The sequence below is a fragment of the Sciurus vulgaris genome, assembly GCF_902686455.1.
Source record: "Sciurus vulgaris genome assembly, chromosome: 4".
Lineage (NCBI taxonomy): Eukaryota > Metazoa > Chordata > Mammalia > Rodentia > Sciuridae > Sciurus > Sciurus vulgaris.
This window is the reverse complement of record NC_136464.1, coordinates 11,631,186-11,702,610: the sequence shown is the minus strand read 5'-3', so window position 1 is coordinate 11,702,610 and position 71,425 is coordinate 11,631,186. Positions and strand designations below refer to the sequence as shown.

General features: G+C 48.4%; 1 protein-coding gene across 2 annotated transcripts; it reads right to left on the bottom strand.

Annotated features, from left to right (window-relative positions):
- Positions 1-19,833: 19,833 nt before the first annotated feature.
- Positions 19,834-56,233, bottom strand: RGS10 (regulator of G protein signaling 10). 2 transcript variants are annotated; one of them, XM_079137172.1, is made up of 5 exons: positions 56,088-56,233; positions 43,847-43,965; positions 42,689-42,775; positions 32,634-32,777; positions 19,834-20,129 (listed from the first exon to the last, which is right to left on the bottom strand). In XM_079137172.1, exons 1-5 carry the CDS (start codon positions 56,134-56,136, stop codon positions 19,983-19,985), a joined length of 546 nt encoding a protein of 181 aa, XP_078993298.1. In that variant the 5' UTR covers positions 56,137-56,233; the 3' UTR covers positions 19,834-19,982. The 2 variants fall into 2 exon arrangements, with proteins under 2 accessions (XP_078993298.1, XP_078993299.1); XM_079137173.1 differs by lacking the exon at positions 56,088-56,233 and adding an exon at positions 50,616-50,789.
- Between the last annotated feature and the right edge of the window lie 15,192 nt (positions 56,234-71,425).

Genomic DNA, 71,425 nt, shown 5'->3' with positions numbered 1-71,425 from the left:
GTTGACTGGCTCTGTCTGTCGCTCTGGGGGGTCTCTGTGTGTACATCTCTCCTGCCCTCCATCCAGCGGTCTCCCTCACCTCAGGGCTCCTCTCTCAAAAGACATCCATCCGCTGTGTGCCAAACCCAACCCTTGGGTTCCCCAGGAAAGTGGAGCTTGAGGACCCAGAGGCCAGGCCACCAGAAGCCACCCAGGGAGGCAGTCAGTGGCTCCCATGGACACGCAGCTTTGCCGGCTCCCTCGTGTGGCCATTCAGCTGACTCATTTCTAACACAGCCCACATGGGGCACCTAACTCCCAGGCTGCCCTCTCCCCAGGGTCCCTTCCTTCTCAGGAACTTTGTCACCCAAGTGCCTCCTGTCTCGTGAAGAATAGGCAAGAGCTGGCTCAACATGAACCCAGCCAGCAGGATCTGAGGACAGTAATTGAGCTTCTTTCCTGTGGCTCACCCAGCCCAGCTCAGTTTGGATCAACTACATTTGGCATAAGCAGGGCTAGAATGGCGTAATGTGGCTGAAATGCCCAGGGCCATGAGGACAGGGCTCTTCCCTGTACCAGGAGACCCTTCTCCTGCAAAAACACATCCGGCATCTGGGACTTCCACTGGGCCTGGGAGCAAAGGGTGGTCCCAAACAGGACATGATGACCCCCAGGCTGGGGACACAGCTTGGTCTGATTCAGCTGGCAGGGTCGAAACGTGTTCCTTGCCTCTGGACCGCCCTTGGCATCTGGATGCCTGATGGACCCGTGCCCCGGGCATCCCTCAGCAGCTCCCCAGAGCTCCACATTCACCCCTTTGTGGTTTCCAGGTTCGCAGCCCCTGGTGAGCCAGAAGCAGGTTGCAAACGGGAGCACCCAGCCAACTCTCTCACTGCTCGGCTCCCTGTTCTAGAACTGTCTCCATGCCAGCCCCACAGAGGAAGCCCAGACCAGCACCAAGGAGAAGACCAAAGTGGAGGACTCAGTGGATTTTTATGCATGGTTCTTGGGGGTTCCGAGAGGTCTTTTTGTGTGGCCTGGTCTTGGCCTGTGACAAGGACCAAGTATCTTTAACTTTCCCGAGTTACTGGTCCAGCCACAAAGCCCTTGGCAGTGGCCCAGGGCTCACTGAAGCTTCCAAAAACAACAAGAGAGCCTGAGGTTGGAAAGAGTAGTTCAGAGACTTTGTTCATTGGAAATGATTCTGTTACTGCAAAAGATGCACAGGTGCCACTGGGGTGGAGGGGAGCTTGGGTGATTCAAACATGGTGCCCGAGCACGCGAGGCCTGTGGCAAGCCCAGGCTCCAGCTGGTCTGGGAGGTGGGCACTAGAGCCATCCCAGAGGACATGGGGGCAGCAGGTAGTGACATCACATCTCTTTTGCAGTATAACTTGAGGAAATTCTAAAGGGCTTAAGGAGGGATGGATATTTTAAAAAGAATAATCTTTATGTTCACTAAAAAATAACTTACTTGAGCCTTCTCTCTCTCTTCTTCTAAATCTGCTTTAAATAAGCATCTCTCTGTCCCCGCCACCCAATCTTCACATGTTCACTGGCCAGGCCTGAGTTCATGATTCCCAGATTTTTCCTACTGTCCAATAAGGAATCTTTGAATGGTTTCTTTGAATGAATCCTCCTGGTCTTATAAATCAATCTCTCTCTCTCTCTCTCTGTCTCTCTGTGTCAATGTGTGTGACACACACACACACACACACACACACACACACACACACACACACATGCACGGAGTAAACCATCAGAGTCAGGGACCAAGAACAGGAATTTGGGACTTTGCTACTCGCTTGCCCAGACTCTGATGGCCTCCAGGCACATTGGAGACCCCCTCTGCTGAACGCCCAGTGATGTGCTGATAAATGTTGAACAACAGGCTCTTGCAGGCGAGGCTGAAAAACCCTGATCTGTCCCATTGGCCCCTTTCTGTGGTGTAAATATCATGTCGTGGCTGCTCTAGCACGACCAGTGTGATGTCTGGACCTGAACGTGGAGCCAGGAGGAGATGTTCGTAACTGGCTCCCACAGTCCCCACAGGAGCGTTTGGGGATGGATGCAAATGGCCTCTTGGGCCATGCCCTCCCCCATTCCCCTTTTCCCTCAATTCCTGCTCCACCTTCTGCCCCTCCTCTTCCTCTCAGCAGTTCAGAAAAAAGAGGGTCAACAATCCTCATCAATCCACTGACTATGCAGCCAGCCAGAATAACATAGCCCCCCCTTTTTTAACAGAACTATAAACCAAACCAAATTAATTTATTGTTTTTTTTCCAGATATGTAAAAAGGAAATAGATACATGTTTTTGAAAGTGAGGAAGGTATGGGTGGTGACCTCAGAAGGAACAGACCCCACCAAAGTGGCCAGGATGGTATAGGCTGCAGGGGCCCCGCTGCAGAAGTTCATGTCCTGTGCTTGTGGAGCCTGTGGTTGATGGGGTTGGAATGGACTTGGGAAAGGAGGGACATAGATCTGGGCTGGTGGGGGGCCCACATAAAGCCCTGGGAGATCATAGAGGAAAAGTGGGACCAAGGGACCCCATGCACACTGGGTCTCAGTACAGAGGTAACACCAGAAGCACAGAGTGCAGAGATCACTCTATCCACTTGGCAGAGAGAGCAACGTGACTGTTCACTGGAGGGCAATCCCATGCACCATCCCACACAAGGAGCCTGTCCCCTGAGCACGTATAAGCTGGAGGTGACAGTCCAGTTGGCTGGTCTCACTGCCCATTTGGTGAAAACACCTCATCGCTGCTTGTAATTCTGTTTACACACACATAGTTTCCCCAGCCGGGGCCTCTGCAGAGGCCAGCTGTGGGGCTAGGCATTAATAGTAAGACCCAGGAATCTGTCGCCACTGTGGAGGGAAACCGGCCATGTTTTCCTTCAACATAGTTATTTCCTGGGGTGTTTCCAAGGGAAATTTTGATGAGGCCAGACATTGGCCTGATGTGAGGCTTTGAACTGTCAGCCCCTTGTGAAGAGAACTCCTCTGGGTCTCCTGACCAGGACTGGTTGAGGCAGGGACAGGGAGGGGACGCCGTGAAACTGGCGGTCTCAAGACCTCCGGGTCTCAAGAGCAAAGACCAGTCCTCACTGACCCGAGTCACCACCAGACTGACCTCACCTTGTCCACTAGGAGGATAGACACTCCTAGCAGCACAGCTTCCTGATGCTGCTTGGCTGTGTCTTGGGCATTTCAGAGGTGGTCGACCCATCCCGCCCTGCCTCCTGGAGGCTTTAGCCCTCTCCCTACTTTATGGCCTCAAGCCTCTGACAAAATGCAAAGTATAAGGTTCCCCTTAGAAAAGCTGGGCCCTGAACCAGATGTCTATGCTTCCCCAGCACAGGCGTGGGGGAAATAACAGGCCCGGACACCCTTTTCCCAGTTTCTCCCCATTTTAACGTCTCACAGAACTCCAGACAACATCACCTCGGGGGCACCTGTCAACACGCGGGGTACGTCCATCCCCACGAGATTCCCTCCTGTTGCTGCTCTAGGGCCACTCCCAGGGCTTGCTGCCCCCTCACCTCCTCAGCCCCCAGCAGCCCCCAGCCTATTCTACATCTCTAAACTTCTGTCATTTCAAAACAACCCGTAAAAGATATGGGGAAAAGGAACAATTTCACACTGTTGGTGGGACTATAAATTAGTACAACCACCATGGAAATCAGTATGGAGGCTCCTCCAAAGGCTAGGCAGGGAGCCACCAGAGGACCAGCTGTCCCACTCCTCAGTACTTATCCTGAGGAATTAAAGTCATGGTGCCACAGTGATACACGCCATGTCTGCAGCCAGCACAATTCATAACAGCCAAACTATGGAACCAGCCTACAAGTCCAGTGGATGAATGGATGAAGAAAATGTGGTATGGACACACAATGGAGTTTTATCCAGCTATAAAGAAAAATGAAATTATGTCATTTGCTGGAATGGATGGAACTAGAGACCATTATGTTCAGCAAAATAAAAGTCAAACTCAGAAGGTCAGAGTTGTGTGTTTTCTCTTTTATGTAGAAGCTAGAGAGGAAAAGGGAAAAGAGACAGGGGTGGATCTCATGAAAATCAAAGGGAGATCAGTAGAAGAGAGAGAGTGCTGGGGAGTGATACTGACCAAATTGTGTTGTTATTGCTACGTTGTGTGCATGTACAAATATGTAACTACAATTCTCATCATTATGTGCCACTATATAATATGCCAATAAAAATGTGAAAATAAAAAGAATGTTCTACAAATGGACTTTAAATGTCCTATAAATGGACTGATAAAGTCCCTGTTCTTTTTTTCCTCACTCACTATAATTCACTGGGTATTTCACTGTGATGTGTGTTGATAATTCATCCCTTTTCATTGTCAAATACGGTATGGAAGGACCACAGCTTGTCCACCATTCACCAGGGAAGGATATCCAGAAGATTCCAGGTTTTTTGGCTATAACTATTAGAGCTGCTGTAAACATTTGTGTGCTGAGTTTAGTGTGAACATAATGCTTCATGTCTTTGGGATAATACCCAGGAGTACAACGACTGATTTGCATGGCAGAATTTGAGGAAGGTGCTGTCCAGGGTGGCTCTGCCACTTTGCGTTCTCCCCATACCCAAGTGACCTGATTTTTCCAGATCCTCACCAGCATTTGACATTGGTGCTATTTTCCATTTTAGCCATTCTGGTCGGTGTGTATCACTCTGGCTTTAACTTGCATTTCCCTCACATTAACGATGTTGAACATCCGTTCATGGGCTTGTTTTTCATCTGTATATTCTCTTCGATGAAATGTTTGTGCTTGACTTTTGCTGTTTTTCTAATGGGACAGGGTGTTTCTCCTTTTGTCTGCGGTGGTGCTGAGCAAGCGCTATTCCAGTTGCAGGATTGGTCGGTTCTTCGCTGTCAAGTTACAGGAGTTCTTTATGCACACACCAGTCCTTATTACTGTATGTTGTTTGGTGAGTCATTGGAACCTTAGTTCTTCAGCTTTCTTTGTGAGTTCAGTACCCACAGATTCTGCTCAGCAAAGGACAGGGTGTATCTCTGGAGGGTGGTTAACTGCCGGATTCCTCCAGCTTGGAGCCTTTGCAAAGCTGTTTGTTCTTGCCTTTAACTCTCTTCAAACTTCCTGAGTGTCCTGCTACAGAAGCTACAGAATCTTCTAGTCACCTTTCTATGGGTGTGTCCATCCCATACCCTGGAGATGGCCAGGAGCTTTGGTAATGGCCTGGCTTCTACTTCTCCTCCAGAGCAGCCGGTCCAGCCCACTCTTTGAGTAATTTCAAGGTCCCCAAGCCAAATTTGCCCTTGAATCTTTTTGTTCTTTGTCACGGGTTCTCCCCTTAGATCCTTGTCATTCATTATGGATCAAAACTGTCCCACAGGACACAAAATAAATGGCAGACAGGACAGCCCCTGGGAGTGCACAACTTGCTGTGTACCCAGAGTTCATCAGGGACAGGTGGACATTCAGAGCTGCAGACCCCACAGCAGCAGCCCAGGGTGCTCACTGTTCTGGGAAAACACTTCACAAAAAAAATCTGTTCAGCAATCAGTGCAGCAGAGGAAGCCCTGATGGCCTGCGAAGAGCCGCCATCCACATAGACACAGAGGTTCAGTGGGAGGGTCGCAGGACTGGATCTCAGGGCCCCAAGCAGGCAACAGGTCTCTGTTAAGGTAGAGGGACAGCAGGTCCTCTGACATCTGCCCTCAGCTTCTGAACTGGAGGAATAAAGAGATCAGCCCATCCAGAGTCTGTCAAACTCAGAGTAAATTTTCGGAATTAGCAGCACCTTGGGATTTTTTTTTTTCTTTTCCTACGTTATAGGGGGGGGATTTGTTCAGTGAAATAGACCACACCATAACTGTGCAAGGGTTCATGACCTCTTAAGAAACCCTTTGACTTTTACAGCCTGAACTTGAACAAACCTGGAAAATCAGAAAATTCTTTCCTGTTACAGCTCTTAAAATCTTGCAAAGGATGCCTAATCTATCCCCTATTCTGCTTCCATGCAGAAAGCTGGGGCACGAGGTGGCTCTTTGTTGAGCTTCCTATGAGTTTGTCTCAAAAAATCCCTTTATATCGCCCCATTCCTATTACCCCGGCCCCTCTGGCCCAGAGACAGGCTTCTCCTTAGCAGGCGTGATCTACAAGCGAGGCCCCCTTTCAGATGAGCTGCCAGCTTAGTTTGCTTGCTTTTCTTTTTCATCTAAACCCCAAATACCTCAGAACCAGCACCTGCAATTTTTCCTGACATATCCTTTGAACTTGAGGCAAGTTAAACCATAGACGGTTTCAATCTAGGCCGCCTTCCGCCACTCTGCTTCCAAGAAACAACCCTGGGCTTCTCTTCCTACCCACCTCCTGACAACCAGAAGAAAAAAAAAAAAAAAAAAAGGAAGAACGTCAACAGCAGCCCCTTCCTTGCCTCGGAGTGAGCACTGGAGAGAATAAGGCCCCCGGTTCTGGGCCTGGCCCTCCTCCCTCGCGTCTGCGCTCAGAACACCATGAACAGCAGCCGAGCTGAGGAAGGCAGACGGGTACATCCAGACGGGACAGATGTAATTAGCAGCATCATTTCTTTGTGTGCGCAGAATAGATAGCAGGATGCCACCACCCACATGACGCTTTGGCAACTGTAGCGTCACTCATTTTCACAAACAATTCAATGGGTCTTTGAAAAGTGCCTACGACCAGCAAAGACAGACGTGGAAAAAACCAGAACGACGATTCAGCCTGAGTTCCAGAGTTACTGGAGAGTTGCTCTGAGGACAGTGAAGCCAGACCCGGTGGGTCACTCCGCAAGCCCAAGCTCAGAGGGAGAGAGCCCGCGTTCCCGGGGCAGGCAGCCGCGCATGGTGGGAAGAGCTCCAGGTGGGAGATCCGGACAGCAAGGGCAAACCGGCCCTCTGTCGCGGGCCCTGCTGCCTCTGGGCCTTGCTCTCCCCAGCTGCTGAGTGGGCCCTGGCACCTATGTGTCTGTCTCTGGACTTGAAGCGAGTCCTGTAGGAGTAACTTGGAAGAGTAACCTCTAGGGTGGGGGTTGCTGTCATAGGGCACAGCCATTCCTGGGACCTCTCTAGCTGTGTCCCACACCATGGGCACTCCCTCCGTGGCATGTTCTCAGGAAGCCCCCTGGTTGGTAAGTGAACCCTTACAAAACCCAGACTGCGGGGCCCAGTCTCAGCAGGCAGCAGGTGAAGCAGCATGATTCACCGCTTTTCTCCTCTTCCCCCCAAAACTGCAGGAGAGCCAAACACCAAGATCGGGGGACTTGTTTCACCTCCCCTTTCTCTGCACCCCCATCCTGCATCCCTCACCCTGGCACCTCCCCTACTCCTCTCCACCGTCTTCTCCCACTTCCTGGATTGTGGATCTTACCTGGCCTCTCTGGGCGACACGGAATCCTTGTAGGGCGTGGGTGGTGGTCCAACTATCAATGGAGGGGCCGTCTAAGGCCTCTGGTAACAGGAATATTCACAACTCTTTGAGATTGTTTTGTGTTATGGTGTCCTCAAAGCTGTCCAGAGTCCCAACTCAAAAGCTTGTGCCAGCATTAAAAGGAATCATGACATTGGGGATTATTTTAGGGGAGGGATATCAGGATTGAACTCAGGGGCTCTCGCCCACTGATCCACACCCGCAGTCCTATTTTGTATTTTATTTACAGACAGGGTCTCACTGAGTTGCTTAGCACCTAGATTTTGCTGAGTTTGGCTTTGAACTCACAATCCTCCTGTCTCAGCCTCCCTAGCTACTGGGATTACAGGCATGTGCCCCCGCACCTGGTTTGGGTATATTTTTCTTTCCCAAACATCTATCTAAGCTCATTTCCAGCCCCTCTGCCCCTCTGGTGAAAATGAAAATTTGAGTTCCTTTCTTTTCTTTTTTTGAGTTCCTGTCTTTCTTGAGAGGCTTCTTCCAAAACATGATCCACCTCTCAGAGTTGGAGAGGCGTCTGGGTTTCCTTTCATTCAGATGAGGCCCGAGTCCCCACAACGCCTCCAGCTCACTGCCCAGTCCTGCTCCAGTGCCTCCTCCTGCTCCTCAGCACCCACTAAAGGGCACTGGCCTCCTCTGTCCCTGCTGCCCACCTTCCCCACTCCACAACCAACTCCCAGGGGTGGCCATGGGCCACCAAGGACATGATACAAAATTGTCTCACAGGGCCTGGTAAGTGCCCACAATGTTTGAGCAGATGAAGTTTTAAGGAAAATTATTTAAGCTCGATTTGCCAGAATTCCCATGGGTTCTCTGTAGATCTGAGGCTGAAGTTATTTTCTAGAAGGGCCTTGGAAAGGGACTGTGAGGGAACGGCAGGCCACACTGGGGCTGAGGTCAGGGGCCCGGTTGAGGACCCAGCTCTGCCAACCGCGCCTCCCCGTGGTGTGCTGGACACCTCTGGTCCTGGGACTCTACTTCTCCATCTGTGAGATGGGCTGCCCTGTGGGCCTCACAGGCTGCTTTGAGGTTCTGTGGAAACACGTATGTGTGCAGACATATGGGCCATTCTTACTAGGGAATAAAGAAAACAGAAAGGCCCCAGCATTTCAACTTAGAATTTTAATAATGCATCAAGGAAATATTGGTGAATTGTATTGAAGAAAGAGCCCCAAACTCCTCCTACCTACTGAGATTTGGAGAAAGTGGCCTCATTTGGTGTGAGAGGCGGGGGCGGGGGGGAGACAGAAGGTGGAACCTGTCCCTATCTCTGGAAAACTCTAACAACACTGTTAGATCCACCCTGACTCCAAGTCAAGGCTGATATAGATTATTAATATTCCTCTCTGCTCAGCTGGGCACAGCCCCACGGGAAACCTGAGGCAGGAGGATCCAAGTTCAAGTCCACCCTCTGCAACTTAGAGAGACCCTGTCTCAAACTAAAAAGTAAAAGGGGCTGGGGATGTGGTTCAGTGGTAGAGCACCTCTGGGTTCCATCCGTGGTACCACCAAAAACTAAAAACATAAATTTTTAAAAATCCGTCTCGGCCAGCTGCTAGAGGGCAGGGCTGGGTTGCTCGTCTCTGGGCCCAGCCGCCTCAGAGTTCAGCGACTGTCATGTGAAATCCCTGCCAACTGGTCGACACCAGGCTTTTTCTTCACTGAGGTTTTTCTTTGCTGTCTTTATCATTTCCTCTCCTGAGAGCGAACTCTGCCCAAGGTGACCTAAGGGAATTTGTCCTAAACACATATGGGGACATCGAGGGTGAGATTTATTAAGTTCATTGATGTTTCCCTGAAATTCCAATGACTCCTTCTCCTCCAAGATTTCCATGGGGTGCGTTTGACCGGAAGGAACCAGGGGCTGAGGATGGGGGCTCCTGACCAACAAAGGGGCACTGAGCACTGGACTGGGAGTCCGAAGCCTGGTACCCCTCCATCAGCTGCAGCAGCAGCCTGTTCTTGTCTCAGCCTGCTTCACCTGGACAAGGAGGGCTAGGGCGGGCCAAGGCTAGCTGCCCCTAAAGTTCACATTCACCTCCACAGTTGTTAAGCTGATCTGAAAAGTCCCTGAGGTGGCCCGGGGCTACCAACCTGTGAAATCAGCCGTCTACAGACAAGACAGACCAAAGATGGCCACAGGATCCAGGGGACAGAGAACTTCAGGCACCTGCAGAGGACACCAGGTCTTCCCACCTGGCAATACTGTGTGTCGCCACATACTGTCACCAAGAGAAGCAGGCGCTGTCCACTTGACTCCACTGGGAGTAAGGAATTTGGGTTATTTTAGATTAAAATAAAAATGTTCTTTTTTAAATTTATGTATGTTATTCTTTTCAAATGGTTACTAGTCCTTTTTAAGTTAGAACACAGATACTTATTAAGTTTTATTGGACCTAAGGTTTTATTAAATGAAACTGTTTCTTGTTTGTTCTTGTTTGTTTATTTAATCTAAGAACACTATGAAAAAATGACTGAGATACTAAGGGCATAGCGGATCAAGAAAATTGCTTGTGGACTAAGGGAGAGGTCAGCATAAGAAATATTATTTCCTTCTCAGAAGTGAGAGGAAATACAAGTTAAAGGACAATAAGAAAAAATAATAAAACAAATCCAGAACACAGGGCAGTTTATGCTCTACTTGGCCTGGTCTCTTCAAAAAGTCAATGTCATGATATATTTTTAAAAAAATTGGAAGGGGGTTTGGGGAAGGAAAAATAACAGAATGAGACAAGCATCATTACCCTATGTACATGTATGATAACACAAATGGTGTGACTCTACTTCATGTACAACCAGAAAAACAAGTTATACCCCATTTGTGTAAAGTGAATCAAAATAAATTTTAAAAAATTGGAGAACTGATCTAAATAGAGACATTACAAAGCCCACTCCTTGATGAAACCCTGGTTTTGAAAAAAAGGGACATTTAAAAATGTTCAATTTGGGGGAAGTTTGAATTTGGAGCCGGTATCAGAAGATACTGGGAATTATTATTCATTTTATTAGGTGTGATAAATGTTCTTGTTTTAGGTAAAGTCTGATTTTCTTTAAAATAGTTTGGCAAAAAAAAAAAAATAGGAACAGATAGAGGAAACATGGAGTATTATTAAGTATAGGTGATGATTTTACGGTAATCATGTTTTTATTTTCTGAAAGTTTTGTCCTAGTAAAAAGTTTTTTAAAAGTGAATGTGTTTCTGGGAATTTGTCAGCATGATGTAGGATGTAAATATGGGGACAAACCACCGGGAAGCCCTCCCAGCTTTGCCTCAAAATCATGCAAAGGAAAATGGCACCTTGACAGCTGAAGTTTTTGTGAAATAAGCTATTTCCCTGTTGAAAAACAAAATGCAAACAAAATAAAACGAACAAACAAAAACCAAGAAAACCCCCAAGAGCCCCACGCACAAAGGAGAGGCCGCTCTGTCCTCACTCCACATGGCTGGACAACCCGTGTGGAGTACTGACGTTTTCTACCCACTGAGACAGACACCAGAGGTGGATGGCAGGATGACAGTGGGGGTCCTGGAGTCTCGACACCCACCCCAGCATTGCCACAGGCCCTGGCCCCAGGACTCACACTGAGGGTTCTCCTGGGGCTGACTCCCCAAGAAGGTACCTACGACTGCCTGAATGTTTGTGTCCCCCCAACCCCAGAGTCGTTTGTTGAAACTAACACCAGTGCAAATGTATTAAGACGTGGGCCTTGAGGAGGGAATCAGGTCGAGAGGCCGATGCCCTCACACAGAGGTTAGCACCCTTATGAAGAAGCCCCAGGGGGCTGCCTGGCCCCTTCCATCACGTGAAGACACAGCTAGCAGATGTCTGTCTATGAGGAGGTAGACCTCACGGGACACAGAGTCTGCTGGTACCTTCATTATGAACTTCCCCGTCTCCAGGACTCTGAGAAGTGAATTTCCAGTGTTTACCAGACACCTGGTCTAAGGAATTTTGTTATAGCTGCCCAAATGCACTGAGACAACATCCCTTAAAAACTGTACCCAAGATGCTGGAGGTATTCCATAGCTGACCTGGTGGGAGTTACGTGCATGTAGACAAATGTGGACATTCACTGAGTGACCCACTTGACATGCAGTACTGTACCGAGCATTAGTTATGCCTGCTGCTTAAAAAAATGTTTTCTACACATACACACACACACACACACAAATGCATTCCCGCAAGCTAGGGAAGAAAGTAAAATTTTAGCCTTTTATCTTGGAAGTTTCTAATAATTACTACATTTCACAAAAACACCCAAGTAAAAGATCAAGATTTGAATATGTGCTTTTAAAATCAAGCAATAGGCAAGAGAGAATTTTAATATCTCAACCATTTTAAACTTTTAAGCTTCTGTGTACCCGGCCAGTCATGTCTTGATCTCTTTGTTAGTCTAACTTTAGTGCTGGGCAGTTTATTGTACAGAGTTCTGCAGTTCTTTGAGTAATAAACACATCAGAACATTTCTTCCAAGCATTAAAAACCACATTGGCGTTGGTTGTTTTTCAGTACTGGGGATGGAACAGGGGCGCTCTACCACAGAGCTACATACCCAGCTCTTTTTTCATTTTATGTTGAGACAATGTCTCACTAAATTGCTGTCTGTCCTCAAACTTGTTATCCTCCTGCCTCAGTCTCCCAAGTACCTGGGATTACAGGCATGTGCCACCATACCTGCCTATGGCATTGCTTTTTAAATGAATGAACGGAATTCTCCCAGTGATGGCCGTCTGGGTCTTTGGGGCTGGCAGAGTTCAAAGTGATGGGTAGGCAGACCAAAAACCAGTGAAAGGAAGTGGAAGGAAACCTCAGTGCAGTCTAGGTGGGCCTCAAAAGCCCTGTCTCTGACCAACAGCCCCGTAACTGAGCTAGAAGAAGGAAGCAGCTGCCCACTGTCCAGTGCAATGCCAGCCTGTGCCACCTGCACCTGGAAGCCAGGCCAGCAGCCTTGGTCACCTGGCATGGACCTGGCAGCCCTAGGGCTATCCATCCTGGACCTGGGCTCTTGAAAGCAGATTATTACAAGACCCCTTACAACTGGACCTGGGGAGGGGGGCTCCTCAGGGTGCTTCTCTGGGGAAAAGGGGATCTGTGCAGGATGGTGCCCAGGGCCTCCAAGAATACTCCCTCCTGCAGGAGCCTCCCTCTGCAGCTCACCAGCTCCCCCCTGAGGTAGAGTTGGGAACTTCAGGAAGACTGTGTGGGCCCAGGACTCCTGGAAGATAGATAGGCAGGCATTCTTGTTGCAAAGGGAAAGTCACAGAGATCCAAGTGACCTCCAAAGAAAGTCTGCCAGGTCCCCTTCACCTTCTTCCAGATGCAAAATGTCTGCAGAAAAGACAACCAGCTCCAGCTTTCTACTTCCCCTGGAGTGTGGTACCAACTCCCTCCAAGAGTTTTCTCGGATTCTCCCACCTTTGCTGGGCCACTGGGCTTGATGAGGAACCTGGCGAGTCCTGGCTGCTGGGTCACCTGTCAGCAGGTCTCACTCTCACTTCCCTGGCTGCCCCTTGGCCTTTCCTCCTCTGGGCCTCACACTCCTGCTCCGAGAAGGCACTCGATTTGGAGGCTGCAAACATCTGAACCCATTCAGATCCAGCTCATTGACCTTGAGCCTCTTCCTGCGGCATTTCAAATGACATGGGCAACAGTGTGTAGGGGAGAAGCGGGGACGTGGCAGTGAAAAGACCTGCAACCGGAGAGTCAGGAATCAGACCAGACCATGGATCTGCTGCCCTTGCCTTTGTGACCGTGGACAGACCACGGAACCCTCTCTAGCCTGTGTACAGGTGCTTGGTGATGCACATTCAGTGTTACCACATCGAGTCTCTCGCAGCGCTTGGTTCTGAACATGTGGGTCCCTCCAAACTTCATATGCTGAAACCTGATCCCAGTGCAACCAAAGCAAGAGTAGGGTCTTGGAGCAAATGATTAGGTCACAGGAACTCCAATTTCAGAATGGAATTGAGCCCTTATAAGAGACCTGAGGGTGCCTGTTTGCCCCTTTCAGCATGTGGGGACACAGTGAGAAAGTGCCATCTAGGAGGAAGCTGGCCCTCACCACCAGACACCAAATCTGCCAATGCCTTAATCTTGGATTTCCCAGTCTCTGGAATTGTGAACAATACATTTCTGTTGTTTCTAAGTTATCCGGTCTAAGGTATTTTGTTACAGCAGCCTGAACAGACAAAGACATATGCACTGATATTATCCCCTCTAATGGGCTTCAGAAAACTGTGTGACTTCTCCGAGGTCAGACAATTAGGAAATGATAGCACTGGGTTAGAATTTAGGCAGTAGAACTTCACGGCACGATTATGACCGAAATCCTTGAACTAGCCAACAGCAAAGCAATGTTGATACAGGGGATGGACAGAGGTTCTTCCACTGCGAAGATGCTAATGCCTACTGTTATGGTTTAGATGTGAGGTGACCCCCCTAAAGTTCATGTGTGAGATGATGTAAGAATGTTCAGAGGTGAAATAATTAATTATGTCAACTGTAACCTAGTCAGTGGATTAACCCACTGATAGGGCAGTAATGTAGGCCGGTGGGGAGTGGCTGGAGGCGCTGGGTCACTGGGGTGTGCTGTGGGGGTTTATATATTGTGTCCTTCCTTGCTGTCACGTCCTGAGCTGCTTTCCTCTGCCATACCCTTCTGCCATGATGCTCTGCCTTACCCTGGGCCAGAGCTATAGAGTTGACCATCTATGGACTGAGACCTCTGAAACCGTGAGCCATATGAACTTTCCCCTCTAATTGTTCTTGTCAGATCTTCTGGTCACAGTGGCCCAATGCTGACGAAAACACCTGCAAATTTAGTAAAAGTGCAAACATTCTCATGTCTCTGGGTCATAACCAGTGACCTTACCCGCCTAGAAAAGTGCAGAGACAACTGCCTCTGGAGGGGCAGAGCAGCCTCCTGGGAGACCAGGGCCTAGCCACTGTCCTCAGCCGGGACCTGTAAATACGGATCGCCACAAGGCAGGCTGCAGTCCTGTGTCATTCCCTGTCCATGAGAGGGTGAGCAGGGTGACAAGTGGACCAAAAGCCACATACTTGCAAAGTCACCCTTCCTCTGGAGACCGAGACCCAGCAGATTCTTTTCCTGGGAAACAACTCTATCCAGCAGACATCTGTTACTGCGAGGCGATCTGTAAGCCATAACAGTTTAAAAAACAGAGTTTAAATGCTTAAATAAGAAGAAAACAGTTTGCCTACGTTGCAAAACAGCATATAAACTGTGCTGGAATTAGCACAAGGGAAATATTTATCTTCTAGATAGTCTCCAAACAGGGCTTTTTTTTTTTTTTTTGGATGGTGTGTAATTGTGTTTATTGGCATGGAAAGATGTTCATGATATATCACTAAAGGAAAAAAAAAAAAACTAGTTGCAAACATGAAAATGGACTTCTTAAAGGGGCATTAGCCCCCGCTCCCCGGCTGGGGCCAGGCCCCCTCTGTATGCGCTGCAGAAAAAAGGGAAGATTGGACCAAGGCTGGACCAAGGCTGGACCAAGGCTGGACCAAGGCTGGGCGGGCGACGGTCTTCTCCCAGAAAGATGGTAGCATTTCTAGATGGGATGGGCAATGCTTGCCTAGCTGGAAGCTGGCGCAGTCAGGTGCAGTGGAAAGGGGTGGACTGTGGGGTCCAGAGGCCATGGGCTCCAGTCCTGGGACGCCCGACCACAGCCGCAGAGACTGTTGGGATGTGGCTCTGTCGGTCAGCTCCCCCAACCCGTCCATAGGAGTCACACCTGCTGCTCAAGGGCCACACTCTGTGACACACACCCCACCTGCGGGAGGCACTCAGGAAGTGGTGGGATCTCTCAGCCTCCCATCTGTTTTGTTATGACGAAGACGTGGGTTGGCCCCGTTCCCAAGGGGCAACACCGAGGTGCCAGGCTGTGAATGAAATCCACCGAAATCTTAGATGCTGACCCTTCGGGCATTCACTCAAGGAATATTCCTGAGCGCCTGCTCTGTGGCTACTGTGGCCAAGCCCTGGGCTGGTGGCTGGGAACCCAGCGAAACAGACCCTGTCCTTGGTGAAACAGGTCACAAACCAGCAGCAGATAGCCAGCTACAGCTGGGGCTCTGAGGGGCTGCTTCCAGGGGTCCTCAGGTATGGACTCTCTCAGGACCGAGCATAAGGCCTTGGCTGACCAGTAGGAGAGCCGCCAAGGTCAGGAGCACGCTGCTCTGAGCGGAGGAGGCAATGGCGAAAGCATGATGCTGGGCTCGCAGATCTGAACGGAGGCCCAGGAGCAGCAGAGCCTCGGCCGGCAGCAGGCCGTGGGGCTGGGCACAGCTCTCCCTAGCCCTGCAGCCGCGAGGCCACGGTTATGACTCAGACTTTTATTCTAAGAACAAGGAGAAGGTACTGAAGAGCTTACTCAGAGTGAGCAGCTGGCCCGCTTAGGTCTTTAACAAATGGATGCTGGTCGAGGTGGGGGTGGGGGATGGACAGCAGAGAAGAGCTGGCAGGCTGCAGCAGCCACTGCAGGCACCACCTGCAAGACCCTCACTCAGAAGCCCTAAGAGGGACCTCAGCTTTCTGCAAGAGTAACTTTGGACTTGCAATGCCCATGGGAATTCCAGGAGAGCCCTGCTCTGCCCAAGGCCTGGGGACGATGGCCACATGGACATTTCCTCTCACCCCGCCTCCAGCCCGTGTCTTCCCAGCACTGACTGCGTGATAGCCTACTAAAGCCATTTAAAAATCCCTGGAAGCTAATGGTACAAGACCATTTAGCACTTAAATAGATGCAAGTTCTAGAACAGCCACAGCCAAAATGGAAGTAAATAATGATGGAATGTGAGTCACGACGATGCTTGCCTAGTAGTTTGCAAAGCTTGTAAACAAACTGTCCTCTCAGATTCAGAGCTGGGGCCTGGGAGCTGGGTACCAATTAATCAGCCCCCAACTCTGTGACACATGGACGGGTATATGACCTTGTTAGCAGAGCCCTGGGGGAGACTCAGCTGACTGGCCATTCAGTCCTTCTCTGGAGTTCACCTGAGGCCGAAATCAAGAGTCTTTCCCTTGAACAGAGGACTTGGGACTTCACACCATTGTCAACATGAAGCTCCATATCCTGGTATTTAGGGGTATTAAGCTTGTGGGCTTAAATGCTGAGCACAACCAGCTAGTCATGACCTGTCCAGCCCCTTCCAGAGGTGGGTCACTTTCTTTCCTGTGGTAGTTTTTAGGGAAGAGCCCACATCATCACAAACTGCTCCTGGGGGCAGGGTTCAAGCCACATTCTTTCCTCCCCCAACATTCCTGTATCTACTTTTTAGCCCAGGATATAGTAGGTGCTCATTGAACATCTGTCATGTGAGTAAATGCACACACTTGCCCATAGGCCAGTGTTCGTCACAGCAGTAGCTTCCGGGGGTCCTTTACAGGCCGTGGATGGACCAAAAAGGGAGCTGGGTTAGGAGACAGGTCAGGCTCCAGCCTCAGACTCTGCCACTCACCAGTATGTGTGAGTCACGTCATTTATTTCTGTGTTCTCATCTCGAACCTCCTTGTAACTAAGGCAAAGGAAAGGTACACTGCCAGTGTGCAGTGACCCCCTCACACCTGAGAGGGGAGCGCCACAACCAGCCAGCAGTGCAGGACCACAGGGAGGACACGGACCATAACGTCTGCTCAGAAAGCTGGGCAGGCCAGCGGAGTGGATCAGGAGGGATGATGAGCAACTGTGAAGTCAGAGGAAAAGGTCAGCCGGGCTGTGCTGGCTGCATGAGGGAGATTAGTGTGCAAGCTCAGAGCGAGCAGATAACATAAATATGTGAGTAGCCTGCTGCACTGTAATAGGGAACAGAGGGGCCTGCGGCCAAGTGGAGAGGACACACATGCCCTGCTGGAAGCTGCACTGCAAGACTTAAAGCATTTGCCCCACCAAACACAACAGAATGCACCCATAGCCTGCAGGCCGAGACTGGGTATTAAGCAGGTCTTTTTATTCTGCTACTTTGCCATCTGGGGCCTTGCTGACCCTGGAGGGGCTGTCCCTCCTGGGGAGGGCTGCTTCCTCCAAACCAGCCAATCCAGAGCATATAACCTATGTGACACCTTCTTACCAGGTTCTCACACTCGGGGCCACTATCCACCTGCCCTAATCACCCCAGGGCCAGGTACCAGACAGTGGGGACAATCCAAATGTCCCAGAGTCCAGGAGAAGAGGCCAACCAGCCAGTCGGCCTGCTGATCTTCTCGTCTTTGCCAAGGAAACCACAATGAAGGCTCCTGCTCACGGTCTGAGCCCTCCTTGCCTTCTGACAGAGCCCGGTGCACCCCCGTGTGACCCTGCACAACTTGGTGTGCCCCCTCCTCTCAGGAACAGTAGCAAACTCTTTTCAATGACAAATGTCTCCCAAGCGGTTGGCCTTGCTAGACCTGAATAATAAGACCTACATCTTTCAGACCCCTCCACATGACACTGGAGCAAGGCAGTTTATCCCCCGTTGAATCCTGACACCCAACACTGTCCCTTGCTCAGTGTGGACACAATTTAAATACTAACCAATGGAAGGATGGATGGACAGATGGACAGGCATAAAGATGAAAGTGAAGGGCCAGAGAGGCATTCATTCGGCCCCATGGATTCCCTACAGTCTTCCCGTCTCCCTTTGGGACTACTTAGGACTCTGAATTCTGTACGTGCCTCAGTTCTGAGATTGGCACGGATGCAGGTGGTCAGGCAGGCAAGTCGGAGGGAAGAGTGGCATTTCTCTGGGAGACCATCTTCTGGGTAACTCTGGCTGCTTCCTTCATCTAGGGCCTTATAAAGAGATCATTATCTAAAAGGGTCTCTGAACCCAGTGGTGAAAGGGGAAAGTCAGAGGGAGGCCCCAGCCCACCTCCCTTCCCTCTCACTGCCCCACCTCCCTCTGCTCCTGCCCACTCTGCCCCATTGTGGGGAAGCCGAGCTGCAGAAGCAGTGTGGGGTCTCATCTTCACTCTCGAGCATGCGCTGGTCTATTCTGCTTGGCTATGACCGTACTTCTCTGGCCCTGGGCTCTTGGGTGTCTTCTCAGCATCCCTGACTCATTCCCAGGTTCTCCAACAGGCAGAGAAGGCAGAGGCAGGACCCCCGTCTAGGAAGCTCTGAGGCAGTGGAGACGATGTCTGCTGTGACAGACACTCAGGTGGTGACCCAGTCCTCGGTGGTGAATGCTTCCCCAAAGGCCATCCTCCCGCAGCCCCAAGATGGAAGGACTGCATCGCGGGATGCAGTGGTCGGATGACTAAGCCGGGGATCCGGGGATCTGCCTGTTGGAAGTCCACGGGCAGGGAGCCTGCAAACAGGCTGACCAGAACAGACCCAGCCTATGGTTTATAATGGGCATTATCCAGGGGAAACTTAAACTCTCCTCCCTTCTCTCCCCAGAGGGTCCTGTTGGATCAATTATATTCAACATCAGCGAATATTGCAAATGGAAACAACCAGAAGGCTTATAAGCATCTGAGGCGGGTTATGTTGTACAAATCAGAGTTGGAGGCTTAGCAAAGACACTGGGGAAACGACAGCCAGCCCTGCAGATGGCAGGGACATTAGGTAAAGGGCAGGAGCCTGACCTGGGACCTGCTGGGCTCCACTGCAAAGGAGGCGTTCCTGGGCTGGCAGGGACACAGGGCCACCACGTCCCATCCACAGCCTCTCCATCAAGAAACACAGGCTGAGGGGCACTCTCCCTGGCTGCAGCCTCAAGCCAGGGCCAGCAAGCCCAGCAAAGGGGGTCCCACAGGAGAAGGTGATGATATCCGCATGTGGGCTCTGGGAGAAGGGGGTCACTCCCACAGCTCCGTACTCAGCACGCACCTATGCCCGGGTCCTGTTCACCGCCACCTGGAGTTGGCAAGGGCACCACCCCGAACAACTTCCCATTTGTCTTTTCTTCCTTCCTGGTTGAGTGAGATCTTGTTTCCGTTGGGCCAAACTATTTATCTGTGTGGCATGAAATGTCACGGATTGCGAGCAAAACCAGGCCCAGCCCACGCACAAGAAATAATAACCCTTTGCCGCTGCTCACATGCTACTCCCCGAATCTTTAGGCTATCGGTGACTCATTTTCTTTGTCCAGCACTGAACTGGCTCTCAAGAAGTATTTCACTCAGAAGGCAACTGACAAGATGACAGCCCTAGTAGTCTGATGTCACATGAATTTGTGCTTAAATTAATTTGCAAGTGAATCTGGGGACACACACAACCCCTTGCCACAGAAGCAGGGCAAAGACTTACAAGGTAAAGGTGGCTGTAGGTTTCACCTTGTGGCCTCCCGTGAAGTTTAATCAAGCTATTAAATGTCCCAAGTGTCCAGTGTGGAAGCAATCTCTGCTTGTTGTGTGAACCAAAACCTCAAAGCTATGTTTATGTAAGATTAGCCGTCATGCAAAACTCACTGGTCAAGCAGTTAATAAAATACACACATCCCATCGAAGGGTTTTGTACATTTGGTCCTTGCACGTAACAAAGCAATGATAACCCCGCACAGTCCTGAGAGCGAGTCCCTCTGCTTCGGGGGGGTGACAGTCCTGGCTTTTGGGGGCTCATGTATTATAAATTCTGGAAGCTCGTTTAGCTGCAGTTTGAGCATCGGGTTCGTCTTCCTCCTCTTCCTCGGTTCGCTTGTATTTTAAAAACAAGTCAGACTTCAAGAAGCGACTGTAGCTGTCATACTTCATAAGGTTGAAGATCTGAGGAAGAAAGAGAAAGAGTCTGAAGGCTGCAGCTAATCCAGGCCATGAATCATCCTATCAAATATTTATTAAATACCTACCGTGTGCCAAAGAATACAGATACGGTACAAAAAAATACACAAAGAAAGCAAAAGGAAGGCATGCGCTAGACAAGGCAGTTTTCTTGGTCATTATGCGAGCATTTCAATGGAACATGTAACTTGGAGAGTCACAGGAACAAATATATCTTTATTTTCCACAGAAGTACAGATTCACGCAGAACTGATTCACATCTTTGAATGAAAAGGTCCTTTAAGAATTGCTACTATATTTGGATAGATAATCCAGGGATGCATTCCCTAAGAGCTGAAGGGGGCAGAACAGAACTCCCCAGCAACCCATCCCAGGCTGCCTGTCCTCCTTCCCATCAACGTCAACTGCAGTGTGGGCCGTGGGCCGTGGGCCGGGAAGAGACCAAAGCCAAGGCACTCTCCTGCTGTGCAGACAATCTCTTTCTGAGAAAGCCCTGGCCCTTCATTTCTCTCCTTCACCTGTCAACTTTCAGGGCATCTGAGGTCTAAAAGTCCACAGTGCACCAGGGCGCCTTCCCTCCAGCACAAACACAGGCTCCAAGAAGCGGAAAGTTTCAGAAGTGCCTAGAATGTTGCTCACCACCAGGCGGGGTTGTCAAGTGAGTGGTAAAATCCTGACATCTTTTAAACCCACCCTCTGTCGACACACAGTTTTGTAAACTAAATGTCAGATGGATCCTCGGAACATCTACTTGGGGGATGGGAGGTGCCTCCGGAGACCTTCAGCCTTCATACCTTCATTTCCCAAGGTCAACTGCAACTGCAAGAGAACCAAACTACCATGTCACTCTGCAGCTAGCCCGGCCACGGCCAGGAAGGATGCAAGGTCGCCTGGTGCTCTTTAAGCTGCCCTTCCAGCCCACCCGAGTTCCCTAGAGCACTGATCTACTTCGTAGCAATCTCATAATCCTGGGTGTGATTATAATTTGCTGAGGTTTGGAGAAACTATTAAAAAAAATCCCAGAAAATACAAAAATGCTACCCAGGAATGAGGCTGGAGCTAAGGAATGCCACTCCCCTTTCATGGCCTCCCTCGAATGTGCTAAGCAGGTGTCACTGTCCCTTGCCACCTGCACTGTTCGGACTTGCCAGGCACAGGGCCCCCAGAGGGAACTACCAGATGCACACCAGTTGAAAGTCCAGAACAGACGTTCAACGCGTGACTGATGGAAGGGCTTTGTGAGGCCCTCCTGACACACAGCCTGTACCCCCCACACTCCCAGGCCCACAGCAAATGGGACCCACCACTCAGGGCAGGATGCGGTGTGACCTGCGACTCGTCTGAAGTCTCCGTGTGTGGGAGAGGAACATCCTGTTTGCCTATAGTGGCTCTGAGGCTCAGCTTCAAAGGGAGTTAAGGCTGCTCTGGAGGCACCCAGGGTTGGAGGGCGGGGAGGCAGGAGGCTGCCTCAGCCTCTGGCCTCTGACACTGCACCGGCTGCCAGGAGATCCCAAGACCGCAGGCTCTTCTCCCCAGCACCAGGGCTGCCAGGTCAACAGGAAGGGGCCAGGAACTATTTAAGAAGCGCCTGAGGGCCACTCCCTGCTGGGGCAGGTGTGAAATGCCCCAGCAAGCCCAGAAGTCCTGCAGGCTGAGGCTACCTGCCCTGGGGCTGCCCCACCTCCAAGGGCCACAGACTCACCAGGAAGCAGCTGTAGCCATGGGGCCTAGACAGGTTCTAAAAAGAAAAGGATGTGGCTTCTGCTGGCCTCGTCCTTCTGCCTGCGAGCAGCCTGATGGCTTCACACAGGGTCCAGAGGCAGCTCCCCACTCCCTCCAGCGAGGGCCTCCCAAGCGCTGGTGTAGGAGCTTGTGCTAGCAAGAACGCCCGCTGACGAGCTCCTCGTGGAACCCGGCAGGTCGGCAGAGAGGAAGCAGAGGCGCCCAAAAACCAATCCCAAGAACAGGCAGTGCGCCCAGCTACGGATCACACCTTTATTTATGTTAGGACAAAAAGCCAAGAAGGGAGCCAGGAAATGTTTACCATGAGTGACCAGAAACCGCCCAGCGTGCCCGGCAGAGGCTGGTGAAGTGAACCAGGCCAGGAACAACACTGCCAACGTGCAACCACATGCCAGGCATGTAATCCTGATGACACTCTCCAGGACCCTGATTTTATAGGAGGAGCTGGGGCCTTGGGGCTCAGTACCTTGCCTGAGGGTGAGTGTACAGGTCAGCTTTGGCTGCTGTAACAAGTACCACAGACATAGTCCCTCACAGTTCTGAAGGCCAAAAGTCCAAGGTCAAGGTGCCAGCAGGGCTGGTGTCTTCTGAAGCCTCTCTCCCTGGCTTGTAGATGGTCATCTTCTCTCTGTCCTCACATGGTCATCCCCTTTTGTGTCTGGGTCCTAATCTCCCCTTCTTATAAAGACACCAGTCAAATTAGATCAGGGACCACCCCAATGACCTCATTTAATTTAATTATACCCACTTATGGGCCATCTCCAAATAGTCACTTCTGAAGTAATGGGGGATAGGACTTCGACACATGAACCGGGGGAGCACAATTCAACAGTATGTTTGGGTGCGAGAGGTGCCAACTCTGATGGCTAGCTCTCCAGACCACAAGGCTAGACACCCACCACTCCTATGGCAGAATACGCAGTCATCAAAAGTGAGGTCTGCAGAGAGCTGAGCGTGGAAAACACCCCATGAATGTTAAATGACTGAATATTAAACATCAAAGACACTCAATCTAAAAACAATGACCCCAGATATGTGTAACAGTGTGTTCGTGTGCAAGAGGGAAATAAATATTCCTAAAGGTCAACAGCAGGTCAAAGAGTGTGCCCCCCAATATATGTCCACCTAAACCTCAAAATGTGACTATTTGGAAATAGGGCTTGTGTTAAGATGTCAAGATAAAGTCATGCTGCAGTCAGGGTGGGTCCCCATCCAAGGACTGGGGTCTTCCTCAGAAGAGGACACACTGAGCGACACAGGGAGGTAGTCATGTGAAGACAGGCAGAGAACTGTGTGCTGGCAGAAGAGGAGTCTGAAAGCTGGAAGACACAGGAAGGTCCCTCAGGAAGCACAACCCTGAAGCACCTTGACTTCCGACTTCCAGCTTCCTGACCTGGAAGAAGATGCTGCTGTTTTAATCTGCTCAGGTTGTGGTCACGTGTTACCGCACCCTGGGGAGCTCATGGAGTCCACTGAACCTCTCATCCCACTCTGGCTCAGGCAGAAAAGGCTGCCCTCGGGGTCTCAGATGGTTCTACCAAAACAGAACTCCGGAGGGGAACTGCGACCACCACCCAAACACCATACGAATCCTTGAATTGTCTGCAGGGAAGAGAGGAAAGTGGAGATCACGCCAGCCTGAGACTCAAGGTGGGCAGAAGGCATCGGAGTGGAGCCAGAGTAGATGGCGGGTCTGAGGGACGGGCAGCCGGTGAAGCAGAAAACTCAAACTGGCGGCTGGGTTGCTTTCTGCATTTTCTTTTTTTTTTTTTTTTCCCTGCTGGCCAAGCCAGCTGTGGCTTAAAGGTTGCAAGTTTTGGCAGCTCCACATCTGTGAGCTGCCTGCCTACAGTGTAAACTTCAGCAGCACAGCCTTGGGATCTTGCAGGCAGCTAGAGGTGGGCCTGGGAGGGGAGGGAGAGGGCCTCCCTGTCCAAGTGCATGCAGGGTCATTATCCAGCACAGGGCCATTAGCCTACCAGGTGCCACGCCCACCCCAAATCTCAGAGAGCAGTGATGGGTTGGGATTCGCCCTTCTGCAAGGAAAAATCCACACAGCGCTCTGACCTTGGACTGTTCCAAATAACGGACTGCTCCAGGAAAGGACCCGACCACGGAAGCACATTCCCCCCAACAGAGAATGGGGCTCAATGTTCCATCACTGCTCCGATTCGCTGTATGTCAAGCCTAATAAATATTTTAAAACCTCTCAGAAGACAAGTACATTAGAGGACCTAAATGAAAAATGCATCTCCCTTCTCTTCAAAACCCTCTGCCAGGTTATTTCAACCCACACAAGGGGAAAAAAATAATCTTTCAACGCACAAAGTTTTTTTTAACAGGATTTCATATTTGCTTCAAAAATTTGGTCGAGTTTTTGTATGCAAATTGCTGAAAAGCAGCAGCAAGCAGTTGAAGTTCTAGAATGTGTCTTCTCTCCCCCATACCTAGACTACAGACATACTTTCCCAGCCATGTGAACACACAGGAAGTAGAAAGGAGGAAGCCCCTCTATCTGTGGCCCTGGGGTGATTGACAGAATCAACGGGGACCTGAAGGTTACATAAGCCAGTCGCAAATAGGGACTGCCCACACCAAGATGCAGACCACTCTCCGTCTCTGAGGCAGGAGCAGACACAGACCGCAAATGACAGACAGCTCAGGTCAGCCCTCGTCCCCAAGCATTAGGGTGGGCCACACGTGGAAGGTTCTGTTGTGTTGGACAGCACTCCTCATTGTAGACATGCCCACCAGAGATAAACAACACCCCAGAGGGTGCTGGGCATGCGTGGAGTCTGAGCCTCTGGGAGAAATGGAAAGGCCCAGGCCCGTAGGAGCAGAGCCGAGCACGTGGGGCAGGTTGGCACTTTTTCCTGGAGTTGATACTCAAATTCAAAGCCCAGTGACACCTCGGGCTTACACTTGGGGAGAAGGCATTTTCTCATTGCCTTTGGCCACTGGAAGGAGAGCTAAGTGCTCTTCCAGCACGCTCTCACTGGTCTTCCCCTGCACACCATTTTAAAGTTACAAAAAAAATCTAAAAGCATTTCAAATGCTCTCCTTCACGCCCCACCTCTCAGGAGGCATGGGACACGTGTAGATGTGGGAGCCACTTTTTCTTCCATTTGAACAAAAATCACAACCTGTTTTCTAGCTGGCTCAGCTGTTTCTGGGCTTGGTTTGATCTTTGTTAACAAATGTCATCCTGCACCTTAGACAGGGATGTCCTGAATCCCAGCTCTGGCCACCACCTCGGCCTAGGAGCAGGGGTGCAGCCAAGCAGGGGAGCTCGGGCCATGGTCCCGGGGGGGGGGGGAAGGAAGTGGACTCAAATGACCCTGCAGGCCGGGCAGCCCCTCCTCCCCACCCACAGCTGCTCCACCCCTCCTTAGCAATGCCAATGAGACAGGCGCTTATTTCTCACTTCTTGGGTTCTAGGGAAGTTCAGAGAAATGACACTGCCCCAAGGGCCCTGTTCATGTTCCTTTGTCTGCCAAGGATGTGGCCAGGAGCGTTGCACCTCACCGAAGCCTTTTAAGCCTTTAAATGTTTTCCTTCAGCCTCCGAGGGTGAGGACTTCCTCTTGAGACAGCCACCTGAATCCAGCCCTCCTGGTCCCGCTCAGGACCGGTCCTGAAGCCCAGTAAGGGCAAGCCAGGCCAACTTTAAGTGCAGGTGAGGGGTCTCTGAAGTTTACAGGACAAGAAAGAGCACCCCTCTCCCTCCCAACCTGCCCTATCCTCCTACATGGCCAGAGGAGGTGAGGATCAAAAGCTGCCACTGGCAATGAACCAGACCTATCTGCCTCTGTAAGTCACCCTGGGTTCCAGAGGGCACAGACCCAGCTCTGTGGTGGAATTCAAACCCGGGGCTTGGAGAAGAGGGTTGTGTAAGCCAGTGCTGAGAAATTTGCTGGAGCAAAATTCTGTTTCACATCTTTGCTGTGGTACGACCTTGAGGCCTGGGCAGACTTCGGTGCTCCAGTTCCTAAATGCTGGGAGCAGATCCAACAGGACAGACAACCTGGTGGACTTCCTGGGAGGCAAGAGAGAAGCAAGAGGCAGGCTTGAAAGATTTCACTTTGCACTTGGACCCTCCTGGGTTGCACGAACTTTCTTTTCTTTCTTAGCAACGATGCTGTGCCAATGTAACAAGTCAAACTCATTTTAAAAATTAATTTGTTTAAAATTCCAAGAGACACAGTAACAAGATGATTCATGCATGGCTAGTGCCCACTCAGTTGGCTCCTGGGTGGCCTCTTCCAACCGTCTGTGGAGTTCTCAGCCATGCTGGTTAGCAGGACACGGGTGAAGGGGCCAGAAGAACTGCCGCTGTCAGCGTGCAGCCTGCTGTGCCTAATCTGTCCCTTGCGCTGTGGCGGACTCCCAGAGTCTCAGCAAGTGAAGGAAATACCCGAGAACCCACCAGGGCTGGAGCAAAGGAGGACGTGACAGTCAGGAGGTGAATGTGGGCAGGAGGGCAGCTGGAGGGTTGGTGGCTAAGTGCCAAAGACAGTGCCACATAGCAGCCATGAAGGGAAGATGGTGCCCCAGACGGGAGGAAAGGCAAGACCCCAAAGGCGGGAAGCCACGTTTCCAGAGAGTCCTGCTTCAGGTGGAGAGTGGCTGTCGTGGGGTCAGCGGTGTGACAGGAAGCGGCCCTGGGCTCAGGTCCCACTCCATGACAACAAGCAGGCACAGCAGCCCCCACCAGTGAAGCACCTCCACAGGCCGAGGTGCCAGCTCCCTCCTTCCACGAAACAACCTGACAGTCAAACAGACCTCCCCGCAAAAGCATCACGGGAACTGAAGGCGTCTCCCTGAACTTGTCAAGGTGTCAAAAACCAATACGGAGAGCAGGGGCTGTAGCTCAGTGGCGGAGCACTTGCCGTGTGGATGTGAGGCACTGGGTTCGATTCTCAGCACCACATAAAAATAAACGGATAAAATAAAGACATGCAGTACATCTACAACTATGAAAAAAAACCAAAAACACCTGGAGCTGGGCGTGGTGGCCCATGCCTCTAATCCCAGCCACTCGGGAGGCTGAGGCAGGAGGATCACAAGTTCAAAGCCAGCCTCAGCAACTTAGTGAGGCACTAAGCAACTTAGTGAGACCTTGTCTCTAAATAAAAAAGAAAAAGGATTTGGGGATGTGGCCCGGTGGTTAAACACCTTGGGTTTAATCCCCAGAATCAAAAAAAAAAAAAAAAAAGGATGTGAACATTATTGGCTGCTTCTCAGGTAGGACCCGAGGCACAGGGAGGGTGGGGCACGTGTACTCTGCCAGTGTGGAGCCAGGGTTACACCGTCCACGTTGTGGACCAGAGAATTCTCGGGGTGCATCCTGTGCACCGTAGGAAGTGAGGCAGCAGCCCGGGCCTCTGCACTATTTGCCAGTAGCACCCTTGTCGCAGCTGTAACAACCAAAAATGTCCCCAGACACTGGCCCACATCAGCCATATCACCCCCAGTTAAGAACCATCCACTTGCCTGAAGTTCAGCTCCCAGTACATTGCAGAGGACAGAGTGGCCGTCACGGGGGGCTGGCTGCAGCCAGGCACTGCAGGAGGCACCTCAGATGGGACCATACTGCACCCCAAATCACCGTAGTGGATCCCCCATTTCATAAATGAAGAAACCAAGGCACAGAGAGGAGAAGCATTTTGCCCAGGTTCACACAGCTACTGAATTCTGAAGTCAAAGAAGCTGGGGGAGGGGAGCTCAGATCAAAGAAATAAGGGTGTGACAACCAGGGGCGACTTTAGGACTGAGGTACCGAATGTTCCTATAGGCTGCTCTGCAGCACAGCTCAGAGAGGCAGCCACGTTGCCACAGCCCCACAGCATAGACGGGGACACAGAAGCCACACAAAGGAACAGAACCTGGGGTCAGAGCCACCTCTCCCCTCTCCTGGTGCTGAGGGCCAACCTAAGACACATGACGGTGAATCTGAGCTCAGCATCCAGGAAGGGACAAGCTGGGGTCGGGGAGGAGGCCTTGGGGCTCAGGCCACCTAGTCCAAACAATGAGCCTTGGTCAGGAGATCAGGGTTCATAGTTGACTTTTTAGAAACAGAAACAGCTGTACACCAAGTCATCTGCTCTCTCTTGTGAAGCTGGTAGGGACAGGACAGCCAGAGTGGGTATCAGAGCCAAGGGGCACAGCTTTCAAGAGAATCAAACCCTATTAGTCCAACTGATTGGTCCTATAAATAACCACCACTCAAAATCCCCACAAATAAATGGTACCACAGGCCCAAGGCCTGATGCGTCCGATCCCTCCCAACTCAGCTTCCATCCCCATCTCTCACTATACCCCACACACTGATGTCCCCAACATGCCAGCTGCCTGCCTCAGGGTCTTTGCACTTGCTTTACCCTGGGAAGTCCTGCTTCCCAGGTCTTCTGACCCTGCCCCCTTGTCCTTCAGGTCTCAGCGGTCCCTCCAGGGACCAGCAGACTCAGCAGCCCCTCCTTGTCATGCCTGGCCATCTCTGGGCTCTTGTAGCTCCTTCTTCACATTTATCCTCGTCTATATTCAGGGACCGACAGGAGCCAATGTCCTTACTCACGTGCAGTTCTTAGCTCAGTCCCTGCTACGTAATAGGACCTCAATCAATATTGGGAGCATAAAGGAATGAATGAAAAAACAAAGCCACAAACTAGAAAGAACCAGAATCGAAGCAGACCTCCCACCAGTGGATTTTTAAAAGAAAGAAAGTATAAAAAAAAAAAAAAAAAGACCCATAGGGAACTCAAATTCACTGAAGAAACCAGCTCTGCAGCATCCAGAGTCTGGGTTAAAGTACCAAAGCCAGGCCTGCCACCCGCTTCCTGTCTTCCAGTTTCGCCAGCAGTAGGGGGGATCTGCCGGGCCACATCTGTGAATTAAACCAGAGCATATCTCTGCTGATAGCAATTTTCCAGGTAACCAAGATTTGAGCCCCAAACCTCTCCTAAGATGTGGCTTTTGATGAGATGCTTATTAAAATGTACACCACAGTCTTCACACAATACACTGCCTATAGTTCGACTTTTCTTGATGGTGTGGGGTCATGAGGCTCCCGGATCACATCACCTTCCTACAGCACAGGGAGGCCACAGTGTGGTGTGTGGTGTCGGGGGCTCCCACATGCTCTGGCTCCCGATCACTGTGCTGTGGTTTTGGGTTCAGTATCGCTTTCTGTCTCCGGGCTGGCTGTTAGTTACCATTTTCTCACTGCCCACTGTTCCAAGCCTCTTCGGGCCCTTGAAAGCTGCTCTGCAGAACAAAACTTGTTAGGACTGTTTGCAAACCAGAGTTAGCAGGACCTGAGCAGACGCCATGAGGCTCTCCTTTGAACAGGGTGCAGAGACCTCGGGTCTTAGGGAGGGTTTTCCCATTCACAAGATTCCAGTCTGCCCCACAAAGCCCATGCTACCCTACCAGCAGCCCCAGAGCAGCGGGCACTGCCACATCACCATGAGAAGCGGGGCCCCAGAGCCCTCCTGGCGACGGGGCTGGAAGCAGCATGGAAGACAGCCTGTTGGGGCAACTCCAGCATCAAGCCAAGCAGCGCTCAGGAAAGCCACAGCCACGGAGAGCGTTTGAAAGCTCTGTGAACTCCTGGGTTCCAATCCTGTCTCCCTCACCTTCAGTCTTCACTTGGGACAACAGGGCCCTCGTGGGGGCCTCTGGGAGGAAAGAATCGCAGACAGCGCTGAGTCGCATTTTGACAGTTAGCAGCCAGGCTCCTGAGAGGCAGTTTTCCAAAGTGAACCAGAGCCCAGGGGCCCTTCCCAGGGACTCGCTGGGAAATCAGTTTACGTTCCCAGTCCAGCCCTCTGCGTCCGTGGATTCTGCCAACCGCAGAACAAAAATATTCAGGAAAAAAAAAATGCATGTGTGTCAGACACGTGCAGACTCTTCCTCCTTGTTCCTGAGACATACGGGGTGACGATTCACGCAGCACTTGCCTTGCGTTCCCTGTTATAAGCGACCTAGCAATGATTCGAAGCACACAGGAGGAGTCTGGCAGTTAATGCAGACTACGTCATTGGCAATAAGGGACCTGAGCACCTGGGTTTTGGTGTGCTAGGGGTCCTGGAGCAACCCTGAGGACATGAGGAACAGGACAACTGCACCCTGCTTCCACCCAGTGGTGCCTGAGGGGCATCATTAGTGCCTCTTTCTCCCTCCCCAGTGAACAATTTTTAAAAGAGGGTGTCGAGGAGCTTCCTTCACATTCAATAGTTGAGCCGCATTACGTCCCAGGTGCTTCTGTGGGGCATCTAGAGAGCAAGTGTTATTTAGTGATTCTCTCCAGTATGGACTCATGACAGGTTTTCCCCTCAGTATAATTTAGTTTCCAGTTTCTTTTGATGAGCAGGTATGACTGATGTAACCAGGTAGACAAAAGTTAGTTTTTCAAGTTTTTCTTTGGCCTGCAATCCCAACAACTCAAGAAGCTGAGGCAGGAGGATCACAAGTTCAGGGCCAGCCTCAGCTACTTAATGAGACCATCTTGAACCACAAAAAAAAAAAAAAAAAAAAGACTGAAGAGGGGCTGGGGCTGAGGCTCCGTGATAGAGGGCCTCTGGGTTCAATCTCCAGTAGTGCAGAAAAAGTAAAAGAATAGAAAGAAAAATATCATCCTCTCTCCCTCAAGTTCCACCTTTCTGTGGCAGCTGTGTCCTCCAGTGGCTGCCTCTGCTGGGCTGTGCGTAGATATCTGGGAGCCCGAGGTGCCACCAGAGTCCCAGCAACCCCTCTCCTCTTCTCCTGCCTTGCCCTGTGATCCCAGGAAGCGGGGTCGCCTTTGTGCCCATGGCCTTTCCACCTGCTCTGCTCCAGGGCCTCAGGGGCCTCTGAGCAGCAGCGAGAGGCTGCCCAGGAGCTGGGAGATCCCACAGGCCATGAGGGTGGGAAAGAGAGCACAGCCTTGGGAGGCAGGCAGGCGAGAGTGAACCCAGCCTCCAGCACCTCCTACTGCTCGAGGGGTGTCCCGCTAAGGACCACTGGTTCTTCCTGAGCCTCGCTTTCCTCGTCAGCAAAACGGGAACGATAATATTCACTGGAGGTTAGGTGAGCCAATATATGCCAAGTGAGGCGTCACGCTTGGGGGCAGCTCCTTATTCACAGGTACTGCTATTACTGAGAACACCTAGAAAACGGGTCAGTTGAGGAGCTCGACCCTGGCGGCACTTTAAAAGCATCTTAGGAATAGCCAGGCATGGTGAGTGGCATGTGCCTGTCATCCCAGTGAGTCAGGAGATTGAGGCAGGAGGATCTCAAGTTTGAGGCCAGCCTCAACAACTTAACAAGACCCTGTCTCAAAATAATAAATAAATAAATAACAATGGGCTGGAGATGTAGGTTAGTGGTACAGCCCTTGCATTCTATTCCCAGTACCACAAAAAATACGTAAGTAAATAAATAAAGTACCCTAGGAAGCTCACGAAAGATGCTGAGGTTCAGATGGCGGCAGATATTTTCATGTGGCTACAGTGCATTCCACTTCCTTTCCCTCCACAAATCTATATCCACAGCATCCTTCCCAATGGTCCAAATCACCATCTCCAAGAGGCCCTTAATAATACTCCCAGGAGGAGGGATTTTTTCCACATCCCAATCTGATTCAAAATTCGTATGGAATTCGTACTTACCATTATGTCAACTGGAAAACATTCTCAAGTTACTTCTTACATTTTAATTTTCTTCCTATGTGTGTGTATTTCTCCCATCTGACGATGAGCCAAGATAAGGCCTCTTGGATGTGGGACACACTCTGGGTTCTGTATACACCCAGGTGATCAAAAAAGACCAAGCGACACACAGATGGGGTCCGTGGTTCTCAAACTGCAGCCACAGACCTGCAGCCTGAACTCACCTGGGGACTCACAGGGAGCCAGTCCTTGCCTTTCTGAGCCCCTCAGGACTGCGTGCCACCCCGGGGGTGGGGCCCTCTGTTTTAACACATCCTTCAGGGGATTCTGGGCTTGCCCGACTTTGAGGTCCGCCAAGCTAGGCTAGAAGCTGGTCCCCACCCACCACGCCAGGTAAGACCTTTGCTTCCTCAGGAAGGACGGGGCCAGCAGAAGTGTGAAACGGGTCTGTGTGCCACTGTCCACGTGTGTGGCTGAAACCCTTCAGAGCAAGACGAACAGTCTCACCTGTAAATTCACATCTAAGATCTCATCCCCTTTATCTAGTACCACGTATTTCTCATAAGAAATTTGCCAGAAAACTTAAGGTTTACCCCTTTACAGGTCCATTTTGAAGCCTAATTACTCCTGTCTTAAGTGGAATATCTGCCAAACATTAAATTTGTCATTGTGACCCAGGAGCCACACTGTAAACTGGCATGCCGTACTGGGCCACCAGCAGTTTGGAGTTTGCACAAAAGCATCGGCAGGTGCCCTGCCACCTTGAGTCTCTGCACGGGTGTCCCAGTTTGTCCTTCCGTGGTTACCACATGCTGCTTCTTCAGCGTGGGCTCCTCAAACAGCCCCAGCCTCCCCTCCATCTGGGCTGAGGCGGCAGAGAAGACCCTGCTGGTTCAACAGTGTGCAGACTGAGAGTAACGGGGCCTGGGGGAGCATCCCACCATCCAGCCCCCACTCCTTCACCAGCCAGGGCCCCTCTGAGCCTCAGCCTGCCCATCTCGATGAGACCGTTTCCAGGGAGCCTGACATTTGTGCTGCACTGAATCCTCAGCCTGGATTGAATGTGGGTTTTCAAGGTGCCGGCAGGGAAGTCGGATTACCTGGTCTTGGAGTTTCTGGAACATCAGAGGGTGTGGTTCTTCCAAGATCTTTTCATTGAGCCGCGACTGCCCCTCCACATTGACTTGAGATGAGGCCTTGTTGGACAGAAAGGTCATGTAGATCTCCTTGGCCTTTTCCTGCATCTGGAGGAGACAGAGGGGCCCATCTGTTACCTGCAGGCCCAGCCCTTCCCCGCCTGGGTCCCTGCTCTGCCCTTGGCCAGGCTCAGAGGAGCTACAGCCTCAGGAGCTCCAGCTGCCACTCCAGAGCCCCTGGGAGGGCTCGTGGCAGCCCAGCCCACCCTCTGCCCTGCTTGTACTTCTGTGCCCGCATCTCCTATTAACAGAATCTCTACGCTAACCATTCAGAAATGCCGAGAAAGCACCCTGACCCAGAGTGAGCACTCGGTGCCCTTCAGGACCATCCTGTGATAAATCCTCCAGATTCAGGGCTCGTGGGGATATTCGCAAGAAGCAACGAGGCACTGAAGTATGCTACGATGAACGAATGAACCTTGGAAACATCATGCTAAGTGAAAGAAACCAGACGCGAGAGGACACGCACTACATGACTCCGTTCACATGAGCTACGCAGAATAGGTGAATCCAGAGACAGAAAGACTAGTGGTCGCCACAGGCTGAAGTCAGGGGGTGACTGCTTGATGGGTATGGCGTTTTTGTCTGGTGAGAAAGAGAGTACCGGAACTAGACAGTGGTGACATCTGTACATCACGGCGAACATACTCAACACCACAGAGGTGTGGACTTTAAATGTTTGGAATGGTATGGTGAGACTCCCCAAAATGGTCAAAATGGCGAGTTTTGTACTAAGTACACTTAACCACTATTAAGAGAAGTGAAGGACGGAGTGTGTGGCTCAGTCGTAGAGCACATGCTTAATATGCCTGAGCCCTGGTTCAATCCCCAGCACCGAATAAAAGAAGTCAAGTTAAACGGTGCGCACATGCCCACCAGGGATCAAGCGCCTGCTATGCTAAAGACCCCTGAACATCCAGCAAAGCGCCATTTCCCGTAAGCCCCTTCCCTGATGAGGACAGGGCCAGGAGAGGCGCCCTGCGGGCAGACTCAGGACGTGGCTCCGAAACCTTCAGTTCCACTCAGTTCCCTGCCTGAGAGGCACAGCGACCTCTCCAGGGTGTGTGGCCTGTCAGCCTCCAGGGCAGGGTGTAACTCGCCCACGGCCCACCCTGAAGTCCCCAGTACAATCCTGCCAGGAAGCCGGAGCCCTACGGAAGTCAGACAGCGGAGATGCAAAGGTGACCACACATCAGCACTCCGGCTGCACCCAAACCCGACTGTGGCTGGCGCAGAGCACTCCCTGATGGGAAGGAGCCGCTTCGTGGTAAGTACTTTGTCTTCAAAACAATATGCCTCGTGGTAGAGGCTGCAGACCTGGGGACTTCCCCTGAGAGGTCTATTTTCTTTCAGAGAAAGGAGACTTCCTGTGCTTCTGCCTCACCTGCAGCAAAGACGGCATTTCTCCAAACATCAGGTCTAAGGCATCTCCTTCCCCTCAGAGAGGGCCCCCCAGAAAGGCCTCTAACTCTCAGCCTCATGGCTGTGATTCGCCAGGGAGAGAAGGGAGCTGAGCGGGGCCTGCAAAACTGCCTTTCTCTCCAGAGAGCCTCCTGGGGCTCCGAGCCTGCTGCAGAACTTGGCTTAGAAAAGTCAAAAACCTTCTGGTCTTATGGAAACCACCAGAAGTCTTCCATAACTGATGTTTGAAAACAGGGGGAAAGAACATTTGTGGTTCCAGAGGCTAGAAGACCCCACTGGGCTGAGGCTTGACCAGAGTCCCCTGGGAAAGCAAGCCTGTCCAGTGGTTACAGAAAGACCGCCCGGGCAGGGGTCGACCCCAAGCTCGGGCGTCTGCTCTTTCTTGACTCTCAACATAAATAATGAGTTGCTGTCAAACTCAGAGACAAAGAGCCCCTTAAGGTAAATATGGATGTTCCAAGGACAGGTCTGGGGACCATCAGCGAGGCCCAGGGAGAACAGCATCTCTGTGCCTCTCAAAGACCCATCCGCTCTATGGAGCCACGAGTCTCCCTCCCATCACCCCCTGCTCTGCCGGGAAGGAACATTTTTGGAAAACCACTTCCTGTTTTACAGCTGCTTCACAAAAGTAGAATTTCAGCCTGTCAGAATAGCAAACTCCATGCAGAGGCTTGAGAGCAGAATGATTTGAGGACTCCATTCCCCTAGAACACACACACACACACACACACACCACACACCAACAGACCCATGTGCATACACACATACACACATGTGCACACACTGCCTGAGGAAATCCAGGCTCTCATAAACAGTTCTAAAGAAGAGCCAGGTAATGAGCAGCTTGAGGTTGAGGTGGGGGCCAGCAGGCCGCAGGGCAGGAAACAGGTGGCCGGCCTGCAGGTGTACAAGCCCCAGGACCCAGCAGCCCTCCCCTCACCCACCAGCAGCGCCTCCTGAGTGTCTGAGAACAGGAGTCCTAAACCTGCCTCACAACTGCTGCCCTGCCACGGACGGAGCATGCACTGAGGAATGGCCGAGCAGCAGAGCTTATCTGGGCCAGGATAGGAAGCATGACTGAAAAGGGAAGCCCCGAGACCGCCGACCACAAGCCAGTCACGGGAAGGCCTGCTGTCCAGGCCGAGAACACTGAACACAAAAGAAGAACCAGTCACTTGAGCTATCTTGGTAGATTTTTCCAGAGCTTTGTTAACCCTATTCTAGCTGCTGTCAGGATGAGAATAGGAGAGTCACCCTGGAGGGGTCATGGACCTGAAAAGAAGGCCAGTTTCTCTTCCATGGTCCTGAGAAACATACCAGATCCCAGCCGAGACAGGGCCTCTCCCTCCCCGAGGACACCTAACGTGCCCAGCTTCCAACACACCCAGAAGGTGCTGCAAAAGGACCCAGCCTGGGCCACCAGCTCAGGACCGTGGATGGCAGCGTCTGCACCCAGGCGAGCGCCTTTCAGATTCTGCCGTCTGGGCCTTTCCTCCAGGCCTGGCAATGTTTCTGCTTGCATACACTCGGAGGGTGGGCCCTCGAACCGTGCCCCCAGCCGGTGCCTGCTCAGGAGAGGAGAACTCCTTCACTATCAGCCCCAGAAACACCCTCCACAAAGCTTTGACAGCAAAGCGCTCAGTCGCCCAGCACTTGGAAAGATGTGGCTCGGTCCGTGGGTTCCCCTCCCTCACTCAGGAAACATGCTTCTGTTTCCCCACTAGGAAAATAAAAATCTGCTTTGACTTCACATCCCGATGACTAATGGCCCCCACATCCCCAACTTCTGTGGAAACATCCCAAAAGAAAAGTGGGCACTGGAGTCCTTTCTTCCCCCCAGTCCCTCCCAGGCCCAGCCAGCCAGCCAGCTCAGGCAGTCTCCGGCCTCCCACCGGCCCCCAGCCTTGCAGCCTCCCCTACCTTCATCTTCCCAGCTCCCTTTCTCAATGGCTCAGGATCCTCCAACACCTCTCTGTTCCTATCTTCTTTGGGCTCTTCTCCCTCTCTCCTCTCCCTAAATTCTGGGGTCCCCCAACTATGTGCTCTGCCAAGGTTTTGGCCCAACATTCTCCCCCAAGCCCATGTGCCAACTGATCCCTAGTGACGTGGCCAGGGATGCCCCACAGACACTGCAAACCCTCCACCAAGAGCAGGGTTGTCCCTCCAGTCAGTGCCCTGCAGCCTCTCCTCCGGGACGCTGGAAACCCTGCGACGCCCTGCGACACCCACTGGGCCTCTATGCTTTCTGGCTCTGCTCGCTTCACCCTGAATGCAGCCCCCGGGATCCTGCCCCTCTTCGACCCTAACACCCCGCTGGAGGCACACCGCAGGAGATAACGTGTTAAGGGCACTGGGGGACCAAGCCACCAACTGTGTTCATGTCGGTTTCAGAAACAGGAGGAGGCAAAGAAAGTACTGAATAAATGGTACAAGAAAAGTTTTGAGAATTGGCCCAGGAAAAGGAAGGAGGCTGGAGAAGGAACAGATGATGGGCAGATAGCAAGGTGAACACACCTAGGCACCTGCAGGGCTTGGAAGGGGCCACGAGAGGCCCGGCCAAGGGCAGCGACTCAGGGTTCAGGCATCAGGTCACCAGATGGAAGGGACGGGAGGGTGGCAGAAGGAAAATGTTAGTCACCCAGGTCCTTGAACCCCACCTCCAACCCCAAGAGCCCCAGCCGCCTCCCTGTCCCTTCCCCCTGAAGCCTGGAATTTTCTAAAGAAATGAACTAAGGGGAGACCCAGGACAGAGACCGGAAGGAGGGTGCAGAGGCGCTGCTCAGCAGAGTGGAGGAGGTTCAGTGACGCTCCAAACACACCCAGCACGCCTCTCCCACCCAGCGGGTAAACACAACCGCCAGTGGCCCACCAGGAAGAGACCAGAGGGACCTCGTCTGGAGAAAACAAAAACTAAAGCAGAAAAATGAAGGTAAAGTTGAAACCTTAGGCAGGAACCAAAAGCCAAATAGACAAAGATAGGAGGAAAGAATAAATAAAATTACAGGCTCAGTCCAGGGATGAGGGTTGGGAAAAGAGACCAGAACCAGGTTAGGGGGTGCCAACTACTGGTTATGGTCCCAGCTACTGGGCAGTTGAAGAGGGAAGATCACTGGAGCCCAGGAGATCAAGACCAGCCTGGGCAACATAATGAGACTCGGTCTCAGGAAAGAAAAGGAGAGGAAAGAGAAGAGACCAGAAGAAAATAGAAGAAGTTATTTAAAAAACAAAAAGCCAAAAACAAAAAACAGTGGAAGCTGGGTATGGTGGCTCACACCTGTAATCTCAGCAACTCGGGAGGCTGAGGTGGGAGGACTGCAAGTTCAAGGCCAACCTCAGCAACTTAGCAAGGTCCTAAACAACTTAGTGAGACCCTGTCTCAAAATATAGAAAGGGCTGGGGATATAGCTCAATGATAATGCACCCCTGGGTTCAATCCTCGGTATAAAAAAAAAAAAAAATAGAAATAATAGCAATAACATAAGAACATTTCCAAGAACTATAAATTTCCATATTCCAAGGCTTTACAAAGAGCCCACGAAATGAAAGGACCCTGGCCCCTCCCAAGCCCCTGTTTGAGAATATTGGTAATGAAAAGCAGATCCTATACTAGTCCAGAGGGGGAAAAAGCAAAACAAAACAGCTTATACCTAAAATGCTGGCGCTTAAAAGCTAAAGACAAGGGGACAGGGCTGAGGATGTGCTCGGCGGCAGAGCGAGCGCCCAGCATGCGCCAGGCCTGGGTTCAACCTCCAGTACCGCCATCGCCCCCCGCAAAAAAAGAAGGTGCCGACAGTGGGACAATGTCCTCAAAGCTCTAAATTTGAGCTTAGCTAACAGGCCAAGAAGTGACCATGCCTGCAAAGTTCCCAGTGAGCTGCAGCCCAGAGTTCCTACACCTCAGTGAACTGGGAGAGTTGGACAAAACCAACACTGTCGCTCCACAGTCCCCAGCTGCCCAGGTCCCCTTCTCAGCTGTTGCTGGCTGTGTGCCACCAAAACAAGGGAACAACGCAGCAGAGGAGGATCCAGATCCTGGGAAGGGATGCCTTTCCCCTTGTGGTGGCAGAGGAAGCGAGAGGGTGGGAGCAGAAGTCAGAGAGCTGTCCCCCCAGAAAGCAGGACTTCAGGGACGACCTGGCAGCACTGTGGGCCAGTGGGGAATGCGAACGCTGGGAGAGCAGAGAAGGGCCCTAGAAGGAAAACGTAGGCCAGGCGCCTGTGATCGCAGCCACTGGCGAGGATGAGGCAGGAGGACGGCGAGTCTGAGACCAGTCTAAGCAACTAAGGGGGCCCTGTTGCGAAATAAAAAGGGTTGGCGATATGGCTCAGTGAAAAAGCACCCCTGGGTTCCATCCCCAGCACCAGGAAAAAAAAAAAAAAAAAAAAAAAGAAGAAAGAAAAATGCAATATTAATCACCTCTTTACAAACAATAAGCAATACATTCTTCATCATAAAAATGCTTACTTAGAGATCTAAGTAAGCAACCCCTGAGCTACAGCAGGAAGACGCTGTATATAATAGAAGAAAAAATAAAAAGGACTGGAGAGGTAGCTCAGGGGTAGAGCTCCCCTGGGTTCGACTCCCAGTATGGGGTGGGGGTGGGGGGGAGACAAAAGTCACATAGCACAGGCTGTGGCCAGAAAGAACGTCCAAACCAGAGGCCGAGTGAGCTCCGGAAAATGCTGAGGAAAGAGAATGACTCCTTATCATATCCACTTGTGAAGTGAATGAACATGTTTGTTCCAAGGAGCATGTGTCACCTCTGAAATTTTCGACACTTTAATAAAAAAAGCCTCAGGGCTGGGGACTTACATAGAGTGCTTGCCTAGCATGAGGCCCTGGGTTCATCCTAGTGCCACAAAAAGTAAATAAATAAATCCCAAAAGCATACCCAGGAATGAGATCGAATCATAGCATTAAACAAAACAGATACAAAGAACCCACGCCACAGGAACCCGCATAACTCTGCCAACTCTAAAATACTGTTAAGATGCAAAGTGCTGTTATGTTTAAATGCCAGTGCGGGTCACCCTCAGAGCTGTCATCATCAGGAACCCTGCCCCACCCCCTCCCTCGGTGTGGTTTTCACAGATCTGTACCAGCTGCCAAATCCCTTCCGATCCTGGCCACACAGGCTCCATGCGTGTGCTGACTGACGGACGAATGAATGAACTCAGGGTAGCCAAAGAACAATACCTGGTTAGAGTTTCTCCTGAGATCTGATAGGACATACATGCTGGTTTGTTTTCAAAGCTAACGACATCTCACAGGCTAACTCATGGAGAAAAGGCACTTGAGAGAAAAAAAAAGGTCAACCATAAAGAAACTGAACCGGAGAGCGTGGTTTTGGGAGCTGACTGCCAATTATGGACACCTGGAAGGGACAGCAAACAAGGGACCCCATGGAGGGAGTGGGAGGTGTCACCCTCTCAATTTCCTAGGTGCCCAGTATCCCCCACAATAAATGTAGAATGTCAGGACCTTACTAAACTAGGGGGCTGCTTTTCCTACCTGTCAGGTGGCAAAGTACGGACCAGGGAAGGCAGTGGGAACCCAGCGCTAGGCAGCTGTTTGGTGCTTTGGAGAGCAAAGCCTCAGCAGGATGGGATGTGAGCCCAACTCTCAAGTCCATTGCTACGGCTGAGACTGCAGGGCCAGGGGAGAGGCCTGCTGCCTGTGGAGCCCCCAGGGCCAGTGGCCTGAGTGTACAAGTGGCAGCGCACTGTGGCCCAGTGTGATTTGAGATGCTTGTATACCACAGGGAGGAAGATGGAGCCACAGACAGAGGGAAAGACAGAACCCAGGCGACCAACAACTAAGTTATACAAGATATCTGAAGTCAGGGAGAGCTGCATGCTTAGAGCCAAAGGATGAAAACAGACCCGACAAGGTTCTCTTTGAAATGACGGAGGCAAAATCGAGATTTGCATCAACCCCACAAGTGCCTCAGTTGACTGCTAAGATAAACCCTCCCACGGCCTCCCTGCTGGGCCAGATGTGATAAGTTTGATTGCGAAATTCAGTTAGGCCAAGTCCAGCGCCTGCATCCTCCTACGCTTCTGAAAATAAGAGACTCAAGCTGACTCCCTAGTTTTACTTCCCGTGCTGCAGGACAGGCGAGAGACCTCACAGCCTGGAGTCAGAGAGCTGGGTCTGCGTCCTGGCACAACACCCTGGGTGGCCTTAGGTGAGCGGCGCTTGACCTCTCAGACCACACGCCTGCACCTGAACGGGAACAGTTGAGGGGCTCAAGGCAATGAGCCACACTGAGCCCGGACAGCCCAGGGTCACTGATGCCTCTGTCCTTCCCAACACCCGCTGTTTTCTCAGGCAGCTGGCAGGTGAGGGTGGCATTTGCTGTACTGAAGTAATCGTCAGGCACGTTCCAGGCTTATGATGGGCACCAGATGGGGGCATGGAAAAGGGGCGGCCCTATTCTATATGCCTGTAGGATGTGGACAGGCAGTGCCACCTAACACTACACCTGCTCCATAGACACTGAAGTCCTACAGAGGTTTTCCCGGGTCTTGGCATGAGGTGCCCTCCGTACCCTGGCACCCAGGTTCCCAGGTGTGGCCACACCTGTCCCCGGCCACCTCCTCAAACAAAACCCTTCCACTTCCTGGTCATCCTACAAGGTTGGTCTCCCCTCATGCCATCCCTGCACCCAGGGACACTATTCCCCTTCCCAGCCCCCAATTCAGGTTTCAGCTTTGAGTCACTCCCCCTGGGGGACCCCACTGGCCGCCCACTGCTGGGGCTCCCACAGGCTCCGCACTTCCATTCCTACTCTCAACACACTTACAGAGGTCTGCTCTCCAATGCCATTTGTCTAGCTCACCCCTGAGGTGCCTCCAGGGTCTCTCAGGATGCCTGAGGCTGAGCAGGTGCTCCACAAGGTCTTGGTGACTTCAACTGAACTGACACACACAGAGCAGGCCATATGCCTGGGTAACCTGAGTGCTGGTTCACGTCCAGCTTTGCCACAGCTCGGGGGACCTCGGCTTCCTCGTCTACACTGCAGCGGTGGGCTGGCCCTAACACCCAAGAACAATGGGCAACTGCTCAGCCCTCACACCGAGCTAGGCTTTTACAGTGAGGCTGGTTACCTCTGTTGCACAGGCGAGCAGGTACTGATGGCTCTGGGCCCTGTCCAGGGTGTGGGGGACAAAGGAGGACCAGGAGTCCTCCTGCCCTGAATCTTACCTGTCCAAAGTGCGCCCTCTCACCTTATTTCTAACGTCCCCTGAATCCTTTCACCACCTACGATGCTCTAGCCAGAGTTGTCCAGAGGAGGAAAATGCCAGGAGATGCAAAAGCCCTGCCCGGTGGGCAATCCATCTTAGAATCGGTAGTGGTCACTCCAGAGGAGGCGGAGAGGGAAGCCACACTGCTCCCTCTTGGGGAAAACGTGCCTGAGCTTAGAAGTGCCTCACTCAGAACAAACCAGTGTTGTGCACCTTCCAAGCAGAGGACCACAAATGGTGGCGGCTGGTCCCCTGAATTCAGGCTTTTGGAGATGGAGGCTCAACCACTGGCAGTCCACAAGCCACATCTGCACATGGAGATGTTTTGTTGGGCAGGCGAGGTTTTAAATTTTTAAAAAATGAATTTCAATATTTAAAGTCGATGGTTTCACATAAGAACCCAAATGTCAGCTTCTCTTGAAAAGAAGTTGCACTGGTGTAAAAGCAGGAGAAACAGCTTGGACACCAGGCCCCGCAGGATCCCGGGAAGGAGAGTGGGCAAGCCAACACCTGAGCGCTCATGGGGACAGAACAAAGGAAGCCCTGCCGGCCACAGACCCCAAACACCCCAAACAAGCCACCCGGGCCCCACAGCCACAGGCCAGCAGCCTCACCCCGGCATGGTGCTCACTGGCCCCTGCAGGATTGAGCTGGTAGCCCCATAAACCAGGTCTCATAAACCCACCAACCTAAGGCCTCCTTTGAAATCTCCCCACCTCCCTCACACCCAGTCTTCAATGGCAGAAAATGCAGCCCGCGTGGGGGACTAAAGGCTACACTCAATAAAGACACATCTACTGGGAGATGCATTAGACACTCTCACATGGGGTGTCTACCAACCACGAGGGCTTCATAAAGAAACACTAAATAACTGACAATCCACCTGGTGAACGCTGTGTTCTGATCACTACTCTTCTGCTGATCGTTTCACTATGTCCAAAAAATGCCAACATGGCAAACTCTGGGGAAGTATCCTCAAGACTTATTCATGAAGAAAAAGAGCATATACACAGTGGCAAACCCTAAAGGACATAAATCATTATTTTTACTCTAAATATTGGTCCATTGGGACGACACCAAAACATTGCAATGTGGATCAACTCTCTTTTTCAAATTACTAATATTTGATCAACATAAGATACCTAATCAGAAGCTTACATTTTTTCCCCAAGCCTAATATAAATCAGGCTTCTTTAGGCAATTTCAAAATCTATGGGAAAGCAATTGTAACTGGCTAAGATAAAGGAAAAAAATTACCAAGAAAATAGTCACAAAGTAGAAAAAAATACCTGCTTCTTATCTTGCATTTTCTTAAAATCTTCGCACGCTAGCCAAAACAAAACATTTTCTTCACTGAATTCCTTTTTCAAAAATTCCTATGGATTAAAAAGAAAAAAATATATCATACAGTATTCTACTTAAAAACAAAAAAAAAAAGTGTTTTCCTTCAAGGAATGATTTGGCAAAAATTCAACAGATGAAGTTGGCTCCTTACCCTTTGAGAACTCCACCCTGAAAATAAAGAGCATGTGTAATGTTAAAGCTAGAATTTCCTATGCATTTGACCTTAATGGCTTTGACACTGTAGGGAAGAGTAAAAATGAAGCAGGAATCTACTTGCGTTTCTAAGCTGACAATAAATTACCAAAAAGTAAATTAAAGTGGAAGATGTATTAGTTCCTTCCAGCCACTGTTTAAACAAAGTACATTCCTCCCAAACCAGGCCCATATTTTTTTTTAAACAAAAGAAAAGAAAACATATTAAGCATGTCTGAAACACCACAATGATGACTATTTTAAGCTGGAGGTGTGTTTTCCTTCGGCAGCTGTTGGGGAGTTGGTGCGTGGCCGGCAGTTCTGTTCTGCCGAGTGGAGGCCTCCCTGACATCAGATGGTGCTCACAGGCCTGTGTCTGGGACCCAGGAGCCCTGGCACAACCTGCCACTCCCTCCCTGACAGGGTCCCACAGCACCCTGGCACAACACTCAAAGACAGACGTTGCTGAGGCCCATTCTCGAAATTCACATGTGTCGTCCAACTAGAGGTCTGCTGGCTGAAAAAGTCATTTCTAGGTGGTCCTGAGAGTACCCATCGGTCTGCCCTCTTGGAGGTTCTCTTCTCTAAAGACACTTGTCTCTAGGACATTTCAGAGACATCCAGACCACACCTCCAAGGCAGCCCGGAGCTGCAAATTTTATGTACAGACTCCACCAGTGGGCTCAATACCTTTCCTCCATGGCCTCCCACCCTATGAACACCAGGGACAGACCATGTGCCCCTCAGTGTCACGCCATGGCTATTTGTGAGAGCGCTGTCAATATGGCCATGACAGATGAGAAGTTCTAACTTTCCAGTTGGGACAGTGTTCAAGATAGGCCTGCTTCCCCCCAAACCCATCTACACCTCACGCATCACATCAACCCCAATGAGCAATGAGAAAGGCGAACCCTGAATCTCTTCACGCCTTCGGGGTCTTCCAGCAGACTCTCCAGGGAGGTCGCCCACTTGGCAGTGCTCTTGAGACTCTGGTGGCTGCTGCTGGAACTACCATCACTGTCATGGATGTCTACAAAGCAAAGTTCAGACATGGTCAGGGACCAGGGACACTGCTGTTCATGTGCACACAGTAGTCACTGTCACCACCACGGTCCGCATACACTAAGTTGCACGCCAGGTTCTATTAGGTGCCTGACGCAATGAACTTGCTCCAGTGAGACAGGCGCTAGTATTTCCACCATTGTGCACACGGGAAAACCGAGGCTCAGCAGAGGAGGGGCTGGCCACTTCCTGACACATCCACCGGCCAGCTCGCAGGCAGTCCTCAAGTCTCACTCCAGCCGTCCTGCAGAACAGGGCTCAGCAGCAACTGCTCCCCTACCCGCTGCGGGCAGCCGTCGTTATGGTGTGGAGTTATGAATAGCCGTCGTTGGCTATTCAAGGGACTGACTCCCTCTAATCTGAAAATTCCTGTATATCATCATCTTGTCTATTCACCAGCTCCTAGCTTGCTGCCCAGCATAGAAAAGCATGGAGCAGAAGGCACCCGGATGAGTGTGAGGATGCAAAATCAAAGAAGTGGCCAAAGTACTCAGACAACAAGATAAATATGTTCGTGTATTTTTTTTTTTTAACTGGGGACTGAACCCAGGGTCACTTTAAGACTAAGCCACATCCTCAGCCCTTTTAAAATTTTATTTTGAGACAGGATCTCATTTTCTTGGCCAAGTTTGGCCTTGAACTTGCAATCCTCCTGCCTCGGCCTCTCTAGTTGCTGGGATTACAGGTGTGTGCTACTGAACCTAGTTTCATGTGATTTCTTCAAAATTTAAATTAATGTAAAAAATAATCTGTGATGAGCAAAATACCAAAAGTTTAATACCAAGATAGGATCATTATTCCCTATTTTCCATTTAGAAAATATTGCTCCAATATGGCTCAGCATCCCACTGTTAACTTACTGGTCTTTGTTTAAACTTTTGATATTTGGTTCATCATAAATATTTTTGACGTAATTTTGATGTTTTAAAACACTGTATTAACTATCACTGACCTTGAGGCCTAAGTTTCCTGGTAACCTCCTTATGTGCATTCCAACATCTTCCACCGACTGACTGGAGACAGTGAAATCTTGCCTTTCTTGACTTTTTCAGTACTGGGGCTGGAATTCAGGACCTTGAAAATGCTAAGCAAGTGCTCGACCACTGAGCAACATTCTCAGTCCTTATTACTCTCTTGACCAAAGGAAAGAGGACAAGGGACCTCCACTAATGCACCTAGGCCACTCAGGTGCAGGAGGAAGCAGCTGCACAAACAAGCCTCCATCTACAGAATCTGGAGTCAAGAAAAAGTCACTTGGAAGTCACTTTGGATGGACTCAGGCTCAAAACCCAGCTTGGCCGATCCAAACTATAAGACCTTGGGCAAAATTCTTCTGACAGAGTACAACCCTGATCTCTAGGGTTATCCTACAGATTCAAAAAGGAAGCACTAATGGCATATTTCACAATGGCTACTGCAGAGGATTTTGAAAGCTCCCAGCACAAAGAAATGATAAATGTTTGAGATGGTAGATATACCAACTGCCTGAACTGATCATCATACACGGTACTGAAATGCTGCAAGGTACCCCATTACCACTGCCATCGCTGTGTGTCAACAGGGGAAGTGCACCAGGGATCTGGCGGCATACTTGGGCCACAGCAAGCTCTCAACAAATGTTAGTTCCTTTCTCCTCTTTCCTGAGATAATGACAGGTAATACTTTTCCCTATTGACTTTTTTTTAAAAGCTAGAGACATGTTTCTAGAAAGAAAAGTTTGTAGAAAATAAACCATTTTAATTAAGAAATCAACGAAGCAAAATTTTAAAGTATAACTATCATCAAAAACAGGAAATAAATGACGCAAAGTACTTTAAAGGATTAATGAAAGAGTCTTATAAATATGAATTACTGCAAATGGCTAGGGGATCATTCCATTAAAAATCTTTTTGTAGTGGGGCTTGGTGGCACACACATGTCATCCCAGAGACTCGAGAAGCTGAAGCAAGAGGATCTCAAGTTCAAGACCAGCCTTGGTAATTTAGCAAGGCCCTAAGCAACTTAGTGAAACCCTGTCTCAAAATAAAAAAATAAAAAGGGCTTAGGATGTGCCTCAGTGGTTAAGTGCTCCTGGGTTCAATCCCCAATACCAAAAAAAAAAAAAAAAAAAAAAAAAAAAAAAAAATTTATGTAGAAAATTCACATCAAAACACACTGGACTTAATAAAAGCAGCTTCAAGGATACTTGATATTCTATTTGGATGAAAAGTATATGCATTACTTGCTTAATCCACTAAGACTCTACCTCCAAGCACCTTGGGCTGAATAAAATAAAACATAACTACAAATCCAGCAGGGACCGTGTTTCAATATTCATTGGTGATGGAATACATAAGAGAGGAATCCATTATGTGGGACAAATCCATTCCTCTAATAAGAGAACTCACTGAACCACATCACCAAATGGACTTGATGGTTTTCTAAAGTGCCCCATCCAGCACGTGGATATGAAATGAGTTCCCTGCTTTCTTTGTCCCTGGCTGGGATGGCAAGCTCCTAAACACAGTTTTTTCCCAAAGGCCAAATTTAAGAAATGTCCACATCAGTCTTCATTCTGCCAAGCATTCCACTCACTCACTCTTCTGCTCTTCTCCCAGAGAATACAGTCTGGTGGCTCACTCACTTCCTCAGCAGATCCTCTCTTAAGTAAATACACCAGACACACAGGATACTGTTCCAGGAACAGCCTCGGGCTGTTGCTGCCATTGCAGAACCACCCTGGAGCTGCAGAGTTCTGGCCTTTGGTCTGAACGGATTCTAAAACCCTGAGCTTTCTTTTCTGTAAGAGTCCAAACCACAGGGGGGCGGGGGGGGGGCGGTTCACTGCCCTGCTATCCTGCGTATCAATGTACGTGTGGATTCCCATTTAGCCTGTAGGGTGCCAGTAGAGCTAAGACAGCTGGCCCCACTGCCCACAATGGCTGACCACTACCTTTATACAGATTCTAATCATTTTTGCATATTAGATTTCTACATCAGCTTTTATTTGAACAAAAAATTTTATAACTCAAAACCCACGAATTTGGTCTCACTCCTCACAGACTGGGAATCAAAAGTCCAGAGGGGAAACGTGACCTGTCCCAGAGGACCCAGCTAAGGAATCGCGGGAAGGAACCAGCACTGGGAGCTCCAGCTAAAGGCAGCTGTCCCCAGCGGGATCACCACCATGGGCCCCAGGGTCCCTTGGAACGTAGAAAACAGATGGGCCCTTTATTTTGCTCCCTCCTGAGCTCCCATTCCTGCATCAAGAGTAAGGAAATGACACTTACAGCTGAGACCATTTTGGAAGAGCATGGAATTTTTAGGGATGACATAGAAAGCACACCAACGGGAAGCTTCTCTCAGTAGCCATGGTTACTGGTTTCCTGGCTTTGTCACCCTGGAAAAGTCCTTCTGGTCTTCTACCCACTTTCTGCCCCAGAGCTGCCCATAGAAGTCGTACACTCGCTAACTCTCATGTTTTCACTTTCCCCAGAAACATTAGTTTGAATTTTTTCCGAGACTTCCAGGCTGACTCTCAAGTTTGATGAAGGCTTTTGGCTATGTTCCCTCCCCTTCAAATCCTCCATGATTGCTATCCTGTAGACAGATCTTGATAGAGCCACATTTCCAAAGGCCACTCACTTCTTGGCATCTGTATTTAGCCTGTTTTTGTTACTGTAATGAAATATCTGTGCCAGGTTACTTTATAAAGAAAAGAGGTTTGCTTGGGCTCATAGTTCTGGAGGTACAAGGTTGAGAGGGCTGCCCCTGGTGATGGCCTTTTTTGCCAGCAGAGTCCTGAGAAGTTGGGGAAACCACAAGGCAAGAGACAGGAAGCACATGTGTATATCTTCTAGTCTCTTTCCCTCTTCTTATAAAGCCACAAGGATTCAATCCCAGGGGCTCCACCCTGCTGCCCTTATCTAACCCTAACCACCTCCCAAAGCCCCACCTCTAAATACCGTAGTCAGGAAGTTTTCCACCTTCTTTATTTTTTTCTTTTGTGGTACTTGGGATTCAACTCAGGGGACTTTATCACCGAGCCACATCCCCAGCCCTTTTTATTTATTTTTTTTTTTTATTTTGATACAAGGTCTCACTAAGTTGCTTAGGGCCTCACTAAATTGCTGAGGCTGGCCTTGAACTTACCATCCTCCTGCCTCAGCCTCCCGAGTTGCTGGGTGACAGGTGTGTGCCACTGTGCCCAGCTGTTTCCACCATCTTATGACATCCCAATGGGGACTGCATTTCAACAAATGAACTCTGAGGGACACATTCCAAATCAAGGGTCTCTCTCTTCCAAGTCACTATCCCCAACCTCAGTCCACTCCATCGGGCACTGCTCTAGTGATCGCCCTGAACCTGGGGCCATTTCTGTCCCTCAGAGTCCACTGCTCAGACTTCCTCTATTTTCAGAAGCACACCAAGTCAGGGATTCCTAAGCTTCCCGGGTTCACTTTAAAGGTAATGTTCAGTCCAGCGATGTACAGGAGAAATAAATAACCTTCCTCAACAGCAAGCAGGTGACTTCTGAACTTAGCCCTAAAACAACAGCAAGATTTCACTACTGCCCAATTCCTGGCCCTCAGATCCAGAAAGTTCCAATACTCTTTTACCCTTTTTCATTGACAAAAATTTGCACTTGGGTGGATTAGTCAAGAAAGCAGGTTTGGAATATACAGGTGGAGAAAACATCAGCCGTGTTCTCTTAGATCCCTCGTGCTAATGATGAGCCGCTGGTCACAACATTTGTTTTCATTTGTCCTCCTCCATTTATTCTTTTTAGTCCATTTGTAAAACATTTTGCAATGAACAAGTTTTGGGGTTTTTTGAGTTTTTGTTTTAGGTCTCAGGCTCTTTAAAGCACTTCAGTTCTTCAAGGTTTTGCATGTCAAATACTAATTTTTCAGTAAATTTATCTTCAGATTAATCTATCATCAGCAGATAACACTTAAAGCTTGGAAGTTGTTAACCATGTGTCAGGTTCTGCTTTGAACTTTTTACCTGCGTCAGATCATTCAGTTCTTCCAAAAACACTCATGAGGTTAACAGTATCGCCACTTCACAAATGAAGAACCTGAGGCACAGGAATTTGCAAGTGTCACCCAGCTAGGAAATGGAAACTCATGCTCCAAAGCCAGGCAGCCAGCCCCAGGGTACCTGCTCCTTCCCCCGGGGCTCCATTACTTTATCTGTCATTTTTTTGAGGTATTAGGAATTAAACCAAGAACCTTGCACATATACTAGGTAAGTGCTCTACCACTGACCTATACCCCTTTTTAATTTTATTTTTAACTTTATTTTGAAACAGGGTCTTGCCAAGTTGCCCAGGTTGCCTTGGAACTTGAGATCCTCCTATGCTCCTGCCTCAGCCTCCCTAGGAACAAATTATAATAAAGTGCACCAGTGTGCCTGGCCATTTTTGGTTTTGATTTCTGATCTTCACACTGGGAGAGGCCAGAAAGCAATGCCTTCAAGAGACTAATAACAACTACGCTGGGGAAAAGACAGAAAACTGGGTCCAATTCTGGTCTTATGAGACCAGAGTGGAATCCTCTAGCACACAAACACAATGTACATATGTTTTCCCTTTACATTTATGCTGTTCTCTGTGGTTTGACTTTGGTAAAAGCCATTTTTTTCAAAGACTAGTGTAGCATCACTGCCTGGGCGAGTTGCTTACAGCCTATTTTGTAATGCATTATTTACAGATGCTATGATGTCACATCTGAGACTTTCTCCAGATATTAATTCCCTAGAAATCCATACTCGAAAGGCATCTGCAACACTCAGCAGAGCTGAATGCTTCCAGTTTGGATTTCTGCTATTAACCTGCACATTTTCCCCAAGTCAAGTATTTTAGTAAGATCTCAATATCCAGCTTCCTCAATAGGCAACTTACATTCTCAGAGGATCTGTCCTAAATATCTCCTAAATTCACAGATTAAAGAAAACAAAGTAAACATTCAAGTGGAGGAGAAAGGCAGAGCTGTTAACCCTCAATTCCAAAGTGGTTTGGTACAACACACACCGTCCCGTGCCTTCAAATACTCTCTACTTTGAAAGGAAGTTTCAAGGCAAGTACGCACTCCACAAAACTAATTTTAAAACCTCACATCACCTATACCACATCAAACACAGTATATTGAAATTAAATCATCCCAATTTAGAATCAGAGAGTCGTTTGGTGATCTCCTGAAGCCTCCTCCGAAACTGGGTCATGGAAACACTGTATCTAAATATGACTTAAGTGTTTATCACACCAGTATCTAGCTTCTGAGAACTACCTTAGAGACATGCAATACCCCGGAGGGGAGACTGAACTGCAGTTAGCAGAAAATAATAATCAAAGTGAAAAAGCTTTCAAATAATCCGAACAGCCAGCGTCCACGGCAGGGATAGCAGAGCAGGCTGCAGAGGGTGGGCTCTGCTCAGAACAGGCAGCCTGGTACTTAGGTGCCTGGGCCTCAAAGTCAAGCGCTCACACCACCCTTCAGAGATCACCCCTGCACCTGTGTCTGCAAGCACACCCTGCCCAGCCTCCCCCCACCCAGGGCCAGGGCCAGGGCCAGGGCCAGGGCCAAGGCCACGGGCAGGCTGAGAACACCTCCTGAAGGGGCAGGGGCTGTTCCTTACGCTCCATGCTCTGGGGTCCACCCGAGAAGTTCCACGCAGACCAAAACTCCGCTGTCTTCTCAGAGCCGCTTTGTGAGAAAGGCAGGGGCACCCTGGGTCCAAATAAAAACTCAGCCTCAACATCCTCTTTTGAGCGGACCAAACAACAGATGGTCACTGGTTTCCAGTATCCACCAGAGGGAAGGAAACAAGAATGGCGAACTGTTCCGTACAGCCTCCCAAGAATCCCCCCTTCCAGGCAGAGGCCAGAAACCAGAAAATGACCCTATCCTGCGACTGAAAGTGCAGACCCGGCATTGATTTTCTTCTCTTCCCAGAAGCCCCCACGCCTCCTCTGGGGCCTGACATAAATGCATAAATGTACCCTCACTCCCCACTCCCCTTCCTTCTCCTTGCTGTGGCCTCCAGTCAAGATGAGTGACATGGAGGTTGGTGCTGAGGCTCAGTGATACACATGAGGCCCTGGCTTCAACCACCAGCACCAAAAAGAAAAGAAGAAAGAAAAAGGAATTTAAAAAAAAAAAAGACAAGCTAAGTGCCTTTTCCCCCTCTAGAACCAGAAAGGTAGACCACACATTCTTAAGAGCAAGAGCTATGTCTTCCTCAGGGTCAGCCTGGTATCTGGCACTCATGTATATAATTTATAAATGATCAATATTTTCCAAGGAATGAGCAAGACTGGGCACCGAGAGGAAGATGATAGCTAATAAAAACAGCTGGCACTTCCTGAGCATTTACCACATGTAACCCTATGAACTTTGTGATACTTGGAGGTTGATTCCATCATTGACCCCATTTTACAGAAAAGGAAACTGAGGCACCATAAGGTGAAATAACTTGACACCAAGAAACGAGCAAGGAAGTGGAGGAGCTGGGTTTCCACCCCAGCTCCAACCACCCCAGGATGGCTGATTGCAGAGCCAGGAAAGGAGAGGCAGTACCCCTTCAGTCATGGAACTCACCATGAATTGAGAAGATGTGACCAGGAGTTCCAAGACGGAAGGGGAGGGGGAGAGAAAAATCATCATCTTATGGAGATGATCCTTCTCTAAATTATTTTAACAAGGTGACTGAATGGCGGAATGCACCTGGACTTCCATCGAGTGTCCTGGCCTGCCCCTTCTGAGATGGGTGGCTCTGGAAACTCCAAGCCCCTTAGTGGCCTATGCAGTGCTGCAGGAGCTCCTGTGCTGTCAGGTGCATAGGACAGGGAGGTGACAAGTCCTGGAGCAGGGAGACCCGGGTTTGGGGACAGGACAGAGGGCATCTTTGGGTGACAAAGGCACAGAAGTAGGATTGTCCAGTCCCCCCCAGGGACAGAGTGGAGAGTGGGGAAAACAGGGCTAGGAGGGAAGGCTGGCCAGAATGGGGGTCCAAGCAGAGGGTTAACAAGGCTACCTCAACACTTAGCAGGCCCTCCAGAGATGGAAACTGGCCTGGAAGGGAAATTTGTCCCTGGAAGTCTGCAGGGGACTGTTCCGCTCCAGCAGACACCTCCTGACAGCTCTTATCAAGGGGCTGCTGCTGTTGCCTGCCTGGGCCCCTGCTCCCGCTGCCACCCTGGAGCTTCTGAGTGGACAGCTATCTGGGGGAAGCACAAGACACTCATGAGAGTAAATTTAGCACAGTTTAAACAGCAAGTTCCCAGAGCCCAGTGTCAGGGGGCCAAAGGGATTACTCAGCCTGGAGAGAGAAGGGGCTTATGCACCAGGAAGCTCTGGATAATGGCCAAGCCATTCCTGCCTAGCTGCCCATGTTTTCTACCAGTGAGAAAAGGGAACATACGATCAAATGCTGATCCAAAGTAGCCAGTAAAGCACCATGACCGTTCCTGGGGCTGCAGGCTGCTCTCCACGGGGTCAGAGCTGATTCTACGGACTCCGCTGGCTCCTGCGCTGACCTCACCTGGACAAAATATCACCCTCATCCTGACCTTGCTGTACCAGCAGGCCAGACCTTGCTCTGTGTGAACCCCCAGGCCCCGCCAGTATGGTTCTCCAGGGAAATTTCCCCAGCTGCCAAGAGGCTCCACTGCTGAGTTGTTAGAACAAAGACATTAAATTGCTACAAAGTCTGTCCTCTTTAAATAAAAACTTAAGCCCAGCAATAAATCTGAAACTGTTCCCAAGGGTTTAACGGGATAATGTAGAACAGGCCTGGGTGGCCTGCCTGGCAGGCTGGGAATTCCCCTGACAGGTCCCCTGGCTGTGTGGTGACTTCGGCTTTGCCCTTCAGGTGGGCACAACCAGTTATCAACAGTACAAAGTGTTATGAGGGGCAGGGCAAGTGGACAGAATCTGGTAAGGGGTCCTCACTTTTCAGTGGCTTAAAAAATCAACTGGGATACTTGCTAAAAAAGTAGCCTACTCTCCCTGCCTCGCCCCAGTCGCCAAGAGTGGACTGGGAAGTCTCGGAAGCTGACTTTTACCAAGACCCCTCCATCTCTACCCAGTTGGTGGAACACACTTTGAGAAACCTCTGAAGAGAGACTAAGGGAATTCCCCTTTGAGTCTTGGAAGTAGGAGCTAGGACCTCAAAATTCTCCACTTAAAAATATCGTGTCTAATAAGACTTTGCTGAGCCAGATATGGTGGCACATGCCTGTAATCCCAGTCACTCAGGAGGCTGAGGCAGGAGGATGGCAAGTTCAAAGCCAGCCCTCAGCAACTTAGCAAGGTCCTAAGCGAGACCCTGACTCAAAATACAAAATAAAAAGGGCTGAGGATGTGGCTCCATGGTAAAGCACTCCTAGGTTCAATTCCTAGTACCAAAAAAAAAAAAAAAAAAAAAAAAAGAAAGAAAGAAAAAGAAAAGGACTTTGCCAAAAACCAAGAAAAGTCTAACTAAAAATGTTTGGGAGGCAGGACTACAGCCAGGTCCACATCAGGGGTTCTGCAGGGGTGGATCCAACTTTTGTGGAGCATGAGCTTATACAATTCAGAGAGCCTCTGTAAGAAAAACAATTCAAAATTACCCCCCAAAATCAGTACAGGGTCCACAGGCCACTTGGCTGGCTTCCCCTACCTCCTGTAGGTCCTCATTCCTGCTTTCTCACTCGGCTTCTTTTCCTGATGTTGGGGGGGTGGCCAAACTGGAGGGGCCCCTGTTCTTTCCCATGAGTGAGGCTGACTTTAAACCTAAACTTCTAGGAAAATCAAGCACTTGGAGGCCAGGTATCCAGGTCAACCCATGATGGCTAGCTGCTGACCCTTCTATCATCAACTTACCCACACTTCATCGGGCTTAAAATCTGCTGCCCTAGAGCAGGTACGCTCCCCTGATGTTGCTAAGCCTGCCCTCAGTCTTTCTGGGGTCCAAACTGGCCACACACAAAACACCCTGAATCCACATATCTCCCATGATTCCATAGTTCTATTCCTGAGTCTTCAACCCAAATGCCATCTGAATCAATGAGCAACCCATGCAGCAGCTCATTTATAACAGGAAAAGAGAAAAGACAGAAGCTCGAAACTGTGACACGTTTATCATGTTCACGTCCCAGCACTGTCCCAGGGGCTTCATATGTTTTAGTGTATATAAGCTCCCAACTCTATGAAATCCACTTAACTTTACAGATAAGGAAAATTACCCAGAAGTGTGCTGGTATATCAACTCTCCAAGGAGGGGGGGGGGAGCCTTAATTTTTAGCATTTGGTTATTTCAATAATGTAAATGTCCCACCACAGCTAATTTCAAGTTACCTGAGGTTTAGCAATTGGTTCCCAAATTTTCTGAATATTTAGCAATTGGCTCTCGCAAGCCAGCTTCAGCTGGTTCCAGCCTATCACTGAAATTGAAGCATAGGTCCCGCGACTTAGATCAATGTTGATGAATGACAGTTGGGTTGGAAAGAGAAGTTTCACTTTGAAATTGAGGCTCTGACCACCACTCCACCGACCTGTGCTGACAATAGGGAATGGCTACCATCAACGCCCACAAGGGAACCCTTAGGCTCACAAGCAACATAGAAAGGCTTCACTAATGGAGCACTTAGAATGTGCTGGACAACAATGTGAGATCTTTACAATAACTCTGAAGCCCATTTGGTGGTTGTTGTTTTCTGTACTGAGGATTTAACCCTGGGGTGCTTTACCACTGAGCTACATCCCCAGTCCTTTTTAATTTTGAGACAGGGTCTCACTAAGTTGCTGAGAGTCTTACTAAATTACTGAGGCTGACCTAGAACTTGTAATCCTCCTGTCTCAGCCTCCTCAGTCATTGGGATTACAGGTATGCACCACCACCCCTGGCTAAGAAGTCCTTTCTTATTAAGGTCACCCTAAATACTAAATGCAGTGATCTGCATAATTTGACGGGGGTGGTACAGGTTCCGCATAAGTGCTTAAAGAGAGGGGCAGCTCTGATTATTTCTATCTTGCAGCTTCTTATTCTGCACAGAGGCTGCACAGCTATTAATTGGTTGTGGTGGGTGTGGGATCCCAATCATGTCGGGATTCGATGTCTTATCTCTTAACTACATACAATGTTAGGTAAAAAGAGGAAACCCACCAACATGTACAGACTCTCAGCAGTATGCAGAAGTGAACCTGGAAATGGACGAGCAGGAAAGCCTGTGAACTCTGAACTCAGAGTCGGACAAGCCTGGGTTTGGAAGATTCTCCATTGCCCAAGTGTGAAGTGAGGTACATTACCTAACACTCCTGGCTTCAGTTCCCCTCTCACGGGGCTGTTCTAAGGGTAAAAAGAGAAGCCACAGAAGGTAGTGGACATAGCCTCTGGGAGTCCTAAAAGAATAAAAGGACTGGAATCAGGGGCATGGTTTCATCTCCACGGTGCGTTCTTTATTTTAATTTACTAAGTTGCCCCAAATTGTGGCTTAGGCTGGTCCAGAGTGATGGCCAAGGTGAACCCTTTGCCATGTCAGAATTTCGCTGGCGTGAACCACACAGGTGTACCTGCTTCATCCTGGTGTTGAACCACCGTTCGTGGCCGCGCTTTTTGGTTCCGAGTTGCAGAACCGCAAACCCCCAGCCGGGCTGCCGAGAGGGATGCGTGAGGTCCAGCCTCGCCGCCTCCGGGCGCGCGGGCACCCTTCCCACCAACGCCCGCAGCGGAGGCGGAGAACTCCACAAAGAAGGGAAGCCGCCCGCGTTCTGCTTTCGGAATCTGGATCCCACACCGCCTCCGAAGTTTGGGGGTGTTTTGGATCTCCTTTTTCTCCCAGACCATCACTAAAAAGAAAACTGCTGTTGTTCCCCTTTCGGCCAAACTTCCTCCCCGGGGCGTCTTCTCGAGGCTCAGCGCTCCCGCAGCGGCTGGGACCGCGGGGCGCGAGTCCCAGCAGAGAGAAGTGGCGGGTCGGCCGGGGCTCCCGTCGGGGCGGCACCGCCAAGCCGCGCCCGAGTCCAGGACGGAGGGAAGGATGCCCAGCGGGCAGCGCCGGCCCGGCCGGTTGCTCGCGGTCCCTCCCCGCGCCGCCACCCCAGCCCCCCGGTCCCGGGAGCCGCTTACCTGACGGCGGCCGCTTCCTGCTCAGCCGGCTCACAGCGCGGTTGAACATCGCCGCGGGCGCCCGGGGGAGGAAGGAGGAGCAGCCGGGCCGCGCGGCGGCTGAGCCCGAGCAAGGCGGGGAGGAGGGCGAGGAGGAGGAGCCCGCCCAGCGCCGCCCCGGCGCGCCCGGCCCCCGCCCGCCGCCCTCCTCTCTGCTAGGCGCCGCGTGGCGCGCTCCGTGCGCCCTTCCTGCCCGCGCCCGCCGGGGCCCTGCTCCCGCCCCCAGGTGCCAGGACCCGGCGGGACCACCCAGGTGACCTCAGCCCGGCGCCTGGGATGGGGTGCACACGCCCGGAGGGAAATCGCGCCGCCCGGGGCTCAGGAACCCTGCCAAGGCCGTTAGCGCATCCCAGGGCCCCTGACCGCGCGGCGGGGCACGCCTGAGATGCCACCCCTCCGGGTTTCCAGCGCCCTCATCCATCCCGGGCACCCGCCCTCTCCTTGCAGCCCCGGAGAAACTGGCTGACAAACGGGGTCACGTCCCAGATCACCGGGAAGCCGGGGCCTCGCAGTTCTGCGAAGTACGTGCGCGACCTGGCCGGGGGCCTTGGCCTCCACCCCGGGGATGCCGGATCTCCCTCTCCGCGCGCCCGGCCTGCCCGCCGCCAGACTCTGTGGGTGTCGGGCCGCCCCACGCCCCAAATGTGGGCTAGACGTCACCGGGGCCTCGGCCGCGGTGCCCACGCGGAGCCAGCCGAGCTGCTGCGGGTGGGCGCCCTCTCCCGGGCCGCGCTGCGCGGGCGCCAAAACTGAAGCATCTTCTGCCCTTGGTTTTGAGACTCCAGGGGCAGACCTCAGGGAATTCTGCAGGAACCCCTGGGATTCGAACACATCTCTAACTTTGGGGACACTTGGAGCAGGGCCTTTGCGCCGGACGAATGGAATCGCTCAGGTCCCCCCACCCCCACACCCCCGGGCTCTCCGCCCAAGCTCCTCTCCCTCGGCTTGTCACCTGCTCACTGCAGCCTCTACGCTCAATTATTTTCTCATTTCTTCTACAAAACTGCCCAAGAGGAGGTGTCATTAGCCCCATTTTCTTGAACATTTGGTTTGCGAGGAATTGTCTTTTTGGCGAGTTTTATTTTTCTCCTTGTGTATCTGGCTTTGTCTCTAAATTGGTCTTTATTTTTAGCTGTACTAATTGCTATTTTTCTAAACCGTTCCCCAGTCGTCCCCCCACCCCCATTCTTTTGCAGTATTTTCACTAGTTGGCACTTTCTTTTATATCTTCTATTCTGAGCTTCCCATTCTGCTCGTTTTTCCTCCCCCCACCCCACCCCACAATCCCCATTTCACTCCAGCTAAGTCCTCTGTGGTTTCTTCTGTTTGTCCCTTCTCTCAAGTTGCTTTCCTGAGTATTAGGCAGCACCGTTCGCCTCCTAGGCTGGTGGTACAGGATTTCCAACCTTGTGAGGTTTCCAGTTGCAACTCAGAGCCCACAATGATGGTGGACAGGGTTAGAATCTAACGAAGAAACTGGGCTTTACAAACATTTTCTTCTACCCCAGCTCCGTGGCTCATGCCCATAGTCTTGGTGACTTGGTAGGCTGAGGCAGGAGATAGCAAGTTCCAAGCCAGCCACAGTAACTTAGCCAGGCCCTAAGTAATTTAATGAGACTGTCTCAAAGTTTAAAAATTAAAAAAAAAAAAATTTTAAAGGGCTGAGCACGTGTATCACTGGTTAAGTGTCCCTACATAAACCATAGTACCAAAACAAAACATGCTTGCTTCTGTTGTTGGAGGACTCCAGAAACAAGTTTCACTGCATTGAAATAATACTTAACCATAGGCCTGCCTTTTGTAAGAGTAGGATCTTAAGTGCCGGCAGAGTTTCAGATCCAAATGAGATCACTGTACTCTCATAGCAATAACAGAATTTGTGCGGCATAGCTCTGGAGAAAACTTCCCCAGAGACCAAATCACAAGTAATTCTAACACAGGAAATAAGGAGACTGGCACTGGGGTAGAAGTTTGGCACAACCAGCCACATGTTATGCTAGTTGCCACATACACCCCACAGTATTCAACAACCTAGGCCTAGGACCTGTCCCTCTTGAGCTAAGAACCCCAGACTCCTTCCTACATAAAGGGAAAATATAACAGCTTCAAATCACTTTTACCATTCTATTAGCATATCAGATAAGTACAAAAGTAAAGAACCATGGTTAAAGTTTAATGTACATGGCTTAAATTGTTTTGGGGTACTGAAACACTGTCCTCATGAAATTGCTCTAAAGACCTGTTTTAAGGGTCTAAAGATTCAAAAGCCAGTTTTCAATGTGTAGTGTGCAAATGACCAAGTATAAAGGATAAAGCCTCGTGGCTCCCAAAGCTCATCAAACACACACTCACGAAGGTGCCTGGAGTTTGCATTTGGATTGAAGGTGCTCACCATCCAAGAAGCAGCACCCCTCAAGTCCAGCCCCACTCTCTGCAGCTTAGTCCGGCCTTCACTCGCAAACAATGGCAGCCATTTTGGACCAGAGGACGTGCAGTTCAGTACCCTTTCTCACCCTACTGGTCTTTCCTTTGGTTCAGTGACCTTCAGATCAGACAAGAAGCAGGAGCCTTGGATGTCTTCAGATAAAGCAGAATTTCAGAGGGATCATCCACCTTAGAGGCCAGTATGTTTCATTCTACTCACACACTTTAAAAACTTGGTAAGCTGTGACTATATTTCAGTCTCTCTCTTAGGATCTGAATATATGTAACAAGACTATTCTAGGGCTGGGGCTGGGGCTCAGTGGTAGAGTGCTTGCCTAGCACGTGTGGGGCACTGGGTTCGATCCTCAGCACCACATGATAAATAAGTAAATTAAATAAAGGTATTGTGTCCATCTACAACTAAAAAATGTTTAATAAAAGACTATTCTAGGTCATTTGAGGCAGACGAGGCAAGTAAAACAAGAACACAGCGCACATCCTGAGTCAAGAGTTCTGGGTACCAGTCCTGTTGGTTCGGAGACCAACTGTGCGTCCTCAGGCACATCACAGCTTCATGGGACAGAACAAGGAAAGGATGACACCTACGTTCCAAGGGTGTGGTGTTCAACAGCAACAAACAAAAAAGCATTTGGCAGTGTCCACTCATGTAGGCGCACAAAAAATTACTGGAATCTGAGTTCTGAATTACTCTTCCTCCCCTTAGGAGGCTGTTTTAATAAGTAATAAACTTTAACCTACACAGTTAAAAGTGATTTTTTTTTTTTTTTTTTTTTATGATAGAAGTTGGCAGGATAGTGACAGTGTGATGCTCACATGGTGGCAAGGGGAAAATAAATTGTTACAACCTCTTGGAAAGTCAGGAGAGGAAGATGTGTTCAGATACATATTTGGCATCATGTCTGAAATATTTATACCCATTGGACCAGTAAATAACTCTACAACCAGTCATTTGTGCCAAAGGAAAAAAAAAATCAATGCAAAGATTTATGTGTATCATAACATTTTTTAAGTCAGTGTTACTTATTGTAGCTAAAAATGCCCATTAAAAGAATGGGTAGCTGGGCATGGTGGCAGGCCTGTGATGGCAGTAAATCAGAGGCAGAGGCAGGAAGATCACAGTTCAAGGCCAGCCTGGGCAACTTAGAAAGACCCTGGGATGGAAGGAAAGCAGGAAGAAAGGGGGGAGGAGAGGATGGAAGGAAGGAAAGGAGGGATGAAGGGAAAGAAAGAAAAGGGGGGGAGGGTGGTGCTGGGGCTGTAGCTCAGTGGTAAAGTGCCCCTGGATTCAATCCCCAGTATCACAAAAATGTGGGGTATGGGTGTTATGATGGAGTACCTAACAGTTGTGAAAGACCACGTAAAGACCATCTTGCCATGTTTGTGCTTGCTTATGAAGAAGTTTCATTGAAAAATGAGGATACAAATATAGAAAAAATTTTCTGGGCCTGGGGGAGGAAATACCATATATTTACATGTACAAAGCTAGCAGTTAACTATACCAAAATATTACTAGTCTTTACCTCTGGATGACAGGATAATGGGTGGTTTAAATTTTTATTATCATATTCTCCCATTTTGCAAAATATCTGTAGCGTACATATGGGGATAAGAGATCGGTAATGAGAAACTAGTTGAAACCTCATTAGGTTTAAATGCTGCAGCATTAGTTTTGCAAATTCTTAAAACTCTCCAGTTCCCATGGAAGGAGCCAGCAGAGGACTGCCTTTCCTGTCTTTGATCTCTCTTGTATTTCCAGTCACACATTGCTGGCATATCACAGCTGGAGGGATCTTTGGAGGTCAGCATCTTGTGCTGCAGATCAGGAAACCGAGGCTCAGCCGCTGAACCTGTCTGGGCTTTCTCCTGGGGCAGCATGGAGAGTTGCCACAAGTATCAAGAGGAAGGCTGACAAGGGGCACTTTCCCTGGCTGGAAAGGATCACCCTGGTTGCTGGGTGTAGAGTAGACTTCAGCAGGCTTAGAAAAAGGCCACTGCCATGACCTTGACCCAGGCCCATGAGGGTAGCTGTAGTGGAGCTGCAGATATCAGACACTGCTACAATGAAATGGGGCAATAGAGGGTTTTTTCTAAAATTTTATTATTTATTTAATTTACAAATATTTAATTGACAAATAAAAACTATATTCAAGGTATACAAGATGATTTGTCCTAGGTATATGTGTGATTTTTGTTGACAATCACAGTCAAATTTTTGACCACATCCGTCACCACTCACACTGTATACTATGTACCCAGAACTTATTCGCCTTCCAACTGAAGTTGAACCCTTTGATCACATCTCCCCATTTCTCCATCTCCTAGCCCCTAACCACCACTGTTCAACATTTTTTCTATGAATTTGACTATTTTAAATATCTCATGGAAGTAGAATCATATGGTATTCGTCTTTCTGCATCTGGCTTACTTCATTTAGCATAATGTCCTCTGATTTTATCCATGTTGTCAGAAACAGCAGGACACCCCCCCCCCCTTTTGAGAGTGTGTTTGTGTGTGTATGTGTGGTACTAAGAATTGAACCTAGGGGCACTCTACTACTGAGTCACATCCCCAGCTTATTTTATTTTTATTTTGAGACAGGGCCTCACTAAGTTGCTTAGGGCCTCACAAAGTTGCTGAAGGGCCTTGAACTTTTGATGCTCTTGCCTCAAACTCCAAAGTCACTGGGATTACAAGCATGTGCCACCGTACCTGGTGCCAAAGAAGAATATAAGGTATAAGCACCTGGACAAAGTGTGTCAGAGAGGAGGCAATAATGTAAGATAGATGGATCTCCACCAATGGGAGTATGTGTGGAGAAGCAGAGGCCAATTTACCAGGAGAAGGAACCACAAGCCAAATGCAGGCAGAGGGAGCAGTGAGAGCAAGCCAGGTGGCCATGCAGAACCTCTGAGGAGCTCTGTCTGGAAGGCACAGACCACAGAAAGCAGGACAGGCAAAGGCTGAAGTCAGGGGACTGAACAGAAGTCTGTATCAGCAGGCCTCAGGCCCCCTCCCACCTGACCCTGGCTACAGAATTATCGAGGGGAAAATATTGAGGCCCAGAGGCTCTGGCCTCAGGGGCCACTGACAGAGCTGAGGGTGCACATGAGCTCTGAGCTTCAGGTGGAGAATCAAGGGAAGGTCTGCACACAAAATTATGAGGCCCTCTCCTTCCAGATGCCTTCCCTGTAGCCAGAGAAAATTAAATGAAACAAAAAACACAACAGATATTAACATTTAGAGGTCCCTGAAGTAAGCAGCACCCAATCACAGAGAAATACAGTCCACTAGCCTCTTTGACACACACCAAGTTTCCAAAGAGTTTTGGACACTTCCCTCTCAAATATAAGGGCCATGCGTGGATCCCCAACACAGAAGGAATGCTTCCAACCTGAGGGAGCGTGGGAGAGAGAAGGTTCATCCATAAAAATGAAAGAGAGGTTGGAATAGAAAAATAAATTGGAAACAAAACATTTCAATAAAGAAGTTGGAAGATTAAGTGAAGGAAATGTAAAAATTAGAACAGATGAAGACATGTACAATAGAAGAGAAAGAGAAAAGATTAGAGAATCAATCCCACTAGTAGAAGTTCCAAAAAAGACATTACAGAGAAAATATTGGAAAGGAAATTAAAGATACATTTCAAGGAAATATCTCAGACAGAAGAAAACTCATTCCAAATTGAAAGAGCTCACAACATGAACAAAATGAAAACCCTAAAACCCTACCACAAAGCATGCCAACGTGAAACTCCAAAACACCAGAATAATGTCCAAAAAACATAGCAAGAGCATCCTGCTGGTGGGAGTATAAAATGGTACAACCATTATAGAATGTGGTTTGGAAGTTTCTTTTAAAAAGTAAACATGGATAAGCCAATCTCAAAAAACCAAAGGATGAATGATATCGCTAATAAGTGGATGATGACGCATAATGGGGAAAGGGAGGGGTTAGTGTTAGGGTTAGAGTTAGGGTTAGGGAGGGGGGCAAGTATGGAGGAAGGAAGCTCTGTATAGAAGGAAAAGAGGGGTGGGGGGAAGGGGAAAAAAACAGAATGAATCAAACAACATTACTCTATGAAAATTTATGATTACACAAATGGTATGCCTTTACGCCATGTACAAACAGAGAAACAACATGTATCCCATTTGTTTACAAAAAAAAAAAAAAAAAAAAAAAGTAAACATGGTCGGACATGGTGGCAGACAACTGTAGTCCCAGCAGCTTGGGAGGCTGAGGCAGGAGGATAGTGAGTTCAAAGCCAGGCTCAGCAACTTAGTAAGGCCCTAAGCAACTCGGTGAGGCCCTATCTCTAAATAAAATACAAAAAAGGAGCTGGGGATGTGGCTCAGTGGCTAAGTACCCTGGGTTTAATCCCTAGTACCAAAAAAAAAACAAAAAAAAAATTAAACATATATATCCACTACTAGGTATTTACTCAAGAAAAATGGAAGCATACATTCATACAAAGACTTGTGCAGGAATGTTTGCAGCAGTTTTATTTACAATAGCATTGGGAAAACTCAATGTCCATCAGTAGCTGAATAAGAAGACAAAGTGTGGTGTACACACACACAGGACAATACTCATCAACAAAAAGGAATTATTGATACATTCGACAACATTGCAAAATTTCAACTGTTGTAAAAACAGAGAAGTACATACTATATGCTTTGATTTATAGAAAACTCTAGAAAAGGGAAGCCAAATCACAGTGACAGAAACTGATCAGTGAATGTTTAGGCATAATAGGGAATGGGGCCATCGAGAATGGTTTGGGTTTTTTGTTGTTGTTATTATTGTTTGTTTGTTTTACCACTGAGCCATATCCCCAGCCCTTTTTATTTTATTTTTTATTTAGAGACAGGGTCTTGCTGAGTTGCTTAGGGCCTCACTAAGCTGCTGAGATTGGCTTTGAATTTGGGATCCTTGCCTCAGCTTCTCAAGTTGCTTACATTACAGGCATGCACTACCGAACCCAGCTGAAAGATAGATTTTGATGGGACCCAAAGAATGTTTTGAGGTGATGGATACATCCATTACCTTGATATGGGGATGGTTTCAATAGATATATATACATGTGTCAAAACTTAAATCACATAATTTTATATGTGCATTTCACTATCAATTATACCTCAATAAACCTGTTTATAAAATTATGTTTGTGTTGAGAATGTAAAATGGTGTAGCCATTTAGGGAAACAGTTGGGCAGTTTCTCAGAAAGTTACCATATAACTCAGCAATTCCACTTCTGTGTATCTACCCAGGAGCAATGAAAATACAGGTCCATGCTAAAACTTGCCCATAAATGTCTAAAGCAAAAAGTGGGAATTACCTAGGTGTCCATTGACTTAGGAATGGATAAATAAGAGTAGTCTGTCCATAAAATATTTTTGGCCATATAATGGAATAAAGTATGTATACATGCTAAATATGGGTAAATCTCAAAAATGTTACACTAAGTGAATTAAAATCATGGAGAACATCAAATACTGTAAGATTCCCTTTATATAAAGCCCCACATTGGAAAATCTGTACAGGCAAATAGCAAAAAGAATAGGGAGTGACTACTAACAGGTACAAACTTTCTTTTGGGGATGATGAAAAGTTCTCAAATTAGATTAAGGTGAAATTGCACAATTCTGTAAAAAATATTTGTATGCATCAAATGGGTAAACTTTCTGTTATATAAATTTTTTCTCAACAAAACTTAACTTTTAAAAATTTACACAATGTTAAAACAGTTCACATACAAAAGATCAAAGTCAAAACATCCTGGGGGGGCTGGAGGTGTGGCTCAGTGGTAGAACAACTTGCCTCACATGTGTGAGGCCCTAGTTTTGGTTCCCAGCTCAGTGACACACACACACAAAACACACATCACTGGACTTCTTGAAAAGCTACTGGAGGATCTCTTGCCCTCCCCACCCCCACCCAAAAAATGCAAAGAGAGGGGAAAAAAATAGGCTCCAGAGAACAGGGGACCCAACACGAGAGAGGGGCAAAGTCCTGGCTATTTTGACAGTGTGTGATAAGTCTAGGAAGCATAGAGTAAAGGACCCACCCATATTTGACGACATTGGATATCTAGAAATTGGTTTTTTCCCCCCACTTTTTAAAATTTTATTCATTCATGCATTCATTCATTCATTCATTTTAGCTATAGACCAACATGGTACCTTTATATTATTTATTTATCTTTACATGGTGCTGAGGATAGAACCCAGTGCCTCACACATGCTAAACAAGTGATCTACCACTGAGCCACAGCCCCAGTCCTAGAAATTGTTTTGAAAAGCATTTGCTAAATCTGTTGCTATCTTTGGCAAAAATACCTGAAACATAGAAAATGAAGCAAAGAAATATCAGACAATTTTTAACTCTAGGAAAAAATGTGCACAAGAAAGAAAATAACCCAAATATACTTCTTGTGATCATTATTTCCACAGTCATAACTATCTGAACACCATCGACTGACAACATGGACAGAACTGAGGAGAGGAGGAAGTAAGTTACTAAATCCTCGTCTACCTTTGTGGGAAGTCTACAGAAAATTCTAAAGCCGTTATATTAAGAATCATCAGGAAATAAATATTTCTCAGGTATGTACAGCAACACCTCAGAAGGAAAGGCTATAAAAGAAAGATGGTAGCTTCTGAGGAGGAAGCCTGGGAGAGAAAGGAAGGAGTGCTGCTTTTCAAAGACTTAGTACTGTTTGGCTTTTGAAACACACAAACACACACACACTTACACACACACACACACACACACACACACACACACACATATATATATATATATATATATGTTTTACTGAAAATAAAAATTAATTTTTAAACATTCCAGTAATCCCCACTTGCACAGTTCATAACAAGAGGGAGAAGACTTAATATCACCAATAATAGTGTTATGGCTTAGATCTTTACTGCCCCCCAAAGGCTCACCGGCTTGGCTACCAATGCAGAAGTGATTGGATCACGAGGGCTCTGACTTCAGGAATGGATTAATTCATTTATGGATTCACAGCTTAATGGTTCTTGGGGGTGGGGCTTTGTTATGAAGGCAAGGTTGCTCTCTGCTTCCTCACTGCCAGGAGCTGAGCTTCTTTGCTCCACGTGTGAACCTGCCATGATGTTCTGCTTCTCCACAAGAAATGAAATGCAGCCAGTCAACCTTGGCTGAAACTATGAGTGGAAATAAATGTTTTCTAAGTTGAGTATCTCAGGTATTTTGGCACAGCAAAGGAAAACTGACTAAAACTGTCTAAGAGCTAAATTTCACTGAGTACTCAGTAAGTGCGTGACTGTTCTATTTTAAATATTATTCTTATTAAACAACCTCTTCCAGGGGTCTTGTTTACTACCCAAGACTGCCTCTAATGGTGGTAAGAATACCTCCGACAAGCCAGGCATGGTGGTGCACACCTGTAATCCCAGCAGCTCAGGAGGACGAGGCAGGAGGGTCACAAGCTCAGAGTCAGCCTCATCAGCTCAGCGAGACCCTTTCTCTAAGTAAAATACAAAAAGGGCTGGGGATGTGACTCAGTGGTTAAGAAACCCCGGGTTCAATTCCTACTACCAGGAAAAAGAAAAGAAAAAAAAAAAAAAACCTCCAACAAGTAAAATTGTGGTTCTTCGTGGGGTGAAAAGCATAATTCGCACATTTTTTTTTTTTTGATCTTCACTAAAACTAATGATATAGGAAATCAGAGATGGAGAAACAATCTGAGAGACTTAGAGACCTACTTAGTGTCTCAAGCAAAAGACCAAGGCGCAATTCAGGGCTCCTGGCTCCTGGTGACAACTCTACACAATGGCCCCACACTCATGAGAATGCTTTTCATGAGAAGCTCACTGTTTCAGGTATCTCCTCTGTGACACTGCTCCGCATGCCTGTTTTAAATGTTAAGGAAAAAGGGGGTCTGGGATTTCCAAAAATCTTAAGTCTTTTCTTCAAATTTAGGTTACAAAAATGTCCTCTGAAAAGCAAATCAGAGGAAGTGAAGGTGCAGTTGTGTACACACACTCACACCCTGGGTTCAATCCTCAGTGCCAAATAAAAAAGAAAAGGAAATGGCCACAGGAATCAGCATTTAGGAAGAGGATTACAGATGACTATTTTTAAAGACATGCATTTTGTATTTGGAATATGTATCTTGCTTAAGAATCCCACCCTATGAAAGTATTTTCATTACAAAAATCTATGGCCATCATAATAACTTGCAATTGTTCCTTATTATTAAGAACAAGGGACATTTTGTGAATAAGTCCCAAAGACAGAATTCAATTTTTTAAAAATTTGTAAACTATTTTTTGGGATGGAGATATTGGGGATTGAACCCAGGGAGTTCCACTACTGAGCCACATTCCAGCCCTTTCTATATTTTAAGACAGGGTCTCACTAAGTTGCTTTTAGGACCTTGCTAGGTTACTGAGGCTGGCTTTGAGTTTATGAACCTCCTGCCCCAGCCTCCTGAGCTGCTGGGATTACAGGTGTGCACCACCTCACCCGGCATAAACTGTTTTTAATTCGTTAATTTATGCTTCTCTGATACTGAAAAATATCAAAGTGTTTGTTGAGTTTTTTATTAAAAGTCTTCTGGTTACCATCTAAGCTTGTAAACTAACCTCTAAAACTCCTTAAAACCTTTTCAAAAATCATAAAACTCAACTGAGAAGTAGTTACAAGGCAATCTTTAAAAGATAATTAAAATGTTCTCATTTATGATTTCCAAGTACTTTTTGATCAGTTGCCACATTTCAACTAAAAGTTGTTTTACACCTACTTTATAATCTGTCAAAAAAGTGAGCATACACCTATAATCCCAGCTACTCAGGAGGTTGAAACAGAAGATCAAAAGTTCAAAGCCAGCCTTGGCAATTTAGTGGGACCGTGTCTCAAAATAAATACAAAAATAGCCAGGTGAGGTGGCACATACCTGTAATCCCAGTGGCTTGGGAGGCTGAGGCAGGAGGATCAAGAGTTCAAAGCCAGTCTCAGCAAAAGTAAGGCGCTAAGCAACTCAGTAAGACCTTGTCTCTAAAAATAAAATACAAAAACAGGGCTGGAGATGTAGCTCAGAGGTTGATGTTCCTGAGTTCAATTCCAAGTACATACATACAGATATACATACATAAATAGATACCCAGTACGAAAAAAAGAAAAAAGAAAAAAAAAAAAAAAAAGACAGGGACTGTAAATCACAGTTCTTGCTTAAATTTTAGCCAGCTAGAAACTTCCCTGAATCACTGACTTCATGATGTACCTTGGTCAAGTTCTCAGGAAATGTACTTTGGCTCATGAGTTTGATATTTTACCAGGTATTAATAGAATATAATTATTATTAGTGTCTCAAGAGAATTTCTCACTCTAAAGAAAAAAAAAGTTGCAATAACATACAAAGTGATAATTCATATTTTGAAGATGCCCCAGAATGGAAATTACATGTGTCCGTGGATGTGTCTATGCACATATACACATATGTGCACACATTATATACACACAAGTATACTTATACCTACAGATGAAATTGTAAGCAAGCTGCAAAGTTGAGGGCTGTGGGCACTTCGGACAGTCTGCATGGCTTTCTTCTCTCAAGAGAAGGCATTAATTCCACCAAGAGATTTGGCAATTGTCAGATCCAAAGTTTCAAGCCCAAACACCTTTCCATAAGGAAGTTACCTTTTTGAGGACAAAAATACTACAAATTTCTGGTTATCAGGATCAGGACAAGAAAATCCATTAATGGTATTCGTATTCCGTTTTATATGCCTTTAGTCATAAGTACCAAAATTAATAACTGTAAGTCCCACAGATTTACATAAAAGACTATGATGTGTCATTTGGATCCAGTCCATGTTTTGAAGGAATTTATAGATACAGGTAAAGGTCATTGCCAGGCACCATTTATAATTTCAAGCAATCTTTCTAGCTGAGGCTCTTGACATTTGCTCTCAACTTTGATTAGTCAGCATCACCAGAGAGTTCTTTTCTCCCTTAACATAAACAACAAATTCTCCAAGTGCTCACAGACCACCTTGAAATTATGGGTTAACTGGATAGATGGTTATCTGGAGATATAGATTGGCATCTGCTGTAGTTTGCAGGTATTTATAACTTAATGATACTGCTGAGATTGCTGAAGTACTTTGTTTCTTTATGTCTAATATTATTATGACATTATAAATCCAGTAAGTCACTTTAAAGCATTTAATGGAAAAGGAAACCACTAACAAGCTGAAGATTAGTGTTACTTCCACCTCTTGGCTACAGTGAGTAGCACTGCTATAAACACAGATAGGCAAATACCTCTTTGAGAACCTGCTTTCAGTTCTTTTGGACATATACCCAGAAGTGGGTTGCTGAATCATATGGTGATTCTGTTTTTTATTTTTTTGGTACCAGAGATTGAACTCAGGGGCACTTAACCACTGAGTCACATACCTATCCCTTTTTATTTTTTATTTCAAGACAGGGCCCCATTAAGTTGCTGAAGCTGGCCTAGAACTTGCCAACCTCCTGCCTCAGCCTCCTGAGTCACTGAGATTACAAGGGTACACCACCTCATCCAGTTATTTTTAATTTTTTGAAAGACCTTTATACTATTCGTCATAGTGGTTGTACCTTTTTACATTTCACCAACAATTCACTAGGGTTGATTTTTCCACATCACTGTTGATATTTACTTTCTGTCTTGATTAAAATGATTATATACTTTTTACAACCACAGTAAAAAAGGTTTCCAGTTTTAGGTAAGTTATTCAAAACTGAAAAGAAAAAAAAAAAAAAACCCTAAGATTTTTTTCCAATATTAAAAAATGTATGTTATTCACCAGATCGCTATTCCTAGAACTAGGGAAAAAAATCTGATGATTTCAAGATACTTATTGGACTTCCACTCATTCTTTTATAAAATTTAGTTTTGTTCCTATTATTTTGCAATAGTGGGTCTAGGACTTGCGACCCTCCTACCTCAGCCTCCCAAGCACAGCCTGTTCTTATTCTTGTCACTAGAAACACAACTTACATGATTCCTAATGAAGAGTCCATCAGGGAGCAAAGGGGTAAGGGCCCATTCAACAATAAACATGGAACTGTCAGAGTGAATGACCTGACATGGGAAGAAGGGCATGTGTGGCAGAGGCCGAAGGCAAACCTTGCGGTGACTGGCTTCCCTCTTGAATTTCCTTTCTGACCTCTACAACAAGCACTTCAGGAATCCTACACTAGGTGCTCCTTAATGGAAGCAAATTTGCCTGCTCCCCAAACCAGTTAGGAACTCAGTGGCTCCCTCCACCCTAGGCTGCAGGGGACACCTTCAGTGGTCCAGTTGGCATTGGGAGATAGCCAAGCCTAAAACAGAAGGTGCAGCGATGTACCTTGAAGAGGCCCAATGCTGCTTCCTAGATCAACGCATTTACCTTATTTTAACAGATGTAACCAGACTGCTGCTCCAACTCTGTACGCAATGTTTTTTTCCATTTTTTTCCCTGGCCCCAATAATGCTTATCAATTCCTATGCATGCCATTTATTTGTAATAAGTAATAGTTTGAAAATTTATCTCATATAAACTCATTTGTTCACTGAACAACTATTAAGCATCTAATAAGTAAGCACAATGACCATGGCATCAGCAACAAATGAAATATGCAAAATCCCTATAGCCCTGTGGAATTTATAGTCAGGTAGAATATCATTAAGCAAATAATCACACATCATTTTAAGGACCATGAACAAGATGAAGGGACAATGAAAACATAACTGATGGGCTCTTTTTTTTTTTATTTTTAGTTTTTTATTGTTGCTCTAATTGGTTGGGCTCTTAATTTACATATGGAGATGGGGCAGTCAAGACTTTTCAGGGAAAAAAATGCAAGCTAATGATAATGTCCAGGTGGGCAATGGGGAAGAGTGCTCTAGGTTAGGAGAAAAGCACATGTCACAGTCCCAAGGTGGGACAGCTCAAGAAGGAACTGCAGGATGGTCAGGGTGCCTGGAGCTGGCTCACAAAGGGAAGAAGAATGGATGGGTATCGGGTTGTGCAGGTTTGTAAAGCCATGTCAACAACTCAGGGTTGTGTACATGGACAAGAGGAAGTCACTGGGGCACTTTGGGGATGGATGTGTTAGTGGTTCAATCCCTAGCACTATTTCTAAAAACTTTTAATGCAACCATTTATAAAAGAATCTCTTAAGATTTATTAAGTGGAAAAAAAAAAAAAAAAGGAAAAAACGGGAGTATAATTGTTTATATAAGCAATCCTCTCTGGAAAGATATAGGACACTGGTAATATCTGTGCTTCTTTGAGTGGGAACTAAGTGGCTAGGAGAGGCAAGTGAGAGGAAAAAATTTAAACTACATTATATATTTTTCTTATATTATATATATACTATATATATAAATATATATATATATATATATATATTTTTTTTTTTTTTTTTTTTTTTTTTTCAGTGCTGGGGATTGAACCCAGGGCCCTGTACATGCAAGGCAAGCACTCTACCGACTAAGCTATCTCCCCAGCCCCTTATATTATTATATATTATTAGTACCTTTTGAATTGTATAGAAATTACCTGTGTAACGATAAATTATTATTAAAAAGTCACTTTGGCTGTAGTGTAAACAAGACTGGAAGGTTATAAGCTAAAGGAAGACCATCAGAACAGCTAAAACAAAACAAAACGAGAATATCTAGTCTTGTCAATATAGGGGACAACTGGAATTTTCATAAACTGTGAGTCTAAACCGACACAACCAGTTTGGAAAATTGTTGGGAACATCTATTACAACTGATGAGAAGACGAATCCTATAACCCCAAATTCCATTCCTAGGTGTATACTCAACAGAAAT

What these genes read in the sequence shown, in the direction of transcription:
- RGS10 (XM_079137172.1), bottom strand. Translation starts at nt 56,136, where the DNA reads ATGTTCAACCGCGCTGTGAGCCGGCTGAGCAGGAAGCGGCCGCCGTCA. An exon ending in AAGGCGTGAAGAGATTCAGG is followed by an intron (nt 42,776 to 43,846) that starts GTTCGCCTTTCT and finishes TTTAATCCATAG; the next exon opens with GAATTTTTGAAAAAGGAATT. An exon ending in TCCAGAAACTCCAAGACCAG is followed by an intron (nt 20,130 to 32,633) that starts GTAATCCGACTT and finishes TTTCTTCCTCAG; the next exon opens with ATCTTCAACCTTATGAAGTA.